This window comes from Sphaeramia orbicularis, chromosome 9, assembly GCF_902148855.1.
Source record: "Sphaeramia orbicularis chromosome 9, fSphaOr1.1, whole genome shotgun sequence".
Classification (NCBI taxonomy): Eukaryota; Metazoa; Chordata; class Actinopteri; order Kurtiformes; family Apogonidae; genus Sphaeramia; species Sphaeramia orbicularis.
In genome coordinates this window covers 55,637,525-55,709,613 of record NC_043965.1, presented here as the reverse complement: position 1 = coordinate 55,709,613, position 72,089 = coordinate 55,637,525, and the positions used below count along the sequence as shown (strand labels likewise).

Genomic DNA, 72,089 nt, shown 5'->3' with positions numbered 1-72,089 from the left:
TAGTTTTAATTTATTACAATTTTTAATTTTCTATACCTAATATTTGGAACCAATATTCACTTTTAAAGTCTGTGAAAAGGTTCGTTAAACATCTGTGTGTTATTTATGCAATAAATTATATACATTTTTCAAATTGGATTTTATGTTTTTTTTTTGTGTGTTTTTTGTCCTTTTATGTTTTTATAGTAGGTTAAAGTGAAAAAAATAATAGACAGATGATCTAGATGAAGTTATGCTGAAAAAACAGATCCCAAACATGGGTATAGTAAACATTTGTTTCTATAGTATATAAAGGCAAAATCAAAAGGACTGAAAAACAGACAAAAAAGACTCAGACCACTAAGGGTTAATATTTGAATGTTTCTGACACAGAAGGGACATTGTGGCGATTATTTTATTTATTTATTTATTTTTAAATCCAACTTGGTTCAGTTATTTCAGTGTGTGTATTAGTACTTTTTGAACATTTTGAGCACAATTTCAATAATACTGTGATAATAATGATAACTGTGATAATTTTGGTCACAGTAACTGTGATATGAAATTTTCATATGGTTCCATCCCTCGTCACATGATACGCACCTTAATGTGTTTTCCTTTTCGTCCAATCACAAAAGCCAGCTCGACCTCCCAGTCCACTTCCTGTATTTGTAAAAGAGACAAACAGGTGCAGCATAAAGCACTAAACTACACACTAATGCACCAGCACTTACAAGCAAGTGAAGTAACAGTGAAAGAGTGAGGAAAGAATAGAAGTCAGAAGAACGCCACATGATTTAGAATCACACCACTGTTTACCAAAAAAGAGAAAGGGCAAAATATGAATATTCTATTGTAAAAATCAACAATGGTCAAGAATAAAGTGTTAAATGTACAAATAGAAACTCAAATTATGAGAACAAAATTATTTTCTGAGATTATGAAGTGATAAATGTATGAGAAATGTTATGGCTTTAGTCATACGTTTACAGAAACACTTGGGGTAAAACACTGTCAGCTGGGCTTGTTCCTACTCCATATCGGACACAAAGGGCCTGATTCACTAAGATCGCAAATAACGGGCACAAATGTGCTCGCTCGTGCTAAAATATGCACGTGCTATTGATTTGCGTGTCAGGGATGATCAACTAAGATTGCCTGCACAAACGACAACAGGCGCAAAGTCTTGGACACCGCCCTAATTAAATGAGGATTTTGCGTGTGCTACTGGTTGTCGTCATGGAGACAGTACGCTGTAAAAACTGCTCTGGGATATTCCAGCACTAATGAATATGAAGTTGTTCTTTTTCCACACAGAGGGGTGAACGGGCATTTGTCTGTTGTTGGTTATCAGCGGTGAAGTGTGTGATTAGTCAAATAAATACCTTCTGTCTGTATGTGGAGGAAACCCTGCACATCAGTGCCTATACAGGTGGTTCAGGAGCCCAGTCACAGCACCATGGACAGCGCTGTGCGTGCGTGTGTGTGTGTGTGTGTGTGTGTGTGTGTGTGTGTGTGTGTGTGTGTGTGTGTGTGTGTGTGTGTAACACAGTCTCATCCCAAGTCGTCAGAAATCGACACATGGTCAGAGCCCCGTAGCGGCACTATTTGACGCAGGGGGTACCCCTAACCCCTTCCACGTCGGATTGCGAGGCTGAGTGCGTCCTGATAGAACTGCATGTAAAACCCTCAGCGTCACTTACTGACGAGAGGAGACGAGTAGATGTGCGTGTGTGTCCATCCTGTGGAGAGGTGAACTGACGGTGAACTCATAGGATAAAACACAAAGTGACTAAATATCATCTTAAATGCATGTTTATTTCTGTGTGTGTTGTGCAGCGCTAGAATCCATCCCGTTCGGTCTCCCTTGTGTGCGTGCGGCACAAAAGAGGGAGGGGGAGAGGGGGAGGGAGAGAGAGAGAGAGAGAGAGTCGTCTCTCGTAGTCGGTCCTGATCTAATGTGACGTTCCACTGGTGGAACCAGGTGTGGGGGGGCAGGCCCATAAAGTGGGGGTCATATGTCTCAATTTTTTTTTTTTCTTCCTTCATTCCATAAATGTTGATGTGATCAGAACAGACTGGTTCTCTGCGTTGTGCCTAAGCCCCTCCTCCTCGCCACAACTACTGCAGTCAGTTTTGCTCAAAGTTCAAACCTGCCTTTCAGACGCACTAAATATAGACACAAAATCAGCCACTGCAATCAGTGTCAGGTTTGGTAATCACATTGCAGGCGCTAAATAAATATTTGCATTTACTCCTCCTAATAATTTTGCGCATTCTGGCAGAAACGCCCATATTGCATATTCATCAGGGCAAACACTCTAAATGGGTTGCACGAGCTGTTTTGCCCATTTGAGAGACGCACACACCTCAGTGCACCGTTAGTAGATAAGCTTCAGTGTGCTTTTACGTGCGCAGTCAAATTTGTGCACGTTTTTACACACACAAACCTTTAGTAAATCAGGCCCAAAGTGTTGTTAAAGAGACACAATGAAGTAGTTGTACACTGTGTGACTTTTCTTTTTCTTTCTTTTTTATGATTAACTTATTGCCATCAATATTCAGGAGTGTTTCTTTTAAATTTGTCATTTCTCTTTGCCTTTTGTTGAACTTCATATTTTATTCCTCCTTATGTTCAAAATAAATCATCATCGTTAAACAAAAATTCTCTATTAATCAGATGAGAAATTTGTGGAATATGTACACAACAAAAAGATTTTGTCAGAATAAAAAAGCATAAATTTAAATTTAAGTTAAAAATTCAAAGAAATTTGCACACACAAAAAGTCATTATAGTGTTAAATTTATGGGAAAAAAAAAGATATTCTATGATTATGACTTAATTAACTGGTGAGAAAAAAAAAAGTAAAAATCTGAGACTGATGTGGAAATTTCTGAACAACAAGAACTACAGTCAGTCTGCTGTATCTGCGATCCCTGCATGTGACTGTTCATGCACTTCTCCTCAGTACTAACACTTCTGCCCTAAACTGTCACGACCACTTCGACCTTTGGACACCAAACAAGTTTCACTTCATTCTTTGGTCCAAAGGAATGTTTGTACCACATTTGACAAAATTCCTTCGAGACGTTTCTGTGTGTAAGAATTAACAGACATGTGGGCCGAGTGCATTTGACCTTTGGCCCATTGTTTTAATTCATCCATTCCAACACCATGTTTTAGCTGTAATCCAGACTGCCCCATGCACACACACACACACACATATACACACTGTTGTATAGATACGTGCTGTGGACACATAAAACGAGGATATTCTATATTCTGTTCGAGCTACAATCAGGAAAATATCGCACATAAAGTTCCAGGATTTGTCACCTACAGAGTCAGTGTCCAAACGGTGCTCTATAAAAGGGCATGTTGTCAGTTTCTACAGAATTACATTCAATATTTCATTCTCAAAAGAATAGTTAGTTGATCATTTTCATCAGGGGTCTCAAACATGCGTCCCAGGCCCAAATGCTTCCCGCTAAAGGTTCCAATCCGACCCCTGGGATGAATTTACACAGTGCAAAAACTCCACAGTCAAGGCTGTGGAGCTCATTTTAGTTCAGGTTCCACATACAGACCAATAGGATCAACAGCACAGGTGTCAAACATGCGGCCCGGGGGCCAAATCTGGCCCGCCAAAGGGTCCAGCCTGACCCCTGGAATGAATTTGTGAAATGCAAAAATTACACTGAAGACATTAATCATTTTCGTTCAGGTTCCACAAACAGACCACTTTAATCTCCAGTGGCTCAGATCAGTCAAATACTGTCGTAATAACCTATAAATGATCACAGCTCCACATTTTTGTCCTTGTAAACGTAAACATTTTCATGCCATTTTACTGTATTTACAATTAAACAAACTAACATTTCACAAAAACACGAAGAACCTCAACAAATATGAACGCCTTAAAATGTCTGAAGTGTAATTTTAACAATATTCTGCCTGTTATTAAATCTTTTGTGTATTTGTTGATCCACTGGGATCTGTATTTTATAAATTACACATTTAAATGATAAACTGAGACATAATATTGTTAAAATTGAACTTAGTTTTCTTAAGAAATTTCAGTTTGTTCATGTTATTCACATTGTTTTAAAGGATAGTTGGTAGATGTAAACATTTTTATCACATAATTTTACTTTTTTCGCTCTAAAACATAGAGGAAATTTTGGAGATGACATTATTTTTATATTATTATGTTATTATTTGACTGTTCCGGCCCACTGTAGATCAAATTTGGCTTAATGTGACCCCTGAACTAAAATGAGTTTGACAGCCCTGCACTACAGTCAAATAATAACAGCAGAAGAACCGACAAAAAATAATGACTCCATATTTTCTTCTGGGTTTGATGTGAAAAAAATAATATTACATTATGTCTATAAATAATGACCACTTCAAATTTTTGTCGTTATTTTAGCGCAAAAAATAACATTAAATTCTGAAAATCTTTCCATTTCCAAACTCTCCTGTACCAATAAAATGTGACTAACCTGAACAAATGTGTCCAACCTGAAATGTCTGTATTAAATTCAGTCCAGTTTGAACTCTTTTCTTCCTGTTCTCAGTGTTTAGTGTCTTTGGAGATCTGATCCAGAATACACATGGACTAATGAGAAGTGGAGGAAGAAGACTGAGAAAATTACACTGATTTTACTGAAGAAATTTCAGTTTTTTTCAGGTTATTCATATCTTTTTTGTTTGGATAGTTTACAAAAGTACGTATTTTCATAATTTGATGGGGTTTTTTGCACTAAAACAAAGACAAACATTTGCAGTTGTCATTATTTCTAGGTTCTTCTGTTCTTATTTTACTGGTCCGGTCCACTGCAGATCAGATCAGATCAGACTGAATGTGGAACCTGAAAGAACAGGAGTTTGAGAACCCTAACTTTCATTATATAAATAAGCTCAATTTGGGAATTTCCTGAATAGCGAGTGTTTTATTTCCTTCCTAAAGCATCCTGGGAAGTGCCCTTGTGTGGTCTACGGGTGCAGTGACTCCAGCTTCGACTAAACAGACGATGACATGGTGAGGTCCTGGTGTCACCTGACTCTCTGAGGGCAGGACGATGTCGTCGTACGGTCCTGTGATGGCGCTGGGGAACTTGCTGAAGATGATGGGTTCTTTGGGGATGGGGGCGTTTTGTTCCAGGCAGTGGTCCCGGTAGTTCATCCCCACACACACCACCTTCTCTGGGTTCAGGATGGGCGACAGCAGCCGGACGTCCGAACGCTTCAGCACACACTGGCCGGACGCCACCGCTCTAAGGAGGGACACAGCAACCAATCAGAAACATGGAGAGACACCAGGACCATAAGGATGATACGAGGGACGCACCGATTCCGATACCAGTATCGGCATTGGCTCCGATACTCAGTGTGTGTACTTGTACCCGTACTTGTAAAAGTAATCAGATACAACTGCACCGATACCACTTATGTCCGTGTGACATTCCCAGTTCAGTGCAGCAGGTACGAGGAGGAGGAATAATGTGTGTGAGTGTGAAGAGTGTGGAGATGGAACCAAAGAAATGAGGCTGATCAAAGTAAGGCTGACTGACTGTACCGTTCAGACACAGACAGATACAGACGCAGCCTTCTGTCTGTAATCTGAGTACATTCCATCTGTTTTCCAGCTGATGGAGGATGAGTACAGACAGAGAATACCAGCGGAACTGAGGAGGTAGAGGATCTGTTCAAAGAGAAAAACTACTGACACGTTTAGGACAACTACCCAGGGCTGGACCAGTTTCCATCCTACTGATAATACTATGGGGGTACGGAGCGGTGCGGACCGCCGTCAGCGGAATATAATAATAATAATAATAATAATAATCTTTATTTATATAGCACTTTTCATACATTAAAAACTGTAGCACGAAGTGCTTTACATATCGGTTTAAAAATCAGTACCGCCCCCCACCCACACCCACCCACACCCACCCACTCACCCACACACACACACACACACACACACATATACATGCAAACCCACAAGCTCACACATACTTAAGAAGACTGACTGAGCACGGGTAGACCAGAACAAAAATGTACAAGTAAAAGTAAAGGATCAATTTAGGAGGCGCTGTCTCAGGGAGCCATCCGCACCAGGAGGCAGCCGCCGACCCCGGCGACCAGGCACCAGCAACACAGCCCTGCATCCCAACTAGTGGGAGAGGGCCAACTGGGACCCCCACCCACCAGAAAGGAGCGGACCCCAGTGAGAGAAGGCGCCACAGCCCCCGGAGTCCACAGCCGCCCCCCGGCATGGAGGGCTCCCTCTGATGAAACACCGGAGAATAAGAAACATTAAAAAGATATAAAAGAACTGATTAAAAGAAGCTAAATTTAAGACATATATGAAAATAATAAAAATATTAAACATTAAAATGATAAAACAGAAGCACTGGTTAAAAGAATCTTAAGATATATATATTAAATATAACTATAAAACCTTTGCGTAGATAAAACAGAAGCATCAGTTAAAAGCCAAATTAAAAAGGTGGGTAGTGAAAACCAAACTTCTGTTTCATTTGTCTTTTCTCTTCCTGCTGAAGCTAAACTTTTAAACCTTACCAGAGAAAACGCTGTAACATTAGTATCACAGTAGTGTTCCCTCTGTCGTCTACAGGTTTGGTATTACTGACTTTCTTCTTCTTCTTCATTAAACTTTCCTCTTCTTCGTGGTATTTGTCCAGTATGGTTAATTCAGAGCGGCGCCCCCTGGTGGATTAACTGACAAACACTCATTCCAACACATTAAATGTCAGTAGCAGCACTTTGTTCCAGTCAGACTAATGACAACAACAATAAAGCACATTTACAAAAGGAACTAACAACTGAAATGGGATTATTAAGGACTCGGATCAGTACTCAGTATTGGCAAGTACTCAAATGGAAGTACTTGTACTTGTACTCGGTCTGGAAAAAAGTGGTCTCAGTGCATTCCTAGATGATACACATTAGGAGATCCTCCTCAGACCCAGGGAAGTGAAGCTTTTGGCTTTTTTACATTAAATAATTGGCTTGATTGGAAGCAGCGTGATGCAACAGTTGTTTTCAGGCACGTTTTTGTTTTATTTACTTGTATTTTATAGAATGTCCTTTGCAGTGGACAGTGTTTGGTTTCTTTCTTTTCCCCCCTTCCTGTCTCTTTCTTTTTTCTTTTGTTAAAGTTGTGAAACCCTTGTCCCCTACAAAGGACTAATATGCATTTGTGGGTCTCAGCAGTTTGGGGATGAGAGTACATCAGGGGTGTCAAACATACAGCCCACGGGCTGAAAGCGGCCCCCCAGAGGCTCCAGTCTGGGCCATGGGACGAATCTGAAAAGTGTAAAAATTACACTGAAGATATGAACGCATGATGAACTCATGTTAGTTCAGCTTCCACACACAGACCAATGGCATCTCAAGTATTAACACTATAAATAATGACAACTCCAAATGTTGTTCTTGGTTTAATATTAAAAAAAAAAAAGTAAAATTACTTTATGAGAATATTTACATTCACAAATTAGCCATCGCAATAAAATGTGAATAACCTGAAAGAAAAATAACAATATAATAGATCCACTCCGATCTGGAAGTTGAGTTAATAATAAGGTGAGATTAAACATTGTTGAAATTGCACTCAGCTTGTACATGGTTGTTCAGGTTATTCACATTTCTATAACGTCATTCGACCTTTTTCACACTAAAACTAAGTGAAACATTTGGATTATTATCCATTCATCCTTTCATTCATCATGTGAACCCACTTTATCCTCACTAGGGTCGCAGAAGCCTGTTCCAGCTACTTATGGGCGAAGGCGGGGTGATGATTATTATTACTGGAAATGATTATTGACAGGTTATTATGCTTATTATTTTACTGGTCTGGAAATCATGTTGTGCTGAACGTGGCCCCTGAACTAAAATGAGTTTGACGCCCCTGGAATACATGTTTAGAAACTCAGAATAACCATTATTTTGGAGTATGCTTTTGTAGAAAGAGCCGGTATAGGAAGTACGGTACAAATACTGCATTATTATACACCAACACAACGTCCACATATCTGTACTGGAGCACTGATTTTTCTGATAACCTTTTGTGTTTACACCATACATTTTAAATAGAGCTGTCAAAATGAACACGATTAATCCATCATCATGATTAATCTGATCATAAAATGCTAACTCCATGAACCCATCTGCAGAATGACTCTGAACATCTCCTCCAACACATTTGGGTCAGTTTGTTCAAGTAGCGTTAGCGTCACGCATGAACAAATGTTCATCTGATCCGGTAGTGACAGACAGCAGAACCAGCCCATAAAGATGGAAGAGCAGAACCAGCAGAACCGACCCATAAAGATGGAAGAGCAGAACCAGCAGAACCGACCCTTAAAGATGGAAGAACAGAACCAGCAGAACCGACCCATACAGATGGAAGAGCAGAACCAGCAGAACCGACCCATAAAGATAGAAGAGCAGAACCAGCAGAACCGACCCATAAAGATGGAAGAACAGAACCAGCAGAACCGACCCATACAGATGGAAGAGCAGAACCAGCAGAACCGACCCATAAAGATGGAAGAACAGAACCAGCAGAACCGACCCATAAAGATGGAAGAGCAGAACCAGCAGAACCGACCCTTAAAGATGGAAGAACAGAACCAGCAGAACCGACCCATACAGATGGAAGAGCAGAACCAGCAGAACCGACCCATAAAGATGGAAGAGTAGAACCAGCAGAACCGACCCATAAAGATGGAAGAACAGAACCAGCAGAACCGACCCATAAAGATGGAAGAGCAGAACCAGCAGAACCGACCCATAAAGATGGAAGAACAGAACCAGCAGAACCGACCCATACAAATGGAAGAGCAGAACCAGCAGAACCGACCCATAAAGATGGAAGAACAGAACCAGCAGAACCGACCCATAAAGATGGAAGAGCAGAACCAGCAGAACCGACCCATACAGATGGAAGAGCAGAACCAGCAGAACCGACCCATAAAGATGGAAGAGCAGAACCAGCAGAACCGACCCATACAGATGGAAGAGCAGAACCAGCAGAACCGACCCATAAAGATGGAAGAGCAGAACCAGCAGAACCGACCCATAAAGATGGAAGAACAGAACCAGCAGAACCGACCCATACAGATGGAAGAACAGAACCAGCAGAACCGACCCATACAGATGGAAGAGCAGAACCAGCAGAACCGACCCATAAAGATGGAAGAACAGAACCAGCAGAACCGACCCATACAGATGGAAGAGCAGAACCAGCAGAACCGACCCATGAAGATGGAAGAACAGAACCAGCAGAACCGACCCATAAAGATGGAAGAGCAGAACCAGCAGAACCAGCCCATAAAGATGGAAGAGCAGAACCAGCAGAACCGACCCCGAAAGATGGAAGAGCAGAACCAGCAGAACCGACCCATAAAGATGGAAGAGCAGAACCAGCAGAACCGACCCATAAAGATGGAAGAGCAGAACCAGCAGAACCGACCCATAAAGATGGAAGAGCAGAACCAGCAGAACCGACCCCTAAAGATGGAAGAGCAGAACCAGCAGAACCAGCCCCTAAAGATGGAAGAGCAGAACCAGCAGAACCGACCCATAAAGATGGAAGAACAGAACCAGCAGAACCGACCCATACAGATGGAAGAGCAGAACCAGCAGAACCGACCCATAAAGATGGAAGAGCAGAACCAGCAGAACCGACCCATAAAGATGGAAGAACAGAACCAGCAGAACCGACCCATACAGATGGAAGAGCAGAACCAGCAGAACCGACCCATAAAGATGGAAGAGCAGAACCAGCAGAACCGACCCATAAAGATGGAAGAACAGAACCAGCAGAACCGACCCATAAAGATGGAAGAACAGAACCAGCAGAACTGACCCATAAAGATAGAAGAACAGAACCAGCAGAACCGACCCATAAAGATGGAAGAGCAGAACCAGCAGAACCGACCCATAAAGATGGAAGAACAGAACCAGCAGAACCGACCCATACAGATGGAAGAGCAGAACCAGCAGAACCGACCCATAAAGATGGAAGAGCAGAACCAGCAGAACCGACCCATAAAGATGGAAGAACAGAACCAGCAGAACCGACCCATAAAGATGGAAGAGCAGAACCAGCAGAACCGACCCATACAGATGGAAGAGCAGAACCAGCAGAACCGACCCATAAAGATGGAAGAACAGAACCAGCAGAACCGACCCATACAGATGGAAGAGCAGAACCAGCAGAACCGACCCATACAGATGGAAGAGCAGAACCAGCAGAACCAGCCCATAAAGATGGAAGAGCAGAATCAGCAGAACCGACCCCTAAAGATGGAAGAGCAGAACCAGCAGAACCGACCCATAAAGATGGAAAAACAGAACCAGCAGAACCAACACATAAAGATGGAAGAGCAGAACCAGCAGAACCGACCCCTAAAGATGGAAGAGCAGAACCAGCAGAACCAGCCCCTAAAGATGGAAGAGCAGAACCAGCAGAACCGACCCCTAAAGATGGAAGAGCAGAACCAGCAGAACCGACCCCTAAAGATGGAAGAGCAGAACCAGCAGAACCAACACATAAAGATGGAAGAGCAGAACCAGCAGAACCGACCCCTAAAGATGGAAGAGCAGAACCAGCAGAACCAGCCCCTAAAGATGGAAGAGCAGAACCAGCAGAACCGACCCATAAAGATGGAAGAGCAGAACCAGCAGAACTGACCCATAAAGATGGAAGAGCAGAACCAGCAGAACCGACCCATAAAGATGGAAGAAGCTAAACAGCACGTTGGCCCCTGGATGGAAATATGAGGAGAAAAACAAACAAGACGGAACTGTTGGGTGCAGCTGTTCTGTTTCCAGTTTGGTTGAAACTGTTGAAGGTGTTTAATGAACACGTTAAAGCTGCAGGAGACTTTCATCCCCAGTTTTTCATCCAGTCTGTCCATCCTCAGTCCTATCCTCAGTATGATGAATCTGTTCGTCGGTCTGTCATCACTCAGCTGAATCTCTTCCCTCACGGTCAACAGTTTCAAAGTGTACTCCACCAGAAACAAACCACGTGTTTACAAACACAGCTGGGAGGGAACTCGGGCATCTTTGGAATTTTGTCGTGACGTGCATTGTGGGAAGCGGAGGTTTGCGCAGCCGCCTGGCAGCGGCAGCAGCCGTGCATCCATATGATATTATATGGATGAAACAAACATGACATGGAATTGGCTGAAACGCAGAAGCGCAGCAAGCGGAGCTCCACCTGGCAGCAGCAGCTGTAACCAGCATGACGCGGAAACGGCTGGAGCTCCGCTTCCCTCCAGCCATTTCCACGTTTCAGCCGTTTCCGTGTCATGTTTGTTTCATCCATACAGTAGTATTTGGGGTCACTGCCGCTGCCAGGTGGCGGCGCAAACTTCCACTTCCCACAATGTATGTCGCAACAAAATTCTGAAGATGCCCGAGTTCCCTCCCAGCTCTGTTTGTAAACAAATGGTTTGTTTGTGGTGGATGGAACTAAGAAACTGTTCACGTGTTGAAAATGTCAAGAATGAATGGAACAGAGAGGACAAGCACCAACTGGAACAACTGGTGGACATCACACAGAACAAACAGGACAATATGAAAATAAAAGGCATAACAACAGAAGATGGAAACGTCATTGTGTATACGATAAGACGGAGCAAGTTGAAAAGGATGTAATGAAACTAGAACAAAGATGTGACAGGTGAAGAACAAAAGACGCAAAGGAAGAAAATGACAGAAGACAAAAACAATAAATAAAGATTCCATCATTTAGTTCTTCTGTCAGTTTTCTTTCTATTGATTGAATGTTGTCCATTTGTAATTGAAGTGTGTGACATGTAGACATTTCAATGACATTGCATGAACTCTTCTGGTTGTGTCCTTCAGCCTTATTTGAACGTGACTGGTCAAAGCTGTGCAGGTGTGTTGGTGGATGTGCTACCTCTGGGCCCGGTCCAGACCCTGGTCTCCCAGCTCCAGCAGCTCCTTCATGGTGGAAGGCATGGAGGGGTCGAACGCCTTCAGATCCACCACATCCAGACCTTCACCTTGTTCCACTCCCACTCGGACTTCTCCTCCTCCTCCGTCACTGAGGCGTTTAAACTGCACCAGGCGCATTGCTGCACCGCTCAAGCCTCGCCTCGCTAGGTTTTGGGTTTGTCTTTGAGAAAACGGATTCTTCAAGATGTGCAAAGGCCGGACAAGTCTCATCTGACAGCAGGAGAAAAAGAAGGAGGACGTTTATTTGGCATCTGGAGGTTTGAGCATCCAACACTTCACTTCCTGCATTAGAGCCAATTCTTATGCACCAGTTTGTGCCTTTGTGAAACTGTGGAGTTAGCATCTATGTACAGTATGTGAAGGAAATAATGATGACACAAGCGGACAAACGTAAATATCTATAGAGGGAATGCACATATGTCACTTCGCCCCAGGCCACACCCCTCTCAGTCAGACTGAGTGTCTTAAACCAACCTGCTCAACATGACGAAGTATAGCAGTAAACACAGCCAGAGCAAAGGAACATGGGAAATCTGAAATTAAATGAAGGACAGTTGGACTGGACATGGATCTGTACGAGCTACCAAAGAACAAGTGGTCCATGAACACTGACATGTGGACACAAATGGAGGATCCAGACCTGATCCAGGGTCCAAAACTAGGGCCCAGAACCAGCTGATCCAAAGGTCATTTCCAGTCGAGCGTGGACTGACCCCAGTGAATATATGTGTCAGGGTAGAGACTGCGATCTGGTAGGATCGGCGATTCTACCAGTAGAAACTCCGATCAGAGTCTCTACCGGTAGAAACTCTGATCCTACCAGATTGCAGTCTCTACCCTTACATATGCATGATCTACTGGCACTGAGCAGATTTACTGAGTCTAGTTCAGATCCAGTCCTTTATCCAACACAGATACTACTGCTGTGGACCAGCAGGGGACAACTTTATTCTTGTAAATCATGATATTTTTCCCACCTGTTTTTTTATTACAACATTATTCGACTTTATTGTCAGAATATGACGACTTTAATCTCATAAACGAATGACATTTTTATGAGGTTTTTTTTTTAACTATGACTTTATTCTCATAACATTGTGATTCTTTTTGTATTTGACTTTATTCTCATTAAATTCCAGGTTTTATCTCCATATTTTCTGACTTTCTTCTGGTAGTGCCCAGTGTTTTTCTTTTCTTCTGTGGTCCTAATACTCCGTCGTAGCTTTATTCTCCAGGTCCTCCGTATTTGTAAAACTAGGTTGGCCTCAGTTTCAGTTAGTTTACTAATCATGTAGGAGCACAAGGTTCACAATCACAAACTGAAGACAAAAACCAGGAAAGATCTGATCATGAAACCAAGAGCTGCACTAAGAAGGACCATTAGCCAAAACAACAGGTCATTTCAGGTCTGATTGGAGCCAAAAATACAGCATCAGTGAATGTTAGCTGACACCAAACAGGATCCACAGATCTAGGTTTGGTTTCCTGGATTTGTGGATCCATCTCCTTCTGTTTTCTTTGTCTTTGGGTGTCTGTAAAACGATAGCTCCCACTGCTTTAAGAACCTGAAAATACAATCAACCAACAACAGCTCTGCCCCATTTTGGATTCCATATTGTTCTTCAGTTTAGACAGGACTGAAGCCAACGCTGTCACTCATCTGCCTCTGTCTGACACTCAGTGGGCGGAGCCACAGTGACTTCCACTAGCACTGACGTCACGTGCAGATCCTCTGTTCCAGTATTACAGACTATACTGGGCTTGAAGACCTGGTGTGCTTTCAAACAAGCCTTCATCTGTAGATCAGTTTTTCTCATTTCCTAACTGAATCCTAGGCCTGAATTCCTCTTCGGTCCTCTTTTGTGTGTTTTGTTCGGGGGAAGTACTCGCTTTAGACCTGGACCATGGACTTGGATGTTTCACAAGGATTTCTACTCATGTTCCAAACTTCAAAACACATCACAGAAGCTTTAGGAATAACGTAGAAGCTGAAAACAAAATTACAGCACATTTTTTCGAACCAACCGATCAAAACACCACCACCACTGACAATCCTCAAATGCTCCTGTCCCTGTAGACTCAGCTTTAAAGGCAACAGAAGATTTACCATCACTGCCCATTTTCCCAGGCTGTGGAATAACAAACGACCATTTTGACAATCCACTGATACTGATCCCATTTGTTTTCCTTGTCTTTTGATTTTCTTCTACTGATGGGTTTTCTAGCTGTATCATTATTACCTCCGCCAAGGAGGTTCTGTTTTTGCCAGGGTTTGTTTGTTTGTTTGTCTGTCCGTTAGTGTGCAACATAACTCAAAAAGTTATGGACAGATTTGGATGAAATTTTCAGGGTTTGTTGGAAATGGGATAAGGAAGAAATGATTAAATTTTGGTGGTGATCAGGGGTGGGGGGGCCCACGGGGGGGCGCAGACCAGAAAATTTCATCAAAATCTGTCCATAACTTTTTGAGTTATGTTGCACACTAACGGACAGACAGACAGACAAACAAACAAACCCTGGCAAAAACATAACCTCCTTGGCGTGGGGGGGCCCATGGGGGGGGCCACTGATCAGCCTTGGCAGAGGTCTGCGCTCTCCGAGTGCTTCTAGTTATTAATATTGTCATTAGGGATGTAACGATTACCAGTATAATGATAAACAGCGGTAAAATTCCTGACGGTTAGTATTACTGTTTAAATTCTAATTCTCATGATAACTGTGTTTGATTACTGCACTTTTAGGGGGACAAATCCTATGTAAAGATCTGCTTTTATGTCAAATATTTGAGTATAGTTATAATTTATTACAATTTTGATTTTCTATACCTAATATTTGGAACCAATATTAACTTTTAAAGTCTTTGAAAAGGTTCGTTAAGCATCTGTGTGTTATTTATGCAATAAATTAAATACATTTTTCAAATCGGATTTATATTTTTTTGTGGTTTTATAGTACTTTAAAGTGAAAAAATAATAGACAGATGATATAGATGAAGTTGTGCTGAAAACAAAAAGATCCCAAACATGGGTATAGTAAACATTTGTTTCTATAGTATATAAAGGCCAAATCAAAATGACTGAAAAATGGACAAAATAGACTCAGACCACCAAGGGTTAATATTTGAATGTTTCTGACACAGAAGGGACATTGGGACTATTATTTTATTTATTTATTTATATTTAAATACAACTTGGTTAAATTATCTCACTGTGTGTATAAGTTCTTTCTGAACATTTTAAGCACAGTTTCAACAATACCGCGATAATAATGATAACTGTGATAATTTTGGTCACAGTAACTGCGATATGAAATTTTCATATTGTTCCATCCCTAACTGTCATAAGTGTCCTATTCAATGCAATTTATTTTTAAAGCCCATTAAAAACACCAATAAAATACAAAAAACACAAAAATACATTAAGGCAATAAAATATTTTAAAATACATAAAACAGACAGATGTCCAAGACAGACGCACACAAATGCACATGTATTAAATATTAAAGATATAATTCTGCTTGATAGTTTCTGGCATCATCAGAAAGTTTTCAGCATATCGTCATTCAAGGACAAGCACACAACATGCTACTCACTTTTCTGGACAGTTTTCACGCTGTAGAAAATGTGGGTGGATCATTGGTGTTATCAGACAGATGGAGTTAAATATGTGTTCGACAGCTAGAATTACACCGATCAGAGTCAAACACCACTCCACTGCTCTACTCTGCAGCTCATCCGCTCATCTATATTTCAGTGTTTATATCAGTGTTTCCAACCTTTTATGGCTCCTGACCCCATTTTAACATCACAAATTTCTGGCGACCCCAGACATTCAAAATGGAGAAATTTTTTTTCGCTAAAATTAATTTGATTTTGATCATGTAATAGTTTTCTATACTATGTTGCAAATAAACATTCACTTTAGATAATATTTAGTCTATATAATGTCTATTATTGTGGACAGAGGCAGTAAATCCAGGTGTAGATTACTGCACAAAGGGAGAGTTTTATTTTCCTTGGTCAGGATCTGTACAGTCAGTCCAGCTGTGATTTACAAGGAGGACAATTAATACTGAACAAACAAGAACTGAAACTATGAATTATGAAAGAGCTGCAGCATCTGAAACTGACCACAATGAACATTTGACACACAAACAGAACCACAGTGCTGCAGTTTCACACTCAGTTTGTCATGTCTGTTATGGATTGGGATTGTCTCTGTCAACTCGCCATAGATTTTTCATTAGTAAGTTTTTATTTATTTTTTTATCAGTTACGAGAAATTTGAAAAACACTGGTTTCTAGACATAGGAAGGGGTTTGGATGTGTCAGTTCTGTGTCCATAGGTATCCTGACCCATGTGCTTCCATCAGCTCCAGCTGAAGAACAGTTCTTGACGTCTCCTCATCTGAGGGCTCAGAGATCACTGTTCACCTTAGGCTTGAACCCCTGTTCTTTACATGGTGACATACATCAAGATGCATTGAATCTTTTCATTCTGTTCTGCACCACAGAGGCTGAAATGTCCAAATCCCTTCATATCTCTCTTTTGTAAACTGGTGATCCTCGGCCCATCTTTGCTCCTCAAAGAATAGACCTTTGAACCAGATCAGATTCCAATCACCTGTTCACATCAGTTGTTTCAGATCATATAATTATTTCATTATTTTAAGTCATTTTACTCATAACTCGCTCCTGTTCCACAAGTCCAAGTACATTTTCATATTGCTCCACTTTTGTTTAACTAACATTTGGAGTTGTAGGTTCAAATCTATCTTTGAAAGGTGCACAAGAGTAGAAACAAAACTAGCTCTAAAATTAACGTAAGGATTCTGCTTGGAAAGCAGGAGCATAAAGTACAGAACTGTTCTGAAATGTAGGGACTTAAGTTTTACAAAAGTGAAATCGGCTAAAATTTCCTTAGAGGGTCAAATGAGTGTCCATTTTTGTCAAAAAAAAAAAAAAAAACAGTTGTCCTAAAGTCATAGAAGTGTGTGTAAATAATGCTAATCCATTTGTGCACAGACTACTGATATTCTCTGACAGTGGAAGCTCTGTTTTCATAAATATTGGATTTGGAATAGCACGTGTATGTGAGAACTTTTGCTGGTGGACGGACGTGACATTACCCATGATGCTCTGCTCAGTACCAGTACTTTATTAGGAATAAACTTCTAGACTTCCTATTGCTAATTGTGCTCTTCTTCATAAATGTTGGTATTGTGGATCTAAAACAATCCCAGCTGACACAAAAACACTAAATGTGTCAGTGGACGGATGTGACATGGTTGTTGTGGATCCCATCATACTGATGCTCTGCAGCCATGTCAGCGTTTACACTAATGATCCCTGTGCAAAAACTAGGAGCACTATTATTTATTGGATAGTTTAGCATCAGACTAAAGAGGAAAGAACAATCTAGAATTGTTCTTTCCGTATAAAAATGCTTCTTATTGTAAAAGTGTTGATGTAAACAGTGCTGTGTGCCATTCTTCATGTATGTATTGGTGGAACAGAAGCAGGATGGATCAGCACCATACTCCAGATTGAACCTGTACAAATAAAACATGTGATATGGAGGAGAGAATCTGGGAAGAAAAACTGGGGAATCCAAAAGAAGAGAAGATTTGTTTTTCAGCTCAGTTCAGTTCAAATAGAACTTGTCCATTTGTGACATGAAAATATAGCATTAATTGTGCTGAAATGGTTCATTTTTGAGCTGAAAACATAGTTCATATGAGCATCAACATGTTGAACAGAACTGAAATACTGTCCATTTGAACAACTGTCATTTACCAACACAAAGTTCCTTTGGATTCACTGAGACTGATTTAATATGAGCACAGACACAGAAGAGCTGTGAACACATGTGAGCTGAAAAGTGAAACATAAATGTGTAAAACCTGACTTTAATGCAGTTCAGTGTCTATATTCAGGTGTGTTCAGCCATGTTCTAACATTCCAAAAACGCTGAGAGAAGAACAACCTCCATATGTGATCTTACTATGCTCATCTAAAGTGGGTCAGAAAGTCTGGCTGTGGGTGCAATGGTCTGCTCCTGCTATCAGCTGATCAGAGCCCCCCCCCCCAGTCTGCTGATCCCAGGTCTGTGCACCTGGTGGACCTACCTGCCGCTCCGACCTGCCGCTCTGCAGTAATAGATTACTTCTACGTGACTAACTTATAACCCTGTTTTTTTTCCTGTGTCAGCTTCTGCTTTTCGCCCTTTGTACCATCTCTGTTTAACACTCACCTCTGCCGTTCCGCACAGAAAACACTACTTCCGGTTAGCGTTTGTAGTCCATGCAGTCAGTGTGGGCCATGCCAAACATAAACGAGCAAACCTTAAAGTGAAGGGTTCAAAGCAGAACTGGTGTTAGGTTATATAAACTAACACATACTGGGTTTGACATGTCATCCTGCCACTGACGATTTTTCCGCGTTTCATAAACAGTTCTATAGACTACATTTCCCGACTGTGTACTTTTACGCGCCTTCCGGAGCAGTTGGGAGTTGTTTTGGGTTTTTTTTTTTTAAACTTTATTGACATGATACCATTCACCAGTAGAACGGAACATGGCATATGCTAGAGGTCAGACAGGAAGAAATTAAATATAAATGCATATATAGTAAGTAAATTAAATAAATAAAAGTAAAGGAATAAACAAGAAAAAATTAAAAATTTAAATTTAAAAATAAATAAAATAAAAATATTACAACTTAAATTCATCACATAAGGCTTTAGTTTTCATAGCTTTAGGGTTAGTGCAAAATTTAAGTGTGTCCAAGTAGGATTTTAAGTAAGATTTAAAGACCACAAAGCTGGGTTTCTGATTGGCAGATTTGCCTGCATGTACATGAAATGTTGCTAATAAGGAAATAAGATTAAGAATAAACAGTTTCTTAGCAGGCAGACCATTAATAAAGAAACCAAATACAATATCTTCAGTTTTGACGTTGGGAGTTTGTTATTGAACTACATAAATTGCTTGACTACGATCTAAATACATAATAAATGGGAGCTTCATCCGGTTTAAGTGAGACAACAAAGAAACAAAAACCGAAAAGTCTTCCCTGGTGAAGGGGTCATGAAAGACAGAGAGGACACAAGTCCATGACAACTCCAAATTACGAGCTAATGCCGTGTTCCCGAAGGCAGCATAATCTAACTGGGCCTGTCACGTGATCAGACAGTAGCAGAGGGTAGGTTCCGTGTGTAGCAGCTGCCGGGGTTCCTTTGAGCAGAAGACGCCGCAGTTGGAGGAACAGCATGTGCACCAGGTGAATGTGAGCCCTTGTTCTGTGTCCACAGGCTTTGGTTTGGACTGAGGCAGCTTTTCAGCTTTTACTGCTAGTGTTGAACATCAGAAAAACAACAGCTGCTGGTTTTTGGGGTTTCTTGTCCCACAGATCCAGAGTGTTCTGGTAACTGCTAATCCTTATTACAAGCCTTAGTTAGCTCATTCTTTTGTGCATTCATGTCGAAAACTAGAAAAAAAAATCTGACATGCAGTGCTCTGCCTCTGGATCTGAAGTGTGTTCATGAAGATAGAAGACGATCATTTAGTCCAGGTCTGTCCAACTCATTCTGGTTCAGTTCCATATTTAACCCAGTTTGATCTGCAGCGGGCCAGACCAGTAAAATAATGACTTAATAACCTATAAATAATGACAAATCCAATTACATTCTGAAAATATTTACATTTTACAAAAAAAATGTGAATAACCTGAAAAAACAGAAATTTCTTTTGAAAATCAGTGCAGTTTTGAACACTCTTCTGCCTGGACTTCTTATTTCTACATGTGCATTTCCACACAGTGTTCCATAAACATTTAGGAACAGGCAGAATATTGTTCAAACTGCACATTTCAGGTTGTTCATCTGCGTTTTATTTATGTGTTTATTTGCATTTTATTGTGAATGAATAGTTTTGTAAATGTATATATTTTCACAGTGTAATGTGATTTTTTTCACCTAAATTTTTTCCCACATAATTTTTCACAAAGAAAATGTGTGTCTGTCATTATTTCTGGGTTATTGTGTTGTTCTTTTGACTGTCGATCCCATTGGTCTGTATGTGGAACCTGGACTGTTCAGGTTCATTTTTGCACTTTCATCCTGCAGGGCCGGAATGGAACCTTTGGCGGGGGGGCCAGATTTGGTCCCCTGGGCCGCATGTTTGACACCTGTGCTTTAGGAAGTGTGTGTTGAGTATGAAGCAAAGGGCTGATGGTGTTTATGGCCTGTGGGTTGTGTTTGTTCTGGGTCCCATTCAGCCAAGATCTGCTTTTAAACTGGTCCCATTCTGTGGTGTTTGGCACTGTGAGTGGAATGGTGTGATTGAGCTTGTGTGAATATGGGAACAAACACGACGGTGATTCATACAGTCATGCAAATACAACAATAAGGCATGTTTGATATGTTGAATGAAGCCCAGGGTAATACGCCACAAGATTAAAGAACAGTTCCACACTTGTTCCATGCAGAAGGAGGGCACATTCCCTATCTGACAACACGGTCTATTGAAATGTTGATTTTCATGCTGTTTACATGTTTTCTATATTTACTGTTGGTGGCTTAGTGCAGACAAACAGATGAATGCACACGTGTTTATTATATAACTATGCAAAAACAACAAACCCAAAGATTTTTCTCCAGCTTTCGATCTCCAGTCACATGTACTCCTCTTTTGTTTTCCTTTTGCTTACATGACTTACTCTCAGTATGACTATACTTCCCTTTTGGTGTCATATGATGCCAGAAATGTCTGAGGAGTGAAAACATTGTGAGTCTGGTATAAAGGTTGCGCAACATTGTAATCCACACACAGCAGTAACTCATAAAGTGCACACAGGTACAAAGTCTTCATTCTGTTCTGCTGAGACAAGACACTAAAGGACTAACAGCTGAAAGAAAAACAGATCTCAAAGGTTTCACACTTTGACCCACTCTAATCATTTGTTTCAACCACACACTGCTGACACAGCTGATGACAAAGAGGAAATAACCCAGTGCTTTCTGTGTGTGTGTGTGTGTGTGTGTGTGTGTGTGTGTGTGTGTGTGTGTGTGTGTGTGTGTGTGTGTGTGTGTGTGTGCAGCGTCCAGCCCCTCGAATGGACCACCGACCTCCGGAACCAGAAGTGAGTGTCAGCTCTGCTAAAGCTGGGCTTCTGCAGGTGCAACTGGGTCAGCAGCTTATCTGTCTACATGACTAAACCGCTGAGCTCCATGATCATGCTGTTGTCATCTTTGCAGTTTTGATGGCATCGTTTTGGTGTCCCAGAACCACGACTCGCTGTCCCCTGAGCTGGAGTGTCTTAAAGCTCCTCTGCAGGACTACAGCTCTGTAAGTCTGTTGAAGCAGCCGCTGCGCTGACCAACCTGCACACAGTCATGGACTACATTTACCTGAAAACGCCCTAACCACATTACCGCAGGACTTAAAGTGACAGCCAGCATGTTTTATTAGCAGCAGCACACATTTACTCTGTTTAAATTTGATTTATTTGCCAATAAAAATCTTTGGAACTTAGAAAATACTTGTGATTGGTAATCAGAAGAGCTACAACCAATTAATCGACTCAAAGTGATCCAAAAAAAATCATTCAACCACAATTCTCCTGAATCAAAGCTTTGTTTCTTTCATTTCTCTGCTGTTAAACATGGGTTCCACTGTTGTGTTTCACACGGACGCTTATTGTGACGCACAAAGAAGCTTCAATTCAGGAAAACTGCAATAGAATATTTCCCTCTAATCAATTCGAGTCGATTAATCGAATCGTGAATTTTTGCATTCGCTTCAAGCACCTTATCGATTAATCGATTGCAGCTCTAGTTACCAGTGTATGTCAGAAACATGGGGGGTGGATGTAAAAATACTGAAGCAGCAAAACTTGTAAAAACTAGAGCTGTGACTGTGCGAAAGGTTTGGCTACAACTGTACATGTCAGTTAACCTGAAGAAGCAGAAAACTTTACCCCTCAGCAGAGAAGACGCACCCGTCTGGTCTGCATAGACAGCTGCAGTAGTTCAACAAGACTGATGCACAATAAGAACTGGTAATAATGTAATGGGAATAATATGTAGAATATGTTTATGACAGCAGCATTCATTTATTTTTGAGCCGTCTCATCCTGATAATGAACGTGGAGTCTCTTAGTATTTTGTACAACTGTACATCTTGAAATTTGTCTAGAACTCTGTTGCCTTGTTTTAATTAGAAGTGTTCAGTTTTATTGTCCATCAGATTCTGCCCAGTGTCACTCATTTTCCAGCCGGCTGAACTGAAGCCCCTTTATTGCTCTTTTCAGAACCACCAGAGTCAGAAGTGCACTTTTTGTCTCGATCCGTTACTTCTGTTTGTCAATTTGAGTCTGAAATAATCTGAACAGGCTGCAGAAGTGCAGCTTCTGTCAGGACACTCTGGTAGGTTCAAGACTGTAGGCTTCAGTTCCCTGGTGGAAAAAGCACTGAAAGGGTTCTAAATCTAGTGGACACATAAACAATAGAATAGAATAGAACAGAACAGAACAGAATAGAATGCCTTTATTGTCATTATACAGGGTGGGGAAGCAAAATTTACACTGAACATTTAGTTGTTTTTTCTCAGCAGACACTACGTCAGTTGTTTTGAACCCAAACATATACTGATGTCATAATCATACCTAACACTATTATCCATACCTTTTCAGAAACTTTTGCCCATATGAGTAATCAGGAAAGCAAACGTCAAAGAGTGTGTGATTTGCTGAATGCACTCGTCACACCAAAGGAGATTTCAGAAATAGTTGGAGTGTCCATAAAGACTGTTTATAATGGAAAGAAGAGAATGACTATGAGCAAAACTATTACCAGAAAGTCTGGAAGATACTATTAAAGAAGAATGGGAGAAGTTGTCACCCCAATATTTGAGGAACACTGGCGCAAGTTTCAGGAAGCGTGTGAAGGCAGTTATTGAGAAAGAAGGAGGACACATAGAATAAAAACATTTTCTATTATGGACATTTTCTTGTGGCAAATAAATTCTCATGACTTTCAATAAACTAATTGGTCATACACTGTCTTTCAATCCCTTTCAATCAAAATATTGTAAATTTTGCTTCCCCACCCTGTACATATAGTACACAGGTGTCAAACATGCGGCCCAGGGGCCACATTCGGCCCGCCAAAGGGTCCAATCCGGCCCACAGGATGAATTAATGAAATGCAAAAATTACACTGTAGATATTAACAATAAATGGTGTCAAACTTATTTTAATTCAGGTTCCACATACAGACACATACAGTCCAATTACAGTTACAGTTATACAGTTAGATTTCAAGTGGGTCAGAACCAGTTAAATATTATCATTATAACCTATAAATAATGGCAACTCCACATTGTCTCTGTTTTTTTGGTGTAAAAAAGTAAAATGACATGAAAATGTTGACATTACCAAACTATACTTTTACAAAAAATGTGAATAACCTGAACAAATATGAACAAATGGAAATGTCTTAAGAAAAGGAAATGCAATTGTACCAATATTCTGCCTGTTACTAAATGTTTTATGCGATTGTAATGCACATGTGTAAATGATAAACTAATAAACTGAGGCAGAATATTGTTAAAATTGCACTTGCTTTTCTTCAGACAATTCAAGTTATTCGTTGTTATTCAACTTTTTAAGAAAACTCTGTAGATGTAAACCTAATCAGAACATAATTTTACTTTTTTCACTGTTATTATTTTACTGGTCTGGCCCACTGCAGATCAAATTGGGCTGAATGTGGAACCTGAAAGAAAATGAGTTTGACAGCCCTGATACAGTATGTACAACGAAATTAAAAGAGACAACTCTCTAGTGGTGCGGAGTGCAAAACAGTTTAAAAGGAAGAAAAGTGTAAATATATATACAGAATAAAAACAAGCATGTCACCACCCAAGAAACAGCACAGATACGTATATATTGCACTTTTACCCTGACTGGATAAACCAACAGTTTCATGCAGACCTTTAGTAGTTGGGTAAAACTGTTCAGCTAACTAAGTCTCAGAGCCTGATGGTTGTTGTGGTCCTCATCTGCACACACTCAGCATCTGTAAGTTTCACATGCAGTGGGTGGAGCTGGACTCAGAACATGGGTACAGTTCGACTCCACTCTACTAGATTTGGTGTCATTGTTGATCCTGCACTTGTCAGCTTCTGTAAATTGAGACTTTCCTGAAAAGCTGACAATAAAATGAAATAAAAACTCAACTAAAACTTGTCAGTGGCTCCAGGAAAGTTGTGTCTGAAAGTACGTGTGCACTGGTGAAGCTGACTGACACTGAAAACAGGAGGTATGTCCTACCAGTACAAGAAAAACTCACAACCAGATGAAAACTGGAAAACGTACAACGTTCTTCTTTAGTGAGCCTTAGTCTTTAGCCTGGAGTCAAATGAAACCGAACCATATACAAAGTAACACCAGTCTGCACTGAAGTCCAGACAGGAACATGTGGTCCTCTTCCATGGTTTATGGAGACCTGAGGTGGGACCATGGGGACAGTTTTGTTTTGGTGTTTTTGCTTAATTTAGAACGTTTATTATCAATACTTTGAAAAAAGCAAAAAGTAACATAAAACAAGTTTGTTTATTGATACATAAAGCTAATTTCATGAATATTAGACAACACCATCTTTTCAAACGCTGATTTTGAGCAGAAAACCTGTAGTGGAGTAGTTTCTAAAAGTGAGAGCACCTGTTGTTTTTGGAAGTTCTTTCATGTCATGTTGCTTCGATGCCTTCAGGCCGGCGTTACCATGCACCTCAGAGGAGAACCAACACATATTCAGAATCTTTTTTCGCTTCAACTATCACACTTTCAAACTCTGACAGCAGTCATTTTAGTCATTTTATATGAGATTTTTTAATGTCAGCAGAACCTACAGGGTCTTTTAGCCTGCATGGGTATTTATGGATTATTTATTGTTGATTTTTTAAAGCCTTTATTGTAGTTCCCTTCCTATGATCTTGTATTTGTATACTGACTTGTGTTGGTCACAGTGTACTTTGAATGTGTACCAATGTCTGTGGTAAGCTGCAAATGAAATGTCCATATGGGATAAATAAACTTTTCTGAATCTAAATCAGTATTTTGTGTGAGAACCAGACTGTTCAACTGATGCATGTCTTCTAGGTGGACAGTGGTCTGGCAGATGAGGTGGTGGTCCTGAGGGTCCCCGGTCTCCCGGGGAACCGCCTGGTGTTCGCCTCCACTGGCCCGGTCAACCGTGACTATGATGACGCCCGCCGCTTCAGCGACGCAGCCATCAACGGCATCAAGAGGTCCGTCTGAGTGCCCCATCGGATCTTTTTCACCAATCTCTGGAGCTTACCTTTGAGCTTTTGTGTTTTTTGTTTTTTTTTCCACTTTAGGGCCTTGAAAGCTGGCATGCAGCGCCCTCTACTGGTGTGCCCTCCACATAAAGACTACCCTAACAGCCCCCTGGTGGCTGCACTGGGAGCCCTTCATGCTCTGTACATGGTGAGGGGCAGCCAGGGTGTGCACGGCTGCAGTGACTACACTATCTGTTCACATGTGGACTCTGGTCTGGTGCTGTTGGAGGAGCCTCCTCCTTTTACAGCAGGGTTCTCAGACTCCTGTTCTTTCAGGTTCCACATTCAGCCTGATTTGATCTGCAGTGGGCCGGACCAGTAAAATAAGAACAGAAGAACCGATAAATAATGACAACTGACAATTGTTGTCTTTGTTTTAGTGCAAAAAAAAAACCCCATTAAATTATGAAAATACTTACTTTTATAAACTATCCAAACAAAGAAGATGTGAATCACCTGAAAAAAAACTGAAAGAAGAATCAGTGCAATTTTAACAATATTCTTCCTCCACTTCTCATTTGTCCATGTGCATTATGGATCAGATCTACAAAGACACTAAACACTGAGGAACAGGAAGAACATTGTTAAAATAGTGCTTAATTTTCTTTAGACATTTCAGGTTGTTCATATTTGTTCCGATAATTCATGTTTTATTGTTACAGGATAGTTTGTAAAGGTTAATATTTTCATAATTTATTGTTATTTTTTGCACTAAAACAAAGACAAATATTTGAAGTTGTCATTATTTATAGGCATAATGGAATATTTTTTTCACATCAAACCCAGTAGTAAATCTGCAGTCATTCTTTTGTGTGGGTTCTTCTGCTGTTATTATTGGACTGTAGATCAGATTGGTCTGGATGTGGAACCGACACTAAAATGAGTTCCACAGCCTGGACTGTGGGATTTTAGCACTTTGCTAATTCATCCCACGGGCCGCATTGGAACCTTTGGCGGGCCGCATTTGGCCCCAGGGCCGCATGTTTGACAGCCCTGTTTTTGAGTCACACGTGAGTAGTGACGAGGCGTGGCAGCTGCTGTCACTCTGCCTGAAGCGGAGCGACTGGAAACACTCTGTCGGTGCTTGGATCAAAACACCACTGTCACATTCGAAGCTTCGGACGCCATCGCCGCTTCATCGCTTCAAAATGTTTCAAAGCTTTCCATTGGCTCATGGTGTTTCAATGCATTTGATTGGCTCAGAAGTCATTGAAATGCTCTGAGCCAATCAAATGCATTGAAACACCATGAGCCAATGGAAAGCTTCAAAATATTTTGAAGCGATGAAGCAGCGACGGCTTGACATGTTTGACACCTTTGAGTAGTTTGGTGATTCCGCAAAAATGTTGGGTTGTGTGGAGATAGAGATTTGAAGAGTGAGTTTGGTGTGTTTTGGCCCTTTTCATGGTGAGTACGAGTAGTAAACTAGTACGAGTAGTAAACTAGTACGAGTAAACTAGTGCGAGTAGTAAACTAGTACGAGTAGTGAACTAGTACCAGTAGTAAACTAGTACCAGTAGTAAACTAGTACGAGTAGTAAACTAGTACGAGTAGTGAACTAGTACCAGTAGTGAACTAGTGCGAGTAGTGAACTAGTACAAGTAGTAAACTAGTACAAGTAGTAAACTAGTACCAGTAGTGAACTAGTGCGAGTAGTGAACTAGTACAAGTAGTAAACTAGTGCGAGTAGTGAACTAGTACAAGTAGTAAACTAGTACGAATAGTGAACTAGTACAAGTAGTAAACTAGTACGAATAGTGAACTAGTACAAGTAGTAAACTAGTGCGAGTAGTGAACTAGTACCAGTAGTGAACTAGTACAAGTAGTAAACTAGTACGAATAGTGAACTAGTACAAGTAGTAAACTAGTACGAATAGTGAACTAGTACAAGTAGTAAACTAGTGCGAGTAGTGAACTAGTACCAGTAGTGAACTAGTACCAGTAGTGAACTAGTACGAATAGTAAACTAGTACCAGTAGTAAACTAGTACCAGTAGTGAACTAGTACCAGTAGTGAACTAGTACCAGTAGTGAACTAAAAGTTGGTGATCATTTGGCTCTTGTTCCACCAGATAAGGCAGAATGCTTCGTATGCTCTACACTTTATGTTTCATTCACTGAATTGTGTTTTTAATTTTTAATTGGGTCTCAAAATGAGTGTGTGTGTTTTAAACGAACAAATGTTTTACTCCTTTAACAAATAACTTAGTTGTACCTCTACGTGTCTAACGACCATAATTCATTTTAACCCTTTCATGCACAGTGGTCACTCCAGTGGTCACTCCAGTGGTCACTCCAGTGGACAGTTCTTCTCCAGCTGTTCTCTTATACATTCATGGGTTTTGTTGTTTCAGTTCCATATCAGCCAACACAGTGGACACTTCTGCACCATCCCATAATAATACACTGACATTCAGACCAGTACTGTAACTTTCCTGTTCTTGATAAACCTGATCTGCAGTGTGGTCAAAACATGGGCTTTGAAATCTCTCTGATGGGACAAAGTAGAGACAGTTTGACAGATTAGTGTTGCTAAATGACCCACATTTTTACTTTTAAATTCATTTTTGCTTTAGTTGGACCATAAGTGATTATCCAAAACAAAAAGCTACTTTATATTGAAATAAATGTTGGAATGGCAATCAATTAAAGTTTGCTCTCTGACGGACACTACTGTGTTTTCACCCAGTATAAATCAATAACTAATTGTTTTTGACTGCAATTAACAGTTTTCTTACACAAAAGCGTTTTTTTTCTTTGTTTGTTTTTGCAAATTATCTCCATGAAGTGAGTAATCTAGTATTAGAGTATTTTAAAATGTGAGAAAACATCAGATTAACTGCAAGAAAAAAATTTTTATTTCATAGTTTTCACACAGTATATCACTTTCTGATGGTGGGTTTTAAATACATGTTTCTTTGCTTCAAAACTTAAACACATGGTGTCCAGCTGAGTGGACATTTTTGTAACTCCATGAAAAATAGGTTCATTGAAAAAATTTCAATTGCATGTTTTTTTTTCATGCCTAAAGAGGAGTTAAAACACAGGGAAAAAATCTTGACTAAGGTTCTCATAATTTGTGCATGAAAGGGTTAATTTGTAATGATGATGTAATCATTATTTAGTAGAAATGACCAAAACACAGGGAAAACCACAGTCTTTTCTGAGTTTGTTTTGCTGACATGGGGCTGAAACAGCGTCAGTGCTTCAGTTGTGCTCTCCACAGGTTGCTTTGACTTCAGTTGTCCACCAGATGTCACTGTTACTGAGGCCTTGAAGCTCTGGAGGTTTTCCGTCACAGTTGTGTGGAATGCCTCAGTGCTTCAGGAGGCTTCACCAGCCCGTCACTAGTCATGAGGCAACATTTAGCAAGTTTTGGTCCTACTAATTGGCTGAGAGGCAGGAGAGCTTCAGCAACATGGTCAAAGCAAAGTGGTGTGAGGCCAGTTTTTTCACTCGTTTGCCGTCTGTTTAGTGAATAGAGGAATGCTGTTGTTGTCTGTACACTTGGATTTTCCTTCATCAGTTTAATACGGGGCTGTCAAACTCATTTTCTTCCGGGGGCCACATTCAGCCTAATTTAATCTGAAGTGGGCCGGACCAGTAAAATAATAGTGTGACAGTGATAGTGTGACAACTCCAAATCGTTTTAGTGCAAAAAAAAAATGACATTCAGTTATGCCAATATTTACGTTTACAAACTATCCAAACAAAAAGGATGTGAATAACCTGGAAAAAAATGAAATTTAAGAAATAGAAGTACAATCTTATCAATATTCTGCCTCGACTTATCATTTATATTTATATACATGTTCATTACAGATCAGATCTACAAAGGCTCAAAATATTTAGTAACAGGCAAAATATTGTAAAAATTGCCCTGAATTTTCTTTAGACATTTCAGGTTGTTCATATTTGTTCAGGTTATTCACATTTTATTGTTAAAGGATAATTTATTAATGTAAACATTTTCAAAATTTAATGTTTTTTGCACTAAATAAAAGAGAAAAAATTGGTGTTGTCATTATTTATAGGTTATTTTATTATAATTTTTGAGTTTGATGCCCTAACTTGCACTTTGCAAATTCATCCTGCGGGCCAGATTGGAACCTTTGGTGGGCCAGTTTTGGCCACCGGGCCACATGTTTAACACCTGCGGTCTAATAACATTCAGGTACAGCTTCAATAAGAAAAGTACAGTAAGCCGTGGCCACTTCACAAAGGCATTAACAGGTGAATAATAAAGAGTCAGTATGTGACTAATAAGCCAGTAGTCAAGTCAAGTTTATTTCTAAAGCACTTTAAAAACAACACAGTTGGCCAAAGTGCTGTACACTGACATAAAAATAAAAGTATTTTTTAAATAAAACTTCTACATTAAGTAATAGTGAAAATGTATTCTTCAGTAACAAATCTTCCAAACCCATGTGTAGTCCACGTCAGATGGATTTAAAGACACTTTGTCTAGAGATGACGCTATCTCTGCTTTCAGAAGTGATTTTGTTTGTACATACTGACCCTGTTCACTCACATGTAGTTCTGTCTTTTCTGTTCAAGCCTCTGGAGGTTAGGGAAGCCAAAGTGAAACCAAGTGAGCATAAGGTGTGTGCTCTGGGCCTGTGGGTGGCCCGGGACGCCCAGGGGCCCAGGCTGATGGAACTGGCTGCTGCTCTGGAGAGTGGGAGGTGGGTCGGATCCCAGTTTGGCTTCAGTTTGTCGGGTTGTGCTGCTGCCTTGCTCACCTGCTGCCCTCTGTGTTCTCCTCAGACTGGCCTGTCGGGACATCGGAGGCTCAGATCCAGAACGTATGGCCGCTCCTCGTGTGGCTGATTATGTTCAGGAGCTGTTCAAGGACAGCCCTGTGACGGTAAGCGCTGAGCACTGCCAAGGCCCGCCTCCACTTACAAACAGGATTCTTCTTCTCATTCCCGTAGAAGCTGAAGTCAGAAATGGGGGAAAATGTTGGTTATGAGGATCAGAATCCAAATTTATATAACTTGAGCCATTTACTGAAGTAAACCGAATTTGGTTGGCACAAAAAGCCCCTTGGATCCATATGCTGCGCTCAACAACAAGTCCACAAAGAGTTTTTTGACCTGTTTTTGCCATTCCCAGTCATTGTACTTTAATGAACTGCTCTGAGAAACTTGATCCAAGAAACTTCAAATTTGGTCAATAAATACTGTTATCGATATCATAAATACCGTTGTGATAAAATGAAAATAACTTTTCATTGTAGACTGTTGTCATGGCAATTCTGCACATTTGGATGTCTTCCAGATTTGGATCCATAGTGTCCATAAACACTCCGGTTCCCAGACAAGGATGCACTGAGATATACTCTGTTTTTAGGGACACAGATCAGATCCAGAATTGCAAACGCCTGTTTTTTAGCCATACTGTAACAGGAAGTCTGTTGTGGCTTTAACATGCAAGTGTTACCTCCTAGGGGTTTTTTTTGTTTGTTTTTTTTTTTCCTTTTTTTTTTATCATCAGTTGGTGACGTTTGCTGTAAAAATCTAAAGCTCATGGTTCTTATGTGGTGTGACTTGGTAGACAAAGGACGGGATATAAAAGTCCTTTGAGCAACATCCATTAAGACTTTAACCCTTTCATACATACTGGTCACTCCAGTGGACAGTTCTTCTCCAGCTGTTCTCTTCCATATTCATGGATTTTGTTGTTTTAATTCCATATCAGCCAACACAGTGGACACTTATGCATCATCCCATACACTCCAGGTTCCTTATTTGTACCCGTAGGTAGATTTGTTTTGCAGTGGAGGTGACTGCTTTGGTTTTACAACAAGACATACATTGAACATGTTAGACAGGTACTGGATGGAGCTTCCAGACAGGACAAACAGTGTTCAGTGTTCCACCATTCATCAGTACAGCGGCACAGAGAAGGAAAAGAATAAAAGAAATAAATAAGATCAAATAAATAAAAACAAGATGCAATAGAACACAAAAAAACCCCAGACAAGATAAACGCAGTCTGAGATAAAAATCAGGATAAGAACATAAAATTTAAAGATTTGAAGTCACAATAATAATAAATAGAGCAAAGAAATAGAATAAATAACTAAAATAAGTTAGTAAAGGGCAATGTCACTATTTTTTATTGAGCTCAGTGACGGCGACAGGAACAGCTGTTTTTATAAACGCTGTGTCCTGCACCTGGAACTAAAAACCTCCATCCAGAGGAAAGGAGCTGAACTTCACCCCCTACTGGATGGAAGTCATTATTCAGAACTGATGGAACCATCCTCTGGACCTGTTTAGTGGACAGGGTGGAGGGACCAGACTGAGACTGACCAATCAGGCGACTGGACCATCTGACAGTTTGATTCAGGGAGTTTTTTCTCTGCAGCTGAGGTCTGAGTGAACCACAGCACCAGGCAAAAAGACAAAACAGACTCAATAAAGGAACCATTAAACAAAGTTCAAATGGTTCGGTCCATGTGGAAGTGTTCCAGTTTCCTACGGCAGTGGAGGCGCTGATGGCCCTGTTTATACACACATCTGCAGTTTTCATTAAAATGCAGTTTTTCATCAATTATTGTCCCACTGCTAGTCATACCATTACTGTAACTTTGCTGGTCTTGATAAACCTGATCTGCACTAACATATTTAAGAGTAAATCAATTGCGAATTGTTATTAGACTGTAATTAACAGGGTTTTTTTTTTTAAGAAAATTTTTTTTTTTTTGCATGTTATCTGAGTGGGTAATAACTAGTATTGTAATATGTTAAAATGTGAGAAAACTTCAGATTAGCAGCATTAAAAATGTTTTTATTTCATAGTTTTCACACAGTATGACAGTAAATACATGTTTTTTTGCATCAAAAATTAAACGCATGGTGTCCAGCTGAGTGGACATTTTTGGAACTCCATGAAAAATAGGCTCATTAAAAAAAAAAAACATTCGATCACATAGTTTTTTTCATGCATAAAGAGGAATAAAAACACTCAGGAAAAAAAAAATCTTGATTAAGGTTCTCATAATTCATACATGAAAGGGTTAAAAAAAAACATACATACTCATAATCAAATCCCTCAGATGTGTTCTGCCCCGAAGAGTGTTGAGCTGTAACAGTTGTGTGCAGCTCTATGTTCAGTTTCTTAGTTTTAGAAGAAACTTTGTTTGACAGTAACATAACCAGTATAAGTCCAGGGTGGTTCTGTGTTTTTTTGAGGCTGTAACACATTAGAGCGTGTCCATGTTTTTTTTTTTTTGTTTGTTTTGCTCTTCAGGTGGAGGTGCTGAGTGACCCGAAGGTGTTGGAGAGGGAGTATCCATGCCTGGCTGCAGTGAACCGCTGTGCCAACAGTAGGACGCTCATTTGATGTTCTTATCTGTCCTTAACGCAGGCTTAGACACACTTTGAAAATGGGTCTGTTTGAGTTCATTTTTCCCATTTATGCAGGTGTTCCTCGACACCAGGCCAGAGTTATCAAGATGACGTACTGCGGAGAGGGACCGATCCAAACCACCCTGATGCTGGTGGGAAAGGTGAGAAGAGGCCGGCAGGACTCTGCTCCCATAATGCATTTGGTGGTTACTAGGGATGCACCGATACCAGTATCAGGCATCGGCTCCGATACTCAGTGTGTGTACTTGTGTTCGTACTCGTAAAAGTAATCCGATACAACTGCACCGTTACCACTTATGTCTGTGTGCCATTCCCAGTTCAGTGCAGCAGGTACGAGGAGGAGGAATAATGTGTGTGAGTGTGAAGAGTGTGGAGACTGAACCAAAGAAATGAGGCTGATCAAAGTAAGGCTGACTGACTGTACCGTTCAGACACAGACAGATACAGACGCAGCCTTCTGTCCGTCCTCTGCGTACATTCCATCTGTTTTCCAGCTGATGGAGGATGAGTACCCAGACAGAGAATACCAGCAGGAGTACGGAGCGGTGCGGACCGCCGCCAGTGGAAGTGAAAACCAAACTTCTCACTCATTTGTCTTTTCTCTTCCTGCTGAAGCTAAACTTTTAAACCTTACAGAGAAAACGCTGCAACATTAGTATCACAGTAGTGTTCCCTCTGTCGTCTACAGGTTTGGTATTACTGACTTTCTTCTTCTTCATTAAACTTTCCTCTTCTTCGTGGTATTTGTCCAGTATGGTTAATTCAGAGCGGCGCCCCCTGGTGGATTAACTGACAAACGCTCATTCCAACACGTTAAATGTCAGTAGCAGCACTTTGTTCCAGCCAGACTGATGACAACGACAATAAAGCACATTTACAAAAGGAACTAACAGCTGGAATGGGATTATTAAGGACTAGTATTGGTACTTGGTATCGGCAAGTACTCAAATGTAAGTACTCGTACTCGGTCTGGAAAAAAGTGGTATCGGTGCATCCCCAGTAGTTACACATCAGCAGGTGGTTTGACTTCTCAGACACAACTGTACATGTCAATGCTCTGAGGTAAATATTAGATTTTAAGTTGTTCATAGAGCGATATCTGGAGACTACTGGATCCTTTCTTTGAGACAAATGTAGCTTGCATTAGTTCAGTTTTTCAGAGTGAGGTCGTAATACATTCTCTGTAGACACTGTATAAATGTTTTTCACAGCACACAGAAAATGAACATGTGTGACTGCAATGGCTGCGTTCCATGTAGGAGTGTCAGTTCCATTCTATGGGTTGTGTTTATGCATCCAGTGTTATTAGGATTAACTTTATTTTGGGTTTTTCCTGTTGCAACATGTCAAAATGTTTGCTGTGAAAAAGTCTATTTTATATTCATTTGATTCAGTTGATGCTGGCCTACCACCAGTATGGGGTTGGACATGGAGGATAAACCATGAACTGCTGTGGACAAATGTATCCTAGGTATCTAAAACAAAGGCCCATCTAATCACTTCCTCTTCAAATGTGCACCATATTTAGGATACCTTCAAACCCAGTTTAAGGGTAGATTTCAGAGGAGCTGATAATCGGGCCAACAGCATTCACCCCAAATAAAAACATGAAACAGGCAGAGGATTTTTACTTTTGTAAATCTGATATATCTTTTTAAATATCCGAACAGCTGCAGGAGGAACCAGGCCTTCATTTGACAGAGGCCTGTATTAGAGTCAGACTTTTGTTTGCAATTTCCTACGTTTAATTAGCAGAAATGGTCGTAGTTAGGAAACTCATTTTGATCCACTTGTTTTTGCAATGTTAAAAGTACACCAATGGGCATTTCTACAAACACAACACCTCCTTTCTTGTTTCAAAATGTACGTCCCGTAGCAGTTCAGTGGGTGGAAACCAGTGTTCAGCAGGGCTTTTGTTTAATTAACAGTGGACCTCATACACAAATCCATATACAAACAGATTTTTGAGTGTCACGTGCACTCCTACCAACCTCGTATAAGCAAAAAACATTCCAGGCCAGGAACTACTGGCCTAATGCATGGAAACATATGTTTTGACTTTTAGCAACACAGAAATGCATAGTGCAATCTAATTCAGTGCATGTTAGGAATTTATAAATTTGTGGTTGAAAAATATCTTATTTATGAATTGAACCACAGCATCACAGTCAAGAGGAGCATCTGACTGGACACCTGTGAATCAGCAATTATTAAAAAAAAAAAAAAAGTAATTAAACAAAAGGACGCCCATGGGGTACTGTTAAAAAAAAAGTATATATACATATATATATATATATATATATATATATATATATATATATATATATATATATATATATATATATATATATATATATATATATATATATATATACACATGATGCTGGCAGGTAAAGCATACATGGAGCGGCCTAACCAGGTACAGGACATAGTGTACTGGACCATCTGTACCCAGTCTGGACTGGAGGTCCCAGGGTCCAGATGGGGGACGCCCCCCGAAGGTGACAGAGAACAAACAGGTCCAGATCCTGGTGGACTTCCAGATCCAGACTGACAAGATGATGGTGTCCACTCAGTCTAACACAGTGGAGGAGGAGAAACATCAGCAGACAGAGGTAGAGATAGATGAAGACTATAGATGGAGAAGCTGGAGAAATACCAAGGGCTGAAAGAGGAGAGAGAGAAAATGTGGGTGTGAAGGCAACAGTGGCACCAGTAGTGATGGGGGGGGGCACTAGGGCAGTGACGCCCAAACTGAGAGGATGTAACCAGCAGATACCAGGAACAACATCAGAGAGATTTTTTTTTTTTTTAATCTCAGGGAGAGGCAATCTGAAACCTAGAAGATGTTTTTAGGTTTTTAAGGAAAGTTAGTGAGTTGGCCTAAGACACTAAACTAAAGCTCCTGTTTTGCTTTCTTCAAAGTCAGTAGCTTTGATTAGAGCCACAAGTCTGATGATCATTACTTCAAGACTTTGATCCGTTTTAACACTTGACCAAATGTCCATGTGCTGCATCTGTGACTGTTTACGTACTGAATGGCATTTGGCTTTTCTTCTCCGTTGCCCAGGGCATCACCTACGATACTGGCGGAGCAGACATCAAGGCTGGAGGTGTGATGGCTGGGATGCACAGGGACAAGTGTGGAGCTGCTGCTGTGGCTGGGTTCTTCCAGGTGAGCCATCCTCCTCTGACAGACTCCACAGACTTCCTCTGGAGGCTTTTTTCAACACAGACGGACACTGATGGGAGCACGTCTCCACACTAGATGCCTCCGACCTCTGTTCCTTGAACGAATGTGATACAGTACATGTATACATTTCAGAACATGAAGGTGAGGTGAGATTAATTTACCTCTTCCCTGAAGAGAAATCCTATTGTCCTTTTGCTCAAGTGAAATATAAATGAAATACATCGTGTTTATTATGTAACATTCATGAAATATAGTGAGTCAAGTCAAAGCAGATGTTCTAGAGTCATTCTGTTCTTAATGAAATCTGTCCGTTCTATTCTATTGTACCAACATGGAAGAATTAGACTGTTCTTCTTTAATGGATAATGGAGAACATTTTCCCAGTATTACCGTTCTAAACAGCCTTAGAAGTGTCTGACCACTGGCTTGACACCCTTCCATTCCCACTGTCTCCTCTTAAACTATATGTGTCCTCGTACCGTTTTAGGTAAGTATTTACATTCTATTAAGAGGTTCTGCATGGTTATTGAACTGTGGTTTCGAATGCAGGAGGGACAATTCAGTGTTATCTATGAGCAAAAAAAGGTAATTATTTCATCAGACAATCATTGGAAAAAACAAAACGGGTGGTTAATTTATCAGTTATTGAAATGTGGTTGTGAGTGTCACACATAAAAACCCATTTTGATCATAACTACATGTATTCATTGGCAAATGAAATGACACAGTCACTTATGTGTGCAGTCCTCTGTTCAGAGAGGGTTAAAAGCAAACAACCTGAGCATTCATGTTGAACATTTGATCAGGTTCTTTTGTTCTGGAGCCCTGTGTTCTACAGTAATGACAGCTTCAACTGCAGTGTCGAGTCTCAGTCTTCAACTCTGCTGTGCCTTGTGTTGTCCAGATTGTGTCCAAGCTGAAGCCACGCCATCTGAAGGTGGTGGGTGCGATGGCCATGGTGAGGAACAGTGTGGGAGCAGGTGAGTGGGCTCCGTCTGTGGTCAGTGGGTTCTGTCTGTGGTCAGTGGGTTCTGTCTGTGGTCAGTGGGCTCCGTCTGTGGTCAGTGGGTTCCGTCTGTGGTCAGTGGGTTCCGTCTGTGGTCAGTGGGTTCTGTCTGTGGTCAGTGGGTTCTGTCTGTGGTCAGTGGGCTCCGTCTGTGGTCAGTGGGTTCTGTCTGTGGTCAGTGGACTCCGTCTGTGGTCAGTGGGTTCCGTCTGTGGTCAGTGGGTTCCGTCTGTGGTCAGTGGGCTCCGTCTGTGGTCAGTGGGTTCCGTCTGTGGTCAGTGGGTTCCGTCTGTGGTCAGTGGGTTCTGTCTGTGGTCAGTGGGTTCCGTCTGTGGTCAGTGGGTTCCGTCTGTGGTCAGTGGGTTCCGTCTGTGGTCAGTGGGCTCTGTCTGTGGTCAGTGGGTTCCGTCTGTGGTCAGTGGGCTCCGTCTGTGGTCAGTGGGCTCCATCTGTGGTCAGTGGGTTCCGTCTGTGGTCAGTGGGTTCCGTCTGTGGTCAGTGGGCTCTGTCTGTGGTCAGTGGGTTCTGTCTGTGGTCAGTGGGCTCCTTCTGTGGTCAGTGGGCTCCTTCTGTGGTCAGTGGGCTCCGTCTGTGGTCAGTGGGCTCTGTCTGTGGTCAGTGGGCTCCGTCTGTGGTCAGTGGGCTCCTTCTGTGGTCAGTGGGCTCCGTCTGTGGTCAGTGGGCTCCATCTGTGCACTTGGTTCTCTTAGTGGTGTCTCATTTCATTTCACATGTTTATTTCAAACCTGCTATCACATTTAAACACTTAACAGTCGACAACTGGACAACACATGGTTTGAAAAGGGCATGGAAGAAACACTGCTTTTAAAGTTCCAACCCCTCACACCACAGACGAGCCATCACAACATTTCACTGCACCAAAACAAAACAATACAGAACATTATAGAACAAAACAGAACAATACAATAACACATCCTCACAGGACAGGAACTTAAACAGGCCCAGACCCACTCTGACCCCAGACCCGCTCTGACCTCAGACCCGCTCTGACCCCAGACCCGCTCTGACCTCAGACCCGCTCTGACCCCAGACCCGCTCTGACCTCAGACCCGCTCTGACCCCAGACCCGCTCTGACCTCAGACCCACTCTGACCCCAGACCCGCTCTGACCTCAGACCCGCTCTGACCCCAGACCCGCTCTGACCTCAGACCCGCTCTGACCCCAGACCCGCTCTGACCTCAGACCCGCTCTGACCCCAGACCCGCTCTGACCCCAGACCCGCTCTGACCTCAGACCCACTCTGACCTCAGACCCGCTCTGACCTCAGACCCGCTCTGACCTCTGACCCCAGACCCGCTCTGACCTCAGACCCGCTCTGACCTCAGACCCGCTCTGACCCCAGACCCGCTCTGACCTCAGACCCGCTCTGACCCCAGACCCGCTCTGACCCCAGACCCGCTCTGACCTCAGACCCACTCTGACCCCAGACCCGCTCTGACCCCAGACCCACTCCCCCTAATGGAACCCACACTGCTTAGAGCATCAGTGTCACTGTCTCTCCTCCAAGTACTTCCTCATTCTTTGTTTTTTAAACATTCTTTTAAACTGAAAAATGTTTGCACACTCTTTGAATTCATCTGCTAAACCATCCCATAATACTACTGCCCTTACTGAGATGCACATTGATTTTAAAGTAGTTCTTACCTTTAGTTGGCACAATTTATTAATACCTCTGAGATTGAATTTATTTTGAGAATCTCTGTCTTTAGATAATTTTTGAATATTACCTGGAAGACATTTTGTTGATGCCCTAAACATGAGTTGTGCTGTTTTGTAATCCACCAAATCTAGTAATTTTAAGTCTGCTGAGTGGAGAAAAAGTGGGTTGGTGTGATCATTATAATGAGCTTTATGAAACGTTCTAATAGTTTTTTTTTTTTTGAAGGCAAATCAATGGCAATAAATTTGTCTTATAACAATTCCCCCAAATTTCAATACAATAATTAATCTAAGACATAATAAATGAATGATACAGTGTGAGGAAAGCACTTTGATTAAGTAAAGGACTGGATCTTTCCATCACACAAACACATTTGGAAACTTTTTTTTGTAAATAACTTATATGGGGTTTCCAGGAAATCAATTCATCAAATACTATCCCCAAAAACCAGTTTTCTTTAACTCTTTCAATAATTGTATTATCAATAATTATTTGTACTCTTACTCTACTTTTTCGTTTTCCAAAAAGCGTGTGTTTAGTCTTTTTCAGGTTCAGTGATAATTTGTTTACATTAAACCAATTTTTTAACTGATTCATTTCTTTCATTTTCTACTCTCTGACTGGAAGTGTGTGTTTGTTGCCAGACTGCTACGTGGCTGATGAGCTGGTGGTCTCCCGCGCGGGTCGCCGAGTCCGAGTGGGAAACACTGACGCAGAGGGACGCATGGTGATGGTCGATCTGCTGTGTGAGATGAAAGACAGGGTCAGTGGATTTGATGATCATATCATGAACCTGTTTTCATGCACATTCATCCTCCGATCATTTTCCTATTTCTGGAGTTATCGGATTCTTTCAGTGATCATGTAAACAGGGTAATCTGATACTTTCATCACAGTGGTTCCCAAGCTTTTTTGGCTCGTGACCCCATTTTAACGTCACAAATTTCTGGCTACCCCAGAACGGAGTTAATTTTTTTTTAGTTAAAATTAATTTGTTTTTGATCATATGATTGTTTTCTATACTATGTTGCAAATAAACATTAAGTTTAGTTGACATTTAGTCCATATAATGTATATTATTGTGGACAGAGGCAGTAAATCTAAGTGTAGATTACTGCACAAAAGGAGAATGCGATTTTCCTTGGTCAGGATCTGTCCAGTCAGTCCAGCTGTGATTTACAAGGAGGACAATTAATACTAAACAAACAAGAACTGAAACTGTGAATTATGAAAGAGCTGCAGCATCTGAAACTGACCACAGTGAACATTTGACAGATAAACAGAACCACAGTGCTGCAGTTTCACAACCACAGTTTGTCATGTCTGTTATGGATTGGGATTGTCTCTGTCAAGTCAACATATATTTTTTATGAATAAGTTTTTCTTTCTTACCAATTACTAGAAATTTCAGGTGACCCCACGTGGGGTCCCAACCCCAAGGTTGAAAATCACTGCTTTATCAGATAACAGCAGTAATCTGATTATAAGGAATCAGATTAACATGCCTGGATTTCTTCTCAATACTCTGACGTCTTCCTGCATGTGCACAGGTTCATCTGACTTATTTAGTTCTGTTACATCTGCGCCTGTGTATAAACAATTCAAATCGTAGAATATAAAAGGTATGTAGCCAAACATGAGACAATTAGACAATAACAGGAGGTTTAATTCCACCATCACTATGTACGAACATACTCCAAAAGAAATCCCATAATGGACTGGAGCGTCCAAACTAGGGTTTTTGATTATCCCCATTTCTCAAGTGCATGTAAACGCGTCAGATGTGATTATTACAATTATCTGATTATTAGCAGTTATCTGATTTTCATGCTCATGTAAACAGGCTGACTGATGACTCTGCCTGTGTTTTCCATTTATGAACACTCGTCCTGTCTGTCTCATGTGTGTACAGGCTGTAAATGAGGTTTCTCCTCAGCTCTTCACTATCGCTACTCTAACCGGACACGCCATCAGAGCCATGGGACCCAACTACTCTGTGAGTCCTGCTCAAATATAAGTACACCTACGGCTGGCTCATATCTGAGTCATTTGTTACTAAATAAACATGTCTTACATTCAGTTTTGGGTTTGTGTTGGCAGATTATCATGGATAATGGACCTGCTCATCGCAGTGGAAATGCTGCTCAGTGGCAGAAAGGTGAGAGACCTGAACAGATGAATAGAAGTCTCAAAATTCATTCTGGACTCAGGAGATAATAGGTTTACTGTACTTTAACTCACAGCTTCAGCCTTTAGTGGGTTGGACTTGTTTTTGCTGTCGCTGATGACATGGTTCATCCTGGAGTGGGTTGTCTCAGTTGTCATGGAAGTTGTCATCTTGTGATATAAAACTGGACGCACATTTAAGACCTGTCAAAATGGAAATGACAGGCTCAGTCCCTGTTTAGTCACAGATTAAATCAAGTACAGGGTGGGGAAGCAAAATGTACAATGAACATTTAGTTGTTTTTTCTCAGCAGACACTACGTCAGTTGTTTTGAAACCAAACATATACTGATGTCATAATCATACCTAACACTATTATCCATACCTTTTCAGAAACTTTTGCCCATATGAGTAATCAGGAAAGCAAACGTCAAAGAGTGTGTGATTTGCTGAATGCACTCGTCACACCAAAGGAGATTTCCAAAATAGTTGGAGTGTCCATAAAGACTGTTTATAATGGAAAGAAGAGAATGACTATGAGCAAAACTATTACCAGAAAGTCTGGAAGATACTATTAAAGAAGAATGGGAGAAGTTGTCACCCCAGTATTTGAGGAACACTTGCGCAAGTTTCAGGAAGCGTGTGAAGGCAGTTATTGAGAAAGAAGGAGGACACATAGAATAAAAACATTTTCTATTATGGACATTTTCTTGTGGCAAATAAATTCTCATGACTTTCAATAAACTAATTGGTCATACACTGTCTTTCAATCCCTGCCTCAAAATATTGTACATTTTGCTTCCCCACCCTGTATGTGCTGTCGAAACATTCTAGTTTTGAGTGTTCTAAATCCAGCCAGGTGTTTTTGTTCATGTTTATGTAATGTTTTCCTTTAAAAAAGAAAAAAAAAGTTACAATAATGATGTCTGTATACATTTTCATTTGTCCAGGTCATCATTCATCCTTAGGTGGTTTTCAAAGTTCAGCTGGGCTGGTTTTTGTTCTTGAAAATATTTTATCTCTCATCCAAGATGCTTCATCAGTTCTGACCTTGCTCTCTGCATGTATTTTTAATTTTCCTCTTTTTTTGTCATGTTGTGTGGAATGATTCTGGATGTCAATCTCTGGGGAATGAATTTACATCCAATATAGACAGAACAATATAAAAGCAAAGAGTCTCTGGTTACACCGCTCTCCCCCCTCGCTGCTCATCTCACTTATTGCTCAGTTCTGTCTGAGAGACAAAACTGCACATGCAAACACACAAACCATTCAGCCTGTTGCCTCGAAAACACTATTCGGACTGGATTAGTTTTACATGGGTACATGGGCTAATGCCATTTTACCACAGGACAGCGGTAATATTAATGGCCAATTCGCATGGGATAAGAAATATCAGTAAAACTACCACAAGTGGGGGGGAGGCTAATCCATTCACAGACCGGTGTCTTCTCTTGTCGTCATGTGCGTATGACGTTGCTTCGTTATTATAAATATTGTCCATCAACCAGATGATTAAGCTACTAACATTGTTTTTATTACCCACATCGCCCTGCTACGTTGCTTATCTTACCTAAACCAATCAGAAGTCCTGTGCCTCTAACAAGTGCTTTCGACCTTCTTTTGCGTCTGAATCATATTTGTCGTACGCCAATTCTGACTGTACATGAAGTTTCACACGCACTTGTCCAACTGCCTACTGGAAAACGGAGTGCTTCTTCAAGAGCCTCCATGCTCGAAAATCTATGAAAAACCACTTGTAAACAGGATATGACGGCATATCTACACACATATGAACTACTGGTCTGTTCACACAGGATCAGTATTATCTGGGGTCATTTTCCTGGACCCTTTTACAGAAGGTAAAAGGCGCGGTAATCTTTACTGACATTGTGTGGTTATGATTACTGATGTAGCACATTCAGACGGGACTAAAATCTCTGGCAGTTATTACTTTTCCCCACGTACCCATGTCAAACTAATCCCATCTGAACAGGGCTTAACAGACCTGTCAGCCTTTTGACTCCAAAATATGTCTCAAGGTCAAGGCCACAGGATCAAATCAGTTTCAGCTGATCTCCTATGTTCCTATGTACAGGTCTGTAGTGATCCAGGTTTGCATGCTCATTTACATTTTATTGTGTCTTTCTGTTTATATGGACATGAAGGTTCTGTGACATATATTACCCCCCCCCCCCCCCAAAAAAAAAGAAAAAAGACGGTTCTATTAAAAAATATCTCTTAACGGAAAATTGAATCAGATAATCTAAAGGGATACCAGGTGTGGACATCTTTTCTTTTTAATCCAGTTATGGTTTTTATTTTCACAGCTCTTCCCTCATTTTGCTGCTCAGTCAAGCTTGAATAGTTCTGTTAAGAACATGAAACACACTTTGCCTTTAAAACCACTTTATTTGATTCAGCAATTGATGTTATCACTGTCGCCTCAGAGGCAGTAAAGAAACACAAGAGGAAAAAAGGAGCAATGCTGAGCACATCTTTGAATACTTTCCTCAGATTTCCTCAGACCTAGTGAAAGTACTCTTGGTGCTGTGGTCAGAGGTCATGCAGCCGGTAAAGTCAGATTTGACCGCAGCATGTCTGTTCCAGAGCCTGGTGATGAAATGACAACATGTCCATGGTGTGGCTTGCCTTCGTACGAAATATAGCGGGGATAGGCTCACCCACCACCCTCGAGGATAAAGCAGTTCAGAAGATGAATGGATGAATGGATGAATGGATGTCTGTCCCAGTGGCTGGACCGTTGATCAGCAGAGAATGAACCCCTCCTACTCATATACAGCCCACAGTATTATGGGTGTGCACAGCAGTTGGTGTTTGGGTGAGGACAGTAAAAGACAGTCCTCATCCCTCTGTTTCCTGTCCTTTCTCATAGCTGGAGAGGCACTGGGTGATGTGTTTGAGGTGTCCACCATCAGACGGGAGGACTACGAGTTCCACAAGGGGAAGTCTGAGTACGAGGAAATTCTACAGTCCAACAACCTGCCGTCCTCCGCCACTCCTCGTGGACATCAGACCCCCTCGGCTTTCCTCATCATGGCCTCAGGACTCGACAAGGTGCTCACCACACATCAGTTTTTAACCACAGTTGGTGTCAGTCTCAATTTATGCATAAGTACTTTTCTTACCAAAGCTACTTTTATTAGCAGTGTTACTTGATGTTGGTTTGTGTTTGATTATACATTATAAATTTCATTTAGAGTTTTGTTGTGTTTTTTTTTATCTCAGTTATTGAAATGTTTTGAGGTTTTTTACTGCTAGTTTTAGTCTTGCTTTTCATTAATTGTAATAATCCCTGTGTTCGTGTACTTCATGGAGATGGAGGTGTTGGAGGGTAATGGTGGCAGCTTGGTATGCACCTGCACTTCAGTTTTCCTTCTTCTTTTCCTGCAGCATGGAGTAGATTCTGACAAACCTCTGCCGTACTCTCACATTGACATCGCTGGCTCCAGTGGTCCTTTCCCCGGTGTGCCAACAGGGGCCCCCATCATTGCCATGGCAACCAAATATATCCTGTCAAATGAGCTGTAGTCGGATACAAATACCATTAAAAAGACCAGGTCTCTGCACAAATCTGTCAAACCACCAATGACATCTCTAACCACATGCACAATATCTAACATTCCTTAATACCTCAGATCCTACAAGGAGGTTTTCAGCTGTCTTCTATTAAACCCTGCAGCACAACATCCTATATTCTGCAACTGTCAAATGACACTTTTCTCAAGTGGCCTCAATTATGATGTACTCAGGGGATAAATGGCAGTATTAAAACACCATCCTTTTTTAACATGTCTGTATGTGTTTGCTGATTTGAGATTGTGTGCCAGTCAGATCGAGCATGTCACAGTGATCAATAAAATAAATTGATACAAATGCAGAAGTCACGTCAGTTCTTTACATGTCTCTGTCAACAAGGTAATGTTTTTGTGTCAGTATGATTATGCTACTACTAAACTACTGTCTCTCTGAGACTAACACAAGACCACAGAAGCCATGGCCAAGAACAGATTGACTCTTTCAAGTACCCTTGTGATTTGTCTAAACAGAGTGCATATTAGGAGACAGGATTCAAGATTCACCTTATTGTCCCATGATGTAGGATATTTTGCCTTGTGTTTCTTCCTCTAATGCAAAAAATATGCCAAGACAATGGCAAGAAAGAGGGAATGATACAAAAAAGTATAATGCTATTAAATATACACAAACCATCAATTCATAAAGTGCACAGAGTTGCTATAAAAATGAACTTTGATAAATTCAGTCTTTCCATACATAATCCCAGACAGAGGTCTGTTGGTTTTTGTATTGATTCTGTGTTTTATGTAGTACAACTTTAAATCTTTATTGAATTGGAGATATGCGAGAATCCAAAGCTTATCCCAGCTACCTTTGGTAGTGATGGTGAGAGGAAGCTGGAGAGAACCCACACAAACACAAGCAGAACTTTCAAACCCCACACAGAAAGGTCCCTGGTGTTGGAATCCAACCCAAATGTGCTGTGAGGTGACAATCCACTGCACCACCGTGCCCCCCGGATCAAAATAGTGTGCAGAGAAAAACAAAGGGTCATCTAGCACACCTGCAGGGGGTGTTCAGTATTTAGCTGTTTAATCTGTTTTTACAAGTAAGAAAAGTGCGACAAAGTGTTGTACTTAACTGAAAAAAACAACCTGGTACATCGGCAGGGAGATTGCAAGCTCTTGGAAAAGTGACTAGACTTGAAATATACAAGATCATATATATATATATGTATATATATATATATATATAGGCTTGTGACTATGATAACATTTACAATGCATAATGTTTTCATTAAAAAAAAAAAAATGTACTAGTTGGACACTCCTGGAGTGCAGACTTTAAATGCACTTGTAGCCCTTGCATATGTCATATGACATTCTACTGACAGTAAATACATTCATTTTACTGGTTCACTTTTTTTTCACAAACCAAACAGTCTGATTCTAAATGTGTCCTTGGAGGCTGGAACAACATGATTCTTTTCATCAGTTGACCAAAGCCTTTGTTTGTGCTGACTGAGTGTCCTCCTCTGGTCCTCTAGTCTTGACCTCTCCAACATGGCTGACATCACAGAGCGGCTGGTCCACCGGGTGGGCGGGACCAATGGGCAGGACGGCCCAGGCGGAAACGGAAGTGACGCAAGGAAGCCGAGTCATTAAAACTCTGACGTTGGCGCGCGTTTCTTGCTCAAACCGTCCGCCTGCAGTGACAGTGGTGTCTGTGTTATACTTCTGCTAGCTTACAACACACAAAGACTGCACTTTTCGACCACCACCTCCGTCTAATTCGGTGTCAGCTGAAAACTACGGCCTCTGCTCTGAGGTACTGACGCTACGGGCGACGAAAAGTCTTTTGTTTTGCATCTCCGCAGTCTTTAAAACTCCTTTAGACACCATGTTTGAGGCGCGCCTGGTCCAGGGCTCCATCCTGAAGAAGGTGCTGGACGCCCTGAAGGATCTCATCACAGAAGCCTGCTGGGATGTGGGCTCGTCGGGCATCGCCCTGCAGAGCATGGACTCGTCCCACGTCTCCCTGGTCCAGCTCACCCTGCGGAGCGACGGCTTCGACTCGTACCGCTGCGACAGAAACCTGGCCATGGGAGTGAACCTGGGCAGGTGAGCCCCAGCAGAACACACAGGAGGGGGGTCACAGGTTCCAGCAGTTAGTTCAGACAGGAGGGGGTCCCAGTTCAGACAGGAGGGGGTCCCAGTTCAGACAGGAGGGGGTCCTAGTTCACCCCACAGGGCTGATGACTAATGCGGACTGGACTGGTTGGGCTGCTGGTGTCTGTTGGTTCAGTTTTTTCTTTGGATTAGTTAAACATAGCTTGTCGGAAATGCATTGTAGTGAATTCGTGGTGTGGTCGGAGCACACTGAGCCCGTTCCTCTCCGCGGAACACGGCTGTCTGCGCTCAGAATGCGTAAATGATGCGCATCCCGGTTCTGAAAGGCCTCCATGTTGTTGGACTTGTCCGGACATGTCTGTGTTTAGACTGAGTCCAGTTTTATCCCTTTAAAGTTAGCGGTCAAATGTGTGTTTGCGGAAGCCGTATTATGGACAGGTAGGATCACTTTAACACAGGAATAGGAAAAAAGTTTCTGTTTCTTAACTTTGTGAAACATCAGCTACTTTGACGGTGCGTAGTGACGTCAGTTGAGCGCCAAATTCTTACGCAGGGGGTTGGCGGGAAATGTAGTTGGACCCGGGAATTTGTACTTCCGCTTCTCATTGCCGCTTCTTTCTGTGTCATTAAGCCTTTGTCAGTCAGGCTGTAGTCTAATGTGGGCTACGTCTATTGTACTAGTATGCAGATGCACTTATTTAAAGCGGTTTTGGGTTTGCTCAGTCTTTTTGAACATTTCGAACAAACTTTAACTTCAAAGCAAAATCTGTTAGTTTTCGAGTTGAAATAAAAATGTGCTTTTCCCCTTCAATTAGAGTCGTATATTTTGATGGTTTGTTGGTTTTGAGCATGTGCATATACAAATGCAATGATCTAAACAAATAATTATTAATGTAGAGATGCCTGCAATTGTTAAAATCTATGAATGTAGTTTTCAACTAAGTCAAATATTTGAAAATGCAAATCATTGTTGCCCAATGTGCTGCATAAACAGTAGTGATACTTATACTACTGTTAAATGTGTATTTATAAGAAAGGTAGTAGTTTGTGAAGTGTGCACTGCAGTTGTTTAATAGAAATTACCAACCAAACTACTGAATTTCTTACTTGGATCTGTAAAGTTCTGTCTTTGTCTCCTGCAGCATGTCAAAGATCCTGAAGTGTGCAGGAAATGAAGACATCATCACCCTCAGAGCAGAAGACAATGCAGACACACTTGCCCTTGTGTTTGAGACTCTCAGTAAGTCTTTGTCTTGACCTCAGTATATTGTGTAATGTTATCTGACAGCTGCTGGTGTTGAATGTAAACCTGCTGTGTTCTCTTCTCCAGACCAGGAGAAGGTCTCAGACTATGAGATGAAGTTGATGGACCTGGATGTGGAGCAGCTCGGTATTCCAGTAAGTCACTTTTGGCCTCTCCTTCCACTGTGTCCACGCTGCCTTTGTGAATGCAGGTCCTGATTGTAGTGTCTCCTCTGTTTCTGCAGGAGCAGGAGTACAGCTGTGTAGTAAAGATGCCCTCTGGGGAATTTGCCCGGATCTGCCGCGACCTGTCCCAGATCGGTGACGCCGTCATGATCTCCTGCGCCAAGGATGGAGTTAAGTTCTCAGCCAATGGAGAGCTGGGCACAGGAAATGTTAAACTGTCCCAGACCAGTAATGTGGACAAAGAGGATGAGGCGGTGAGTTAAACACCTCAACTTGGTGTGGGATTGAGCCATTTGTTTGCATACCAGGTGTTAAATAAAGCTGTTAACTTCAGTACGGCTGGACAGTTTATTTTATCCAGTTCATGTTAGAATGCAAAAACCGTTACTTATGTCGTGTCCTTTTGCTTAGCACGTGGTTTTGTTTTTAGTTTTTCAAACAAATTAACATAACTAAGATGTTGTGTAGAAGCTGGAATGGACATGTGTTCACTTTTTGCCCTTTTGTGTGCTTTAGGTCACTATTGAGATGAACGAGCCTGTTTCGCTCATCTTTGCCCTGAACTACCTGAACTTTTTTACCAAGGCCACACCACTGTCCAAGACCGTCACCCTCAGCATGTCTGCTGACATCCCCCTCGGTAAGTAGATCCATCATCAAGTTTATAATGGATGACAATGTGCCCCAGTCATGGATTATGTTCGATAGTTTCAGTTTACTGTCAGATATATGAAACATTTAAGTATTGTATGAATATAAAGTGAAAGGGCAAGTTTGAATCCATCCCACATGAAGTAGTCATGGTTTGACTCATCTTCCTACAGTGGTGGAGTACAAGATTGCAGACATGGGACACATCAAATACTACTTGGCACCGAAGATCGATGACGAGACCTCCTAAAGTAGTTCCTAAGCAACCAAAAAGGAAGAAGAGAGAAAAGCAGGCAACTGGGACTTGTCCTGAGTGATGAAATGGCTGAAGTGGTCTCAGGGTGTCTGTCTCACCCTGAGGGGGGGGTGGGTGCCAGTCTCTGAGATGAAGAATCGGGGCTTTTATTCTGGAGAATTGGTGGGATGGGCTTCCTGTGGTCTACAGTCTCAGTGAACATTCAGCACTTCTTCACTCCACCTGTCTCTATCTTTGTCCGTTTTTGGGAAATACAGTTTTCAAGTATCCCATTCCTTGATGTAGATACACATTTGTAAATATTGTCTGTGGTTTCGCACTGTCACTCAAACCCAATATATTTGTATCAATTGATTCAGTCCAGAATAAATGATTCAACTTGTTTCCAATGTTTGTCTCTTTGTTTGTTTTTTCCAACATCTGAAATCCAAGAGGTAAAGCTGACTAAAACTTGAAAACCTTCCAGATGAGTGTAGTGGCATTACAACACAGAACTGGACATACAAAATGCATGCTTCATGTGCAGCATCAGCAGTGAGTGAGTTGATGTTTACATAATTGAGTTTAACCACTAGTACCCTCATTTAACCACTAGGTGGTGATCTACTGCCACTCATACTGCTTTTCTGCAGTAGCATAAACTTCATCTTTCAGGTCAAATCTGAACCATCAGTGATTCTCAAGTAATGTCTTAATTCACATCAGGTAAAGTATTATAAAAATATGTGTAGACTTGACCTTTCAGACCACACACCGCTGCTGCCTTGGAGTCTTTGATAAGCCTTTACATGTTTGTACACCACTTTGGGAAGCTTGTGTTATTTTAAATGTGCTGTTTAAATAAACTCCACCTTTTGTGGACCTTTTAACAGGAATTGTCACTTATGCACACTCCACAGAAAAGATGATTTAAAACGAGGTAGAACACTGGTGGAAGTGGGATTATTACATAGGGAACAGAACGGGGCCCTTTTGTCTAATGAACCACACCTCTGCGTCTTTGACCACATGTTCTGTCTCATGTTTTTCAAACTATAAAGACAACATTTGAGGAAGAAGCATAGAAAAAGGACAGAAGCACCTGTAGCATCACTTTCATTATCTGTGCCTTCATTACCAGCTCAGCATAATCAGGTTTCAGTTATTAAACTACATTTCTAGGGATTTCCAGATGAAATTCTCTGCAGTGGGTTTTGCTCTGTTACATCACTCCTGTCATCTTGTGGGTTTGAGGGGCGGACCGTGCACAGCTTCAGCTCTGGTGGGTTTGAGGGGCGGACCGTGCACAGCTTCAGCTCTGGTGGGTTTGAGGGGCGGACCGTGCACAGCTTCAGCTCTGGTGGGTTTGAGGGGCGGACCGTGCACAGCTTCAGCTCTGGTGGGTTTGAGGGGCGGACCGTGCACAGCTTCAGCTCTGGTGGGTTTGAGGGGCGGACCGTGCACAGCTTCAGCTCTGGTGGGTTTGAGGGGCGGACCGTGCACAGCTTCAGCTCTGGTGGGTTTGAGGGGCGGACCGTGCACAGCTTCAGCTCTGGTGGGTTTGAGGGGCGGACCGTGCACAGCTTCAGCTCTGGTGGGTTTGAGGGGCGGACCGTGCACAGCTTCAGCTCTGGTGGGTTTGAGGGGCGGACCGTGCACAGCTTCAGCTCTGGTGGGTTTGAGGGGCGGACCGTGCACAGCTTCAGCTCTGGTGGGTTTGAGGGGCGGACCGTGCACAGCTTCAGCTCTGGTGGGTTTGAGGGGCAGACCGTGCACAGCTTCAGCTCTTCATCTGTGTGCAGGTCAGTGAACAAATGGAATAAAGTGCTGAATATTCAGAGTGTTCACTTCCACATGCAACCACACATACCTGAGAGCCCAGCGTGTGCAGAGTTGGCTCATTTGTCGAGTCGGTGCAGTGGGGATGTCGAGCAGCCAGACACTTTTAATCCTCACACAGCTTTAATCTGATTGGCAGCCACATCTGGCACCAGTGTGAGTCCGTCCCTTGTGCAGAGCTGGAATCATGTCATGTGGTACGAGTACATCCTCCGGAGCTGGAGGGGAAGCCCACAGCAAGTGTCAAAAACTACAGTTTCAACAGCCACTTGAGCCTCCACACAGACCCACATAGACCCCACATAGACCCACATAGACCCCCCATAGACCCACATAGACCCACATAGACCCCACATAGACCCACATAGACCCACATAGACCCACATAGACCCCACATAGACCCACATAGACCCCCCATAGACCCACATAGACCCCACATAGACCCACATAGACCCACATAGACCCACATAGACCCCACATAGACCCACATAGACCCCCCATAGACCCACATAGACCCCACATAGACCCCCCATAGACCCCCCATAGACCCACATAGACCCCACATAGACCCACATAGACCCCCCATAGACCCACATAGACCCCCCATAGACCCCCCATAGACCCCACATAGACCCCACATAGACCCCCCATAGACCCACATAGACCCCACATAGACCCTCATGCCCAAACTAACAGCAGAAACCGACATGATCACAATCTGGTGCAGAATGAGTTAGAGCAGGGCTGTCAAACTCATGTTCTTTCAGGTTCCACATTCAGCCCAATTTGACCTCCAGTGGGCCAGACCAGTCAAATAATAGCATAATAGCCTAGAAATAATGACAACTCCAAATTTTTTAGTGCAAAAAATAACATTAAATGATGAAACTATTTCTATCCAAAACTAAAAAGATGTGAATAACTGGAAAAAAATGAAATTTCTGAAGAAAAACAAGTACAATGTTATCCATATTCTGCCTCAACTTATGATTTCTACATGTGCATTACAGATCAGATCTACCAAGACACAAAACAGGCAGAAGATTGTATAACAATATTGCACTTATTATTCTTTAGACATTCCAGGTTGTTCATATTTGTTCAGGTTATTGACATTTTATTGTTAAAGGAGATCAGAATTTAATGTTCTTTGCAATAAATCAAGGAGAAAAAATTGGTGTTGCCATTATTTAAAGGCGTAATATCCTATTATTTTTCTCACATTAAACCAAGAAGAATATTTGGAGTCATTATTTCTAGGTTATTATGTTATTATTTTTGAGTTTAATGCCCTCGACTGTTCATATCTTCAGGGTAATTTGTGCATTTGTGCACTTTGTAAATTCATCCCAGGGGCCAGATTGGAACCTTTGGTGGGCCGGTTTTGGCCCCCGGGCTGCATGTTTGACATCTGTGAGTTAGAGTCTGTATAAGTCATTTTCTTGTTCATGGTGATTGTGTGGTGGTGATGTTTTCTGTCAGTTCTTGTTTAAATCTTATTAAAGCTTCTTCATCTTTGAGTGACAGGCCGGTGGGTGTGGTCTGTGTCTGCTGGGTACACTTTTGAACACTCGTCTGGTTGTTGAGTTGAACCTTGAGCTTCATGTTATTAAATAAAACATGTTTTTTTTTTCATAATAAATATTTCTATCGTAGGTAAAAGGTTAGAGTCACATTGAAATGAATGTATGAAATGTAGCAGAATATGTGAGCTGGTGCAGGTGCATGAGCTAATGCTGGCCTTCCTTCAGTTCAGTCTGTCCACCACCACACAAACATGGCAGTGCCGGGCCTAGCTCCTGTGTTCAGAGGTGGAGAAGTGGACCTTACTGTTATCAGTTACAACTGAATGTGTACAAAATTATTGATGAAATTGTTTTGTATGATATGACATGAGCAGTGTTTTCCTTCAGCTTGAACTTTCAGAGTTTGGTTCCTCATTCTTTCCCAGTTCCTCCCAGTATGAGCATTCTGTCAAAAGTTATAGAGGTGGACTCTCACCTTTTCCACTGTGTCCTGAAGAAACCAACCATTTTTTTGATCCTGTTTAAACTGTGTCATCAACTACACATGTGATGTCTGTAAAATATAGTTGTACTGGTCTAGAATGTCACAGTTTGGACTAAATGTGGGCGGAGCTCAGCTTCACTGGTACACGCCCCTACATCTCCACTATTGGACTGAAACGTCACAGACGGGGTCTCAGATGTTGAACAGACAGATCCCTCCAGACCCAATGACAATAATGTTTAGTGTGGAACAAGGTTCTGATAGTTTTGGATTTTTCTTTATAGTTTAGTTTTATTTAGTTTTGACTTGTTTTTTTCTAATTCAGTTCGTTTTAATTAGTTTTTAGAGCAGGTTTGATAGTTATCATTGGTTTTGTCTTTAGCTTAGCGGCCGACAGACTGGAAGCTATTGTCATCATGTGGTGTCTGTCGTCTGTTACAAAACTTTCAATCATCTTCTTCTCCGAAACTACAATTCCAATTGACTTCAAACTTGGTATACAGTTTCTTTATGATGATGTCAACAAAAGTTAGTGAAATTATTTGGATCTGGATCTGATTCTGGATTTGGTGCCACTTTGAAAAATGTCCCCATTATCAGAGATAGGAAGTGGATGGATGCAATAACTCAGTAAATCTAAATGATCTCCAGTGTAAATGTCTCCAGTCCAGCCCTGATGGGGAGATGACCCAAACATAATGTCCACATGCTGATCAGGATCTTCTTCTGGATCTGGAACTGACGCAAAATTTAACATGGGCTCTTATGGGGAAAACATTTCAATCGTCTTCTTCTCCCAAACTCCAGTTCTGATTGACTTCAGACTTGGTCTACAGCTTCTGTATGAGGATGTCAACACAAGGGATTGAAATTATTTGGATCTGGATCTGATTCTGGATTTGGTGCAACTTTGAAAAATGTTCCCATTATAACAGATAGGAAGTGGATTGATCCAATAAATCAGTATCGATGATATCAAGTGTGAATTTGAATTTTTTACAGATCTGATTGGAGTATGAGCAAAACATGGACTATTTCTGTAATAGAATAAATACACAGAACTGGGGGAGAAGAAATGGATCTGGATACATTTCCCAAAGCTTTGAATTTGGCCGGTAAAATACAGGGAGATTGGTCCGATTTTTTCTCTAAATGCTTAGTTTTAGTTGTTGTTTTGTCGTCTCTTTTCTCTTCTTCGCTGTTGTATTCATATAAATCCCAGACAGGACTCTGCTGCTTTAGTCTCCATGTTTCCAGATACAGTGGGGACCAGAAGACGACTCCAAACCAAGTGACGCACTGCAAAGTCTCACATGGTGACAGCTGCTAAAATTGCTAGAGCCAAATAAATTGATTTTGTATCAATCCGACATTGACAAAGATGAAAACGAAAGGAATTTTATCCATAATTTTTATCCGTTTTAGTTAGTTTTGTAAACACACAATGCAATTTCAGTTAGTTATGTTTTTTTTTCTTTTAATTGTAGTTTTTATTTATTTCAGTTAATGAAAATGTTTTTTCAATTCTAGTTTTTGTCATTTCGTTAGTTTTCGTTAACGATAATAACCTTGGTGTGGAACCAAAAGGAGTGGAGCTCAGGACTAAACACAGGGTTGGTCTGAAGTGTGGGACACTACTACTATTCTGCTAAACTGGAAGAACTAAACTTCTCCATCTCATCATTTTCTGTTTAAAGACATTACCTTACGTAACACTTACATTTGGAGAAAATCAAATTTTCATTAAAAGATAATGTAAAGTTGTTTTATTCAATTTGGCAGGCCTTTATAGATTACTTTAATATTAAATAAGTAGGCAGACCCCCCCCCCCCCTTTTATTTATTTATTTATTTATATATTTTAAGTGCATGTACATGTGAGTGCAGGTGTAGTGTTCTTGTTCTGACATCACATATATTGGATACTATGTATGACTTTTTTATATTTTCATTGTTCTAATTTTAATAAAAAGAGTTTAAGAAAGAACCGGTTTGGGGTAAAGGTAGTCCAGATGTAGTTCAACAGCTCAGTCAGACTGCATCTCTTATCACATGTGACTGAACAGACAGGAATGATGATGTCACTTCCACAACCTCAGAGCATGTGGTCTTTGTTTATTGTTTATTGTTCATTTGCATGTAAACAAGACAATAAAACATAATAATAATAATAAAACACATGCCGGGGAAGCCAAAAACCTAAGTGGTTTATTGTGGGCCTCCCCAAAGACCTGAAATAAAAAAAGTATTTGCAGTGTCTAATAATGATATACAATGATAAGCAAACAAAATTAACTAAATGAAGGAAATAAGTCAAAAACAAATATAGCAAAGAAACTATACACGTCATAAGCAGTGCACGTGGAAATAAATACGAATCGACAAAACTATGAAATGAAATTCAGAATGAAACTAATAAGTTATCTAACAGAAAAATGGTCATTGAATCAAGGAAAACAAACAGATCAGGTGAAAGTAGAGCTGGGGTGTTTCATGAAATCTAATGTTCAGAGTTTTTGGAATGTGGGTCTGAACACAGGTCTGAATGTGGGTCTGAACACAGGTCTGAATGTGGGTCTGAATGTGGGTCTGAATGTGGGTCTGAATGTGGGTCTGAACACAGGTCTGAATGTGGGTCTGAACACAGGTCTGAATGTGGGTCTGAATGTGGGTCTGAACACAGGTCTGAATGTGGGTCTGAATGTGGGTCTGAACACAGGTCTGAATGTGGGTCTGAACACAGGTCTGAATGTGGGTCTGAATGTGGGTCTGAACACAGGTCTGAATGTGGGTCTGAATGTGGGTCTGAACACAGGTCTGAATGTGGGTCTGAATGTGGGTCTGAATGTGGGTCTGAACACAGGTCTGAATGTGGGTCTGAATGTGGGTCTGAACACAGGTCTGAACGTGGGTCTGAATGTGGGTCTGAATGTGGGTCTGAACACAGGTCTGAATGTGGGTCTGAACACGGGTCTGAATGTGGGTCTGAACACAGGTCTGAATGTGGGTCTGAATGTGGGTCTGAACACAGGTCTGAATGTGGGTCTGAATGTGGGTCTGAATGTGGGTCTGAACACAGGTCTGAATGTGGGTCTGAACACGGGTCTGAATGTGGGTCTGAACACAGGTCTGAATGTGGGTCTGAACGTGGGTCTGAATGTGGGTCTGAACACAGGTCTGAATGTGGGTCTGAATGTGGGTCTGAACACAGGTCTGAATGTGGGTCTGAACACAGGTCTGAATGTGGGTCTGAACACAGGTCTGAATGTGGGTCTGAATGTGGGTCTGAACACAGGTCTGAATGTGGGTCTGAATGTGGGTCTGAACACAGGTCTGAATGTGGGTCTGAACACAGGTCTGAATGTGGGTCTGAATGTGGGTCTGAACACAGGTCTGAATGTGGGTCTGAATGTGGGTCTGAACACAGGTCTGAATGTGGGTCTGAACACAGGTCTGAATGTGGGTCTGAATGTGGGTCTGAACACAGGTCTGAACGTGGGTCTGAATGTGGGTCTGAATGTGGGTCTGAACACAGGTCTGAATGTGGGTCTGAACACAGGTCTGAATGTGGGTCTGAATGTGGGTCTGAACACAGGTCTGAATGTGGGTCTGAATGTGGGTCTGAATGTGGGTCTGAACACAGGTCTGAATGTGGGTCTGAATGTGGGTCTGAACACAGGTCTGAATGTGGGTCTGAACACAGGTCTGAATGTGGGTCTGAATGTGGGTCTGAACACAGGTCTGAATGTGGGTCTGAACACAGGTCTGAATGTGGGTCTGAACACAGGTCTGAATGTGGGTTTGAATGTGGGTCTGAACACAGGTCTGAATGTGGGTCTGAACACAGGTCTGAATGTGGGTCTGAATGTGGGTCTGAACACAGGTCTGAATGTGGGTCTGAACACAGGTCTGAATGTGGGTCTGAACACAGGTCTGAATGTGGGTTTGAATGTGGGTCTGAACACAGGTCTGAATGTGGGTCTGAACACAGGTCTGAATGTGGGTCTGAATGTGGGTCTGAACACAGGTCTGAATGTGGGTCTGAACACAGGTCTGAATGTGGGTCTGAACACAGGTCTGAATGTGGGTCTGAATGTGGGTCTGAATGTGGGTCTGAACACAGGTCTGAATGTGGGTCTGAACACAGGTCTCAATGTGGGTCTGAACACAGGTTTGAATGTGGGTCTGAATGTGGGTCTGAACACAGGTCTGAATGTGGGTCTGAACACAGGTCTGAATGTGGGTCTGAACACAGGTCTGAATGTGGGTCTGAATGTGGGTCTGAATGTGGGTCTGAACACAGGTCTGAATGTGGGTCTGAATGTGGGTCTGAATGTGGGTCTGAACACAGGTCTGAATGTGGGTCTGAACACAGGTCTGAATGTGGGTCTGAATGTGGGTCTGAACACAGGTCTGAATGTGGGTCTGAATGTAGGTCTGAACACAGGTCTGAATGTGGGTCTGAACACAGGTCTGAATGTGGGTTTGAATGTGGGTCTGAACACAGGTCTGAATGTGGGTCTGAATGTGGGTCTGAACACTGGTCTGAATGTGGGTCTGAATGTGGGTCTGAACACAGGTCTGAATGTGGGTCTGAATGTGGGTCTGAATGTGGGTCTGAACACAGGTCTGAATGTGGGTCTGAACACGGGTCTGAATGTGGGTCTGAACACAGGTCTGAATGTGGGTCTGAACACAGGTCTGAATGTGGGTCTGAATGTGGGTCTGAACACAGGTCTGAATGTGGGTCTGAACACAGGTCTGAATGTGGGTCTGAATGTGGGTCTGAATGTGGGTCTGAATGTGGGTCTGAACACAGGTCTGAATGTTGGTCTGAACACAGGTCTGAATGTGGGTCTGAACACAGGTCTGAATGTGGGTCTGAATGTGGGTCTGAACACAGGTCTGAACACAGGTCTGAACACAGGTCTGAATGTGGGTCTGAATGTGGGTCTGAACACAGGTCTGAATGTGGGTCTGAATGTGGGTCTGAACACAGGTCTGAATGTGGGTCTGAACACAGGTCTGAATGTGGGTCTGAATGTGGGTCTGAATGTGGGTCTGAATGTAGGTCTGAACACAGGTCTGAATGTGGGTCTGAATGTGGGTCTGAACACAGGTCTGAATGTGGGTCTGAACACAGGTCTGAATGTGGGTCTGAATGTGGGTCTGAACACAGGTCTGAACGTGGGTCTGAATGTGGGTCTGAACACAGGTCTGAATGTGGGTCTGAATGTGGGTCTGAACACAGGTCTGAATGTGGGTCTGAACACAGGTCTGAATGTGGGTCTGAATGTGGGTCTGAACACGGGTCTGAATGTGGGTCTGAATGTGGGTCTGAACACAGGTCTGAATGTGGGTCTGAACACAGGTCTGAATGTGGGTCTGAATGTGGGTCTGAACACGGGTCTGAATGTGGGTCTGAATGTGGGTCTGAACACAGGTCTGAATGTGGGTCTGAATGTGGGTCTGAACACAGGTCTGAATGTGGGTCTGAATGTGGGTCTGAACACAGGTTTGAATGTGGGTCTGAATGTGGGTCTGAACACAGGTCTGAATGTGGGTCTGAACACAGGTCTGAATGTGGGTCTGAATGTGGGTCTGAACACAGGTCTGAATGTGGGTCTGAACACAGGTCTGAATGTGGGTCTGAATGTGGGTCTGAATGTGGGTCTGAACACAGGTCTGAATGTGGGTCTGAATGTAGGTCTGAACACAGGTCTGAATGTGGGTCTGAATGTGGGTCTGAACACAGGTTTGAATGTGGGTCTGAACACAGGTCTTAATGTGGGTCTGAACACAGGTCTGAATGTGGGTCTGAACGTGGGTCTGAATGTGGGTCTGAACGTGGGTCTGAATGTGGGTCTGAACACAGGTCTGAATGTGGGTCTGAATGTGGGTCTGAACACAGGTCTGAATGTGGGTCTGAATTTGGGTCTGAACACAGGTCTGAATGTGGGTCTGAACACAGGTCTGAATGTGGGTCTGAACACAGGTCTGAATGTGGGTCTGAATGTGGGTCTGAATGTGGGTCTGAACACAGGTCTGAATGTGGGTCTGAATGTAGGTCTGAACACAGGTTTGAATGTGGGTCTGAACACAGGTCTGAATGTGGGTCTGAATGTAGGTCTGAACACAGGTCTGAATGTGGGTCTGAATGTGGGTCTGAACACAGGTCTGAATGTGGGTCTGAACACAGGTTTTAATGTGGGTCTGAACACAGGTCTGAATGTGGGTCTGAACACAGGTCTGAATGTGGGTCTGAACGTGGGTCTGAATGTGGGTCTGAACACAGGTCTGAATGTGGGTCTGAACACAGGTCTGAATGTGGGTCTGAATGTAGGTCTGAACACAGGTTTGAATGTGGGTCTGAACACAGGTCTGAATGTGGGTCTGAATGTAGGTCTGAACACAGGTCTGAATGTGGGTCTGAATGTGGGTCTGAACACAGGTCTGAATGTGGGTCTGAACACAGGTTTTAATGTGGGTCTGAACACAGGTCTGAATGTGGGTCTGAACACAGGTCTGAATGTGGGTCTGAACGTGGGTCTGAATGTGGGTCTGAACACAGGTTTGAATGTGGGTCTGAATGTGGGTCTGAACACAGGTCTGAATGTGGGTCTGAATGTGGGTCTGAACACAGGTCTGAATGTGGGTCTGAATTTGGGTCTGAACACAGGTCTGAATGTGGGTCTGAACACAGGTCTGAATGTGGGTCTGAACACAGGTCTGAATGTGGGTCTGAATGTGGGTCTGAATGTGGGTCTGAACACAGGTCTGAATGTGGGTCTGAATGTAGGTCTGAACACAGGTTTGAATGTGGGTCTGAACACAGGTCTGAATGTGGGTCTGAATGTAGGTCTGAACACAGGTCTGAATGTGGGTCTGAACACAGGTCTGAACACAGGTCTGAATGTGGGTCTGAACACAGGTTTTAATGTGGGTCTGAACACAGGTCTGAATGTGGGTCTGAACACAGGTCTGAATGTGGGTCTGAACGTGGGTCTGAATGTGGGTCTGAACACAGGTCTGAATGTGGGTCTGAACACAGGTCTGAATGTGGGTCTGAATGTAGGTCTGAACACAGGTTTGAATGTGGGTCTGAACACAGGTCTGAATGTGGGTCTGAATGTAGGTCTGAACACAGGTCTGAATGTGGGTCTGAATGTGGGTCTGAACACAGGTCTGAATGTGGGTCTGAACACAGGTTTTAATGTGGGTCTGAACACAGGTCTGAATGTGGGTCTGAACACAGGTCTGAATGTGGGTCTGAACGTGGGTCTGAATGTGGGTCTGAACACAGGTCTGAATGTGGGTCTGAACACAGGTCTGAATGTGGGTCTGAACGTGGGTCTGAATGTGGGTCTGAACACAGGTCTGAATGTGGGTCTGAACACAGGTCTGAATGTGGGTCTGAACACAGGTCTGAATGTGGGTCTGAACACAGGTTTGCTGTGACTGGCTTAAACTGTTCCATATGATGGGGTATGATACAGGATTGTAAATAGTTTGTGAGTGGATTTGGTCATAATGGGTCTGAGTAGATTCCGCTGTCTTGTTCTGTGGTGATGAATGTTGGAGTTGAAGAAGCCTTTGTATTGATCAGGTAAACATGAGCTGTTATTGACAGTTTTATGGACAAATAAGGCAATCTGTGATTTGTTAATGTCATACACAGTCCTAACTTTTCAGTGGTTGAAACAGAGCTGCTGAGTGTGCTGTAAAAGTAAAAGTAGCATTGGCTGGGATTCTGACAAAGTGCTTTTGTATTTGATAGAGTGGTTTGACAGATGTTGTGTATGTACTAGCCCAGATAATGTTGCAATATGTTAAATAAGGATATATCAAACTGTAGTAAAGGGTCATAAATATGTCTTGTGTGAGCACGGATTTGACTTTTCTTATGATTCCTATGTTTTTTGAAATTTTCTTACAAATAAAGCTAATATGATTTTTCCATGACAGTTTTTTTTATCTATCAATACACCTAAAAAATGAGTGTGAGTTACCAGATTGATAGATTTTTCATTTATGAATATTCTAGCCTTCTCTTTATTGTATTTCTTCTTCCTACCTGCAAAGATAATGAAATTTGTTTTCTTGATATTAAGGGACAGTTTATTTGCCTTGAACCACTGATTCTCATTGTACAATTCTTTATTAATAGATGTGAATAAGGTGTCAAAATTTTTGTGGGACATAAATAAATTTGTGTTGTCTGCAAATAATAGAATAAATCATTTCTTTCATACTGATGCCAAGTCATTAACATATATTAAAAACAAAAGGGGACCGAGAATGGATCCTTGCGGTACGCCACATATTAAGACTTTCTGAGAACTGGTGATAACTGGTACGGCTTTGTATTCAAGTATATTCACAGTGTGACGCTTGGGCAGTTTTAAAACAAACTGATCCTCTGTTGAATTGTAAAATTATGCCGTAAACTGACAAATATCATGTGAGTAAATGAGGCAGAATTCAAAAGGGATCAAAAACACACACTTGTCTCTCACCATTACACTATTATAAACAGTTTGTTTTGTTTTGTTTTTTTGTTGGATATGGGGCACAAGCAGAACCTTCAGTCCAGCGTGGCACACGTGTCGTTCTGTGGCTACACGTGGTTGTTACTATAGTGCACTTCTGATCAACAGAAGGTGTTTGATCATAACAAAGCATAGAGACAAAGACTGGAGGAAAGGGATGAAACTTTGGTGTTTTTTTTCACAACCCTGTTCAGTTCAACTTTGCAGAGGAAGTGGTTCTGCTGGTCCATTAGCCTTCAGTTCTTGTCAGGGTCTGTTGTTTGCTTGGGTTTCCAAACCCAGATGGTGACGTCACAGAGGCATTTCTATGCAGTTGGAGTAAAATCAGCCTCTTTCTGTTGACAGATGTCATGTTGTAGAGTTGTGTCGGTTTATTTCTTTTGTATCTCCCTGTCATTCCTCTCACTCATAACAATCCTGATCTGGAAACATTTGGTCCGTTTCCAGGCCGTCACTGTAAAATCTAGAAAACTGGAACACTTCCACATGGACCCAACCATTTGAACTTTGTTTAATGGTTCCTTTATTGAGTCTGTTTTGTCTTTTTGCCTGGTGCCGTGGTTCACTCAGACCTCAGCTGCAGAGAAAAAACTCCCTGAATCAAACTGTCAGATGGTCCAGCCGCCTGATTGGTCAGTCCCAGTCTGGTCCCTCCTCCCTGTCCACTAAACAGGTCCAGAGGATGGTTCCATCAGTTCTGAATAATGACTCCCATCCTGTAGGGGGTGAATTTCAGCTCCTTTCCTCTGGACGCAGGTTTTTAGTTCCAGGTTCAGGACACAGCGTTTATAAAAACAGCTGTTCCTGTCGCTGTCACTGAGCTCAAGAAGAAATAGTGACATTGCACTGTATTTACTTATTTTAGTTATTTATTCTATTCCTTTGCTCTGTTTATTATTATTGTGACTTCAAATTTTTTAATTTTATGTTTTTATCCTGGTTTTCATCTTCTCTGGGTTTTTAGTGTGTTTTATTGCATCTTGTTTTTATTTATTTGATCTTATTTATGTATTTTATTCTTTTACTTATCCATGTGTAACATAGTTATTACAGTACTTTTAAATCCTGATAAATTGGGAGGTAGCGCCCCCTTGTGGTGCAGGATCTTTTGTTAAGTATAAGTTCATCGATTTTAATAATAATGTTATTTTTTTCATTATTCTGATTATTCTTTTAATCTCAGTGTGTTACCTGGTATTGTTTCAGTCGTAGTCCTGTGTTGTGTTTGGTCCTCCGCCCTCTTCTTCGTTGGTTTATGTCCGTTCTTCTTCATGTTCTTCCAGGGGTACCCCAGGATAAAGTCGGGGTCCTCCTCTTCCTCTTCCCTTTTGTAATGTCTCGTTACGGGAAGAGGTAGGTCATCTGTTTGTATCCATTGTCATCGTGCATTATTAAGTGATTTTCTGTTCCTTTTTGGCGTTTAATTGGATCTCTGTTGTTGTGTGGGTGGTGTTCCAGTGGGTTGTGTGTCAGTACTGGTTGATTGTCCAGATGTTTGACGGGTGAATGGAGTGTGTGTGCTGAGAACATGCTAACCGCTGTCTTCTCATGATAGTTTGGGGCTGGACTGTAGGTGGACTGACTATTTGAATTTACATGTTGTCAGGAAATAAACAGAGTGTGAGTGTCCATTACTCCTCCAATCTCAACGCTGTGTCCTGTGGGTCCATCTTGCATCGCAACACAAAGAAACACAACACAGAGAAAATACCAGCGGTCACACATGCTGCTGAACTGATGAATGGTGGAACCCTGAGCCCTGTTTGTCCTGTCTGGAGGCTCCGTCCAGTACCTGTCTAACATGTTCAGTGTATGTCTTGTTGTAAAACCAAAGCAGTCACCTCGACTGCAAAACAAATCTACCTACGGATGCAAATAAAGGAACCTGGAACCTTGAACCTTGAAATCTGAGTTTGTCCTTAGCAGACCTGCCAGCTGGAGTAAAAAATCAAAGCAGCCTGATGTGTGGTGACAGAGCGCACACACAGTACATTCTACTGTCCTCACAGTACATCGGCTCCCAGTGTAATCCCAGACTCCTTTGAAATCTCCAAACTCATCTGCTCAAAGGCCTGAACTCTGATGAGCTGGCACTCGTGCAGCAGAAAGAGGATTTTCTCTGGGTTTATTTATGACAAATACCTTTGATAATGGTATTTCAGAGCTCCTAATACCTGTGTGTTCATGTGAGTCGTCTAAAGCCATCCCAGTTATCACCAGTTCAGCGCTCTCAGGGCAAAGTGTTCTCATATTGTTTGATATTTTAAAACCCAATGTTCTGCAGCCTTATATAATAGAGCTGCTGTCTCCAGATGCAGAGCGGGAAAAGAGATGGGAGCGTCATCTCAGGCAATGACCGATAAAGCAAAGTGACAGCACAGCCATTTAAGCAGCCTCAATATTTAATTAAGCAGTGCCATCCAGGTTTAGATTAATTACCTACTAGAACAGAACCAAGAGTGTTCAACCTGACTGGGGGTTTCCACGTCTGAAATGGCCACAATTTGCGACTGCAGAAGCAGACATGCATCATAATGATGAATAATGTCAGCGTTAAGTCTGCGTTCTAATAATGGGCTGAGCAGACACAAGCAGGCCAGTCCACAGATAAGTCAGAGGTACTTAGAGCTTCATGAAGCGTCCACTTCAGCCATGCACCAACTGAAACAGAACACCTAAACACAGGTTCTCCCTTTGGTGTAGTGCTGCACTTGGACTACACTGCTCATGCACATCCATTCCAAACTGTAGTAGTCACACCTTAAACCAGGGCTGTCAAACTCATTTTCTTCTGGGGGGGGGCACATTCAGCCCATTTTAATCTGCAGTGGGCCAGACCAGTACAATAATAGTATGATAGCCAATAAATAATGACAACTCCAAATTGTTTTAGTATGAAAAATAACATTCAGTTATGCCAATATTTACATTTACAAACTATCCAAAGAAAAAGGATGTGAATAACCTGAAAAAAATGTAATTTGTTAAGAAATAAGAGTACAATTTTATCAATATTATGCACTTAATATATAATTGCACTTAATTTTCTTTAGGCATTTCAGATTGTTCATATTTGTTCAGGTTATTCACATTTTATTGTTAAAGGATAGTTTCTTAGTGTAAATATTTTCATAATTTAATGTTTTTGCACTAAATCAAAGGAGAAAAAAAGTCTTGTCATTATTTATAGGTTATTATGATATTATTTTTGAGTTCGATGGCCTAACTTGCACTTGGCAAATTCATCCTGCGGGCCGGATTGGAAACTTTGGCGGTCCAGTTTTGGCCCCCGGGACACATGTTCGACACCTGTGACTTAAACCTTAAACCTGACGTTCAAATGCTGCTCACACAAATCTGTTTTTAAGGACAGACTTGTTACCACTTGATGAGATGGAAGTGTAACCCTGACAGTTACAAGTCCGATAACAAACTCATGTTTGACTTAATGAGGCAAAATAAAAGTTTCAGTGACACCAAATGACAGGGGAACATCTTCAGTATCAAATGTCAAGTCTTCTGTGGTGCATGTGTAATGAATACAGAAGGTTCAGTGTGTAAGATTTGTCTGTGTTAGTAAGATGACCAGGAGACAGGACTAAAGTTTCATGGGTGGGTTTTTACTTACCCAGAGTTATTCAAAAGGATTACAAATGATAGTTTTAACAAGTAAATATAGAAAAGAGGTCAACATAACAGAACTGTGCTCAAAAATAATCCCAACTAAGGCTGAGAACACAAACTGAGGTATCAAACAAACTGACCTGACAAAATGAGACAAAGGGGAACATTTATAGAGGTTTGGCCAAACCATGAAACAAACAAGGGGAAAACCAAACGAACACCAACTAGAACTAAATACAACTGAAACCCTAATAACACTGAATCCCCCTGTCATGTCGGCTTCTGGACTTTGTCTGTCTTTTCTGTTTTGTTTGTCATTTCCTGTTTTATTTTGTTAAGTTTCCCTCATGTGTCTTGTCTGTTGTCTTTACTTCCTTTTGTGTTCACCTTTCACCTGATTACCTTGCTCCTCCCTGATTATCCCCACCTGTGTCTCATTGTCTTCCCGCCCTCTTGTGTATTTAAACCCTGTGTCTTCCCCTGTTCCTTTGCCAGTTTGTGCTCTACAACTTGTTTGTGTTCACTAACCAGCGTTTCTTGGATCCTGTTCGTTTGTCTGCCGTGTTTGACCTGTTTTCGTCCTTCGACCACCGATTCAGCCTGTTCCTATCCTGCCTGCTTGTTCTCGACCTGGTTCGTGTACCCGACTCTGTCTCTGCCTTCTCCCTTTAAATACCTCAGCCTCCACTGATTACTTGTGCTTCGACCTCCGCCTGGATTACTACCGTGAGTCTGCCTGTCCCCCATGTACCGTTGCTTGTTTGACTGCTTATCCGTGTATGACCTGGCCTGTTTTTTGACCACCCTCTGTTTGTCCCTAGTGGGGATTCCGTTGGGGTTTTCCCGGCTCGGCCAAGCTGGTCGTCTGCCGTATCCACCCGCAGCCCAGACGTTTATCCCCGGAACCAGAGGCTCCACAGAAATTATATTATCTCTGTGTTGTACCTTGTTCTCTGTGAAAGTGTTTAATAAAAACACTAAACCTTATTTACTTGTGGTCTTGCTTTTGGGTTCAGCCTTTGTACTTAGCCTTTCACAGTACAAATTGGCCAATACAATGAACCCAGCAGACCTAGACCAGGTCCGGGAAGCAGTTCGCTCCCAGGGGCAACGCCTGGGGGGACATGAGCAGATTCTGCATTCCCTTTTGGACAAGATGACTAAGCTCGCCACCCAGTTTTCCCAATTCACCCGTAATCAGGCGTCCGCCCATAGTCCACCGAGTGAACCTGAATCCTCTGATCCACCTGTGAGAGCCTCGGAGGAACCCAACATCCCTCCTCCCTCAAAGTATTCAGGTAACCCGGACACATGTCGAAGCTTTTGCACCCAGATACGTCTAATTTTTGATTCCCAACCCCGACGTTTTTCTTGTGAGTCAGCTAAGATCGCTTATGTAGCAAGTTTGTTGGAAGGGCCTCCATTAAGTTTTTTCAATTCTCTAATGGAGCAGAATTCACCCCTAACTCAGTCAGCGTCTTGCCTGTTGACCGAACTTAAAAGAATATACGATCATCCTGTTCGTGGTCAGCAGGCTGGACTGAGACTTATGAGGCTGAGGCAGGGAGACCGTTCGATCAGACAATATGTGAGTGAGTTTCGTTCTCTGGCAGTAGAGTCGGGTTGGAATGAGGCAGGATTAATAACTGCTTTTCAGTCAGGACTGAACCGCACCATTGGGCGTGAGATGGCGCTCCGTCAGGAACTACACACTCTGGATGACGTCATCTCAGCTGCCATTTTGGTCTCGGACCAATGGGGCATCTGGCAGTCTGAACCGTCTGGGATCCATCCAGCTGGTCGTGACAAGAAGGTTGTAGATCCTCCATTACCCGTACCGGAATCTGGCCAAGCCTCGAGGGAGGAGCCAATGCAATTGGGCCGCACACGTCTGTCCGCAGAGGAGCATCGCCGTCGTCTTACGACCGGACTGTGTCTATACTGTGGACAAGAGGAAATTGGGTCGCCAGTTGTCCGCTGAAGCCCAAGACTCCGGTTGGTGAGGGCTCGCTGTTGAGCCGGACGGTGTGTATGGTTAACTCATCTCGTGTGCAGCCTATGGTCTGTTTGTCCTCTGATTCTGTCTCTCGGCAGCACACCGTCCTGATAGACTCCGGCTCAGACGCTAATCTCATGGATGAGAGACTGGCCAGACAGCTCAACCTGGATCTGGTGCCGATGCAGCACCCCCTGGAGGCACGGGCTTTAGATGATCACATCATCTGTCGTGTGGTGCTGCGCACTCAACCAGTCTCTCTCCAGTTCAATGATGGCCATTCAGAAAGACTATGTTTTCATATATATCACTCTGACTCCCAACCTCTCATTCTGGGTCATCCGTGGCTTACTATGCACAACCCGTGGGTCGATTGGAAGACAGGAGAGATTCTGTCTTGGGGCGAGGGTTGTGCCAGCCACAGGGAAGAGACCCGGTCCCAGAATTCCCCGTCCGTTCCTGTTCAGCCAGTTGTGGCTTCAGTGGAGACCGTGAAGGAACCTGAGACTGATTTTCCTGCTTTGAATAAGGTACCAGAGTGTTATCATGATCTCAAAGAAGTTTTTAATAAGGCCCGTGCAACTTCTTTGCCTCCCCACAGACCGTATGATTGTGCCATAGACCTGCGCCCTGGTACCAGCCCCCCTAAGGGACGATTGTATTCCCTGTCTGGCCCGGAAACCACCGCCATGAAAAAATATATCGATGAGTCATTAGCGGCTGGTTTAATTAGACCCTCGTCGTCCCCAGCAGGAGCAGGTTTTTTCTTTGTAGACAAGAAAGACAAGAGTCTCCGCCCCTGTATTGACTACCGTGGCTTAAATGATATCACTGTCCGTAATAGGTACCCATTACCACTCATGTCATCTGCTTTTGAGCTATTACATGGTGCGAAGGTTTTTACTAAATTAGACCTCCGTAATGCCTACCATCTGGTCAGAATCAGAGAAGGTGACGAGTGGAAAACGGCATTTAACACTCCCAGTGGGCATTATGAGTACTTGGTCATGCCATTTGGTCTCACCAACGCCCCCGCTGTTTTCCAAGCCCTGGTAAACGATGTACTGCGTGACATGCTCAATGTTTTTGTATTTGTCTATTTAGACGACATCCTGATTTTTTCCCCGGATGTCGAGTCACACGTCCATCATGTCCGCCAAGTGCTCCAGAGACTCCTTCAGAATCAGTTATTTGTAAAAGCAGAGAAGTGTGAATTCCACCGGCCATCTGTGTCTTTTCTGGGGTTCATCATTGCAGAGGGACGTGTGCAGATGGACCCGGAGAAGGTTAGTGCAGTTAGGGATTGGCCTACCCCTAGTTGTCGAAAGGACGTCCAGAGGTTCCTTGGATTCGCCAACTTTTACAGAAAGTTCATTAGGGGGTTCAGTAGTGTGGCTGCCCCCCTGCATGCTCTAACCTCTCCTAAGTCTGTGTTTAGATGGGGTCCCGAAGCTGAAGGAGCCTTTAGAAGGCTGAAGGACGTCTTCACTTCGGCCCCCGTTCTGTCAGTCCCGGATCCAGCTCTCCAGTTCGTCGTGGAAGTGGATGCTTCTGACCTGGGGGTCGGTGCGGTCATCTCGCAACGGTCGCCTAAGGACAACAGGCTCCACCCTTGTGCCTTCCTTTCCAGAAGATTGACTAAAGCAGAATGTAATTATGACATCGGCAACAGGGAGCTGTTAGCCATAAAGGTCGCCCTGGAGGAATGGCGACATTGGCTGGAGGGAACGGAGGTGCCGTTCCTAATATGGACTGATCACAAGAACCTGGAGTACCTGCGGACCGCCAAGAGACTCAACTCTCGTCAGGCCAGGTGGGCATTATTTTTTACCCGTTTCAATTTCACACTTTCCTATCGGCCGGGCTCCAAGAATGTGAAGCCCGATGCTCTGTCCAGACTGTTTGCACCTGATACTGCTAATGTTGAGCCTGAAGCTATTTTACCTGGGTCCTGTGTGGTGGGGGCGGTTCGTTGGGAGATTGAAAGAACTGTTTCTGAGGCCTTAAAGGACTGTGACATCCCGGCTGGCGTCCCACCAGACCGTCTGTTTGTTCCCCCTAACCTCCGCCCACAGGTTATTCACTGGGCTCATACCTCCAAGCTGTCCTGCCACCCGGGAGTCCAGCGGACCATGTTCATCATTAAACAGCGCTTTTGGTGGCCGGCCATGGAGAAGCAGGTGGCGGAGTACGTCGCGTCCTGTCCTGTCTGTGCGGCGTGCAAGACCTCCAATAGGGCCCCGGTTGGTCAATTACATCCACTTTCCGTCCCCAGTAGACCCTGGTCTGATGTCTCGTTAGACTTTGTGACTGGACTGCCCCCGTCTGACGGTAATACCACTGTGTTAACTATTGTAGACCGATTTTCTAAAATGGTCCATTTTGTCCCATTACCTAAGCTCCCCTCTGCCAAAGAGACCGCAGAGGCGGTTCTGTTTCATGTCTGTCGTCTGCATGGGTTCCCTAAGGACATAGTTTCTGATAGGGGCCCTCAGTTTGTTGCACGTTTTTGGCGTGCTTTTTGCTCCCTCATCGGGGCTTCTGTCAGTCTGTTGTCGGGGTACCATCCCCAGTCCAATGGTCAGACTGAACGGCTCAACCAGGTGTTGGAGGCCGGTCTCAGGGTGTTGGCATCCCACAACCCGGCGTCTTGGAGCCGTCAGCTGATCTGGGTGGAATACGCCCACAATTCCCTACCCTGTGCTTCTTCTGGTCTGTCTCCATTTCATGTAGTGTATGGTTATCAACCTCCTCTGTTCCCGGCCCTGGAAAAGGAAGTCAGCGTTCCGTCAGCCCTGGCTCTGATACGGAGATGTAAAAGGACCTGGATTCGTGCCAGACAGGCTCTGCTTAAGGCGTCTGGCATCTACAAGACTGCGGCGGACCGGCACAGGAATCCAGCTCCGGTCTACCAGCGTGACCAGCGTGTGTGGCTGTCGACCCGGCATCTCCCTTTGAGGGTGGAGAGCCGAAAACTGGCACCCAGGTTCGTGGGTCCTTTCCCTATATCAAAGGTTATTAATCCTGTCTCTGTACGCCTCAAATTACCCAGGACAATGAGAATTCACCCGTCGTTTCACGTCAGTCAAGTCAAGCCCGCAAAGGAGAGTCCGTTAGTCCCCCCCACCCAGCCACCTCCACCGCCCCGGATCATCGATGGGGACCCAGCCTACACGGTGCGCCGGCTCATTGCAGCCCGTCGTCGAGGGAGAGGGTTCCAGTACTTGGTGGACTGGGAGGGATACGGCCCTGAAGAGCGTTCCTGGGTGCCCGCCTCCTACATTTTGGACCCGGACCTGATTCGGGAGTTCCATCAGCGCCACCCGGAGGTTCCTGGGCCGTCCGGTGCCGTCCCCTAGAGGGGGGGGTACTGTCATGTCGGCTTCTGGACTTTGTCTGTCTTTTCTGTTTTGTTTGTCATTTCCTGTTTTATTTTGTTAAGTTTCCCTCATGTGTCTTGTCTGTTGTCTTTACTTCCTTTTGTGCTCACCTTTCACCTGATTACCTTGCTCCTCCCTGATTATCCCCACCTGTGTCTCATTGTCTTCCCGCCCTCTTGTGTATTTAAACCCTGTGTCTTCCCCTGTTCCTTTGCCAGTTTGTGCTCTACAACTTGTTTGTGTTCACTAACCAGCGTTTCTTGGATCCTGTTCGTTTGTCTGCCGTGTTTGACCTGTTTTCGTCCTTCGACCACCGATTCAGCCTGTTCCTATCCTGCCTGCTTGTTCTCGACCTGGTTCGTGTACCCGACTCTGTCTCTGCCTTCTCCCTTTAAATACCTCAGCCTCCACTGATTACTTGTGCTTCGACCTCCGCCTGGATTACTACCGTGAGTCTGCCTGTCCCCCATGTACCGTTGCTTGTTTGACTGCTTATCCGTGTATGACCTGGCCTGTTTTTTGACCACCCTCTGTTTGTCCCTAGTGGGGATTCCGTTGGGGTTTTCCCGGCTCGGCCAAGCTGGTCGTCTGCCGTATCCACCCGCAGCCCAGACGTTTATCCCCGGAACCAGAGGCTCCACAGAAATTATATTATCTCTGTGTTGTACCTTGTTCTCTGTGAAAGTGTTTAATAAAAACACTAAACCTTATTTACTTGTGGTCTTGCTTTTGGGTTCAGCCTTTGTACTTAGCCTTTCACACCCCCACATGCCACCACAGCCCATGGTTCCTTCTGATGAGGTGGATGCAGTATATAGGTCCGCTCCACCCTTGGCCACGCCTTTTCCACATCAGGATGGTGCCAGGACACACCACACAGTAACTCAAACAACACAACCAAAGATTAATAGAACAAAACAAATAATTAAATTGTCACCTTACACTGTCAGTACATGTGCACCTATATTTACAAAGGAAGATTACAAAAGAAAGAAATACAAAATAAACTAAACTGTGTCTGTTTAATGGCTGACTGCAAATGAAAACCATGTGCTGCTAACCAAACTGATAAATATAATATGATATGAAACTAATAAGGCGATGGTGTGTTTGTGACGACATGAGCCTGTGTGGCTGTGTCCATCACAGCCTGTAACTGGAAGTACCCCCCCCCCACCCCCCAGGGCTAAAACCATCACATGGTCAACTTCATCAAGCGTTGTCTATCAACGTCATTTTGTAGTCGAGTTAGTGGGACCATGAACCAGGACTAGCAGAGCCATCTGTCGGGGGGGGATTAAATAAATCCAAACTGAAAGTCAGACTCAGCACACAGTCAAGGTGGCACACAGACCTGTCAATCAAAACCTGCCTGACACAGCAGACATCAAACCCTTCCATCTGACCTGGTTCTGATTAATGGAGGGAATTTTATGGATGGACCAGATTATTTTTTGGAGGATCCAGATGAAACCGGTGAGACCAGAAGGAGCTCAGTGTTTGTCTCTGGGGGTCAGAGCTTTTGTTTCCAACCCCAGCAGCCATCAGCTGGATTACAACTCAAAAAAAAAAACAAAAAAAAAAACTGGGTTACACACATTCAAAACACATGGGTCGGGATAATATGTATATTTGGAGATGTACTAAATGAATTGGTTTTGGGTTTCCTTCACATTAAAGACGGAAGCATTGGTCATTAGAGAATGAACGAACTGGGATCAGCTGAACAGGTTTATTCACTGAATACAGGTGCTCAGAAACTGAAAGTGTCTTCAGTCAGTGTGGGCTGTGTCCACCTGTGGCTTCAAACACCACTCCTGATCCGGTCCTGAGGGAGCCTGTCCAATCTGGCACTCACACCACTGACTGGACTGTCATGGCAGCGCAGACGGCAAGCACGGCTCAGACCACTTCAGA

At 42.6% G+C, this 72,089-nt stretch overlaps 3 protein-coding genes across 5 annotated transcripts in view; 2 read left to right on the top strand and 1 right to left on the bottom strand.

Moving 5' to 3' along the window:
- The window catches only part of fahd2a (fumarylacetoacetate hydrolase domain containing 2A), a 31,145-nt gene extending 12,670 nt beyond the window's left edge, over positions 1-18,475 (bottom strand). The window contains exons 1-4 of one of the 3 annotated variants that reach the window (XM_030143328.1): positions 18,262-18,475; positions 11,952-12,220; positions 5,043-5,259; positions 583-642 (exon numbers count right to left, since the gene is read on the bottom strand). In XM_030143328.1, coding sequence (XP_029999188.1) covers positions 583-642; positions 5,043-5,259; positions 11,952-12,220 — 546 coding nt within the window. In that variant the 5' untranslated portion in view covers positions 18,262-18,475. The other 2 variants (XM_030143327.1, XM_030143330.1) reach the window with 2 other exon arrangements.
- A 702-nt stretch (positions 18,476-19,177) lies between these two features.
- LOC115425632 (putative aminopeptidase W07G4.4) lies at positions 19,178-44,692 on the top strand. Its single transcript, XM_030143295.1, has 16 exons — positions 19,178-19,289; positions 21,108-21,149; positions 21,265-21,355; positions 25,170-25,318; positions 25,409-25,517; positions 29,926-30,053; positions 30,136-30,235; positions 32,626-32,701; positions 32,799-32,884; positions 35,815-35,919; positions 36,842-36,917; positions 39,270-39,388; positions 40,538-40,621; positions 40,726-40,783; positions 43,688-43,869; positions 44,206-44,692. The coding sequence occupies exons 1-16, from the start codon at positions 19,279-19,281 to the stop codon at positions 44,341-44,343; spliced, it is 1,554 nt and encodes a 517-aa protein (XP_029999155.1). The 5' UTR covers positions 19,178-19,278; the 3' UTR covers positions 44,344-44,692.
- Positions 44,693-46,002: 1,310 nt separating this feature from the next.
- Positions 46,003-49,184, top strand: pcna (proliferating cell nuclear antigen). The gene is made up of 6 exons (XM_030143336.1): positions 46,003-46,451; positions 47,603-47,700; positions 47,791-47,858; positions 47,948-48,142; positions 48,405-48,528; positions 48,713-49,184. Exons 1-6 carry the CDS (start codon positions 46,231-46,233, stop codon positions 48,787-48,789), a joined length of 783 nt encoding a protein of 260 aa, XP_029999196.1. The 5' UTR covers positions 46,003-46,230; the 3' UTR covers positions 48,790-49,184.
- The last annotated feature ends 22,905 nt before the right edge of the window (positions 49,185-72,089 follow it).

What these genes read in the sequence shown, in the direction of transcription:
- LOC115425632 (XM_030143295.1), top strand. An exon ending in ACCGACCTCCGGAACCAGAA is followed by an intron (nt 21,150 to 21,264) that starts GTGAGTGTCAGC and finishes TCATCTTTGCAG; the next exon opens with TTTTGATGGCATCGTTTTGG. An exon ending in TGGCCTCAGGACTCGACAAG is followed by an intron (nt 43,870 to 44,205) that starts GTGCTCACCACA and finishes CTTTTCCTGCAG; the next exon opens with CATGGAGTAGATTCTGACAA.
- pcna (XM_030143336.1), top strand. Translation starts at nt 46,231, where the DNA reads ATGTTTGAGGCGCGCCTGGTCCAGGGCTCCATCCTGAAGAAGGTGCTG. An exon ending in TGGACAAAGAGGATGAGGCG is followed by an intron (nt 48,143 to 48,404) that starts GTGAGTTAAACA and finishes TGTGTGCTTTAG; the next exon opens with GTCACTATTGAGATGAACGA. An exon ending in GTCTGCTGACATCCCCCTCG is followed by an intron (nt 48,529 to 48,712) that starts GTAAGTAGATCC and finishes ATCTTCCTACAG; the next exon opens with TGGTGGAGTACAAGATTGCA.